This window comes from Coenobita brevimanus, chromosome 100 (assembly GCF_032717465.1).
Source record: "Coenobita brevimanus isolate Jiangsu-jjx chromosome 100, ASM3271746v2, whole genome shotgun sequence".
Taxonomy (NCBI): domain Eukaryota; kingdom Metazoa; phylum Arthropoda; class Malacostraca; order Decapoda; family Coenobitidae; genus Coenobita; species Coenobita brevimanus.
Window position 1 is genome coordinate 40,502,196 of NC_137053.1, and position 72,089 is coordinate 40,574,284.

Here is a 72,089-nt window from a genome sequence, read left to right on the forward strand (position 1 = left end):
CAAGGCTTTCGTGCATTAGTCAAAGGATATGAGAAAGGAATGTATGCTTCCATGCCAGAGAGAATAACCTCCGTAATGCGCAAAGCACACCCAGATGGCTCCTGGCCATGGAAGCAATAATCATTCTAGGGAAAATCAAAGAAGTACTACAAAGAAGTACTGCCTGAGGGCCTCCCAATCCGCAGCTCCAAAGTGCCACAGACGACATTTCTTTGGAGGGTCCGCAGGCCGTACCGGAGCGATAGGACAGGTTAAGGTGATAAGGTTGTGATGCACACACACACACACACACACACACACACACACACACACACACACACACACACATATATATATATATATATATATATATATATATATATATATATATATATATATATATATATATATATATATATATATATATATATATATATATATATATATGGAGCCTCTGTGGTACAGTGGTAAAGTGTGCATTTTCGTACACTGAAGAACGAGGGTTCGCGCCCCACTAGGGTAATAAACTTTGGGAGCGTTCTTTAGGCCACGTACTGCATTGGCGGACACAAGGGGTGCTGTGGTTGAACCAGTGTCGCATACTATAATGTATGCTTGCAACCAGTCGGCTTGCCCGAGACGATTACACTTGGTTCACAAACTACACACACAGCCAAAGCCACCCCAACACTACAATTACACTTACAAGCACTTCTCACCCTACATACAATCTCTACTAATCAGCCTAAGCCACTTGGTAGAGATACATTGGCTGTATCGTCCCCACTTCGGTCGGGATAGGCCGGTCCTGCAGTGGACACTCAAACGGCTGATGAGATGAGAGAGACAGTATATATATATATATATATATATATATAAAACCACCATGGAGATAAAGACACAACCCTTTTTCACTCCAACATTCAGATCAAGGAACTCAGTTAACTTTCTACAGCAATAAATATACGGTAACTTCTTCATCTCGTAAACTCTGCAAAGGTAAAAAAAAAAAAAAAAAAATAGGTATAAAATTTTGTTTAAATAAATTCTAAATACAGCAAGAAGAGATTAGGAAAGACGTTCCCTGGTTGAAGAAGTAAATTTCCTCTCAGTCATAGAATGTTTGCCTATAGAAACAGTTTCGGTTAAGGTGACATGATTTTTTTTTTTTTTAACTACCCGGTACTTGTTAATATCACACTAGGTAGGAGACGATTGAATTTATACACATCCTTCAAAGTGGCAGATAGGAATGCTACTCCCAGACTGCAGCAAAATTTGAAATACTTTATTGTTTAACACGTTCCATTCCTACAAATCCCAAGAACTGAAGGCTAAATAGGCTTGTCCCCCTACTTGCTTTTTGGGAAGCCTTGAAGAATTAATGTTCAAGACTGTTCATAGTCATTTATACAGCAGAAACAACAGAAAAACCGGAGAACATAGACATCCATAGACACATACGTATGTCAATAAATATTCGTACATACATAAAGTAATATGAACGCACGTTCTTATTGACGAAAATGTACGTGGAGGGAGGCAGGGCGGGGCTTAAAATATTCAGTCTCATATGACCTTTCCTTCACTCGTAAAAAGCTAGATGCTTACGCGTTCATATTTCATCTTTGGAGTGACGGATATTGATATGCGACGAACAGTGAGAGAGAGAGAAGCAGCAGCTGGACTTTGGAGAATGAGGGTGAAGTGAGGGAAAGAGAGAATGACTGGGAGTGTGCACGAGAGGAAACAGAAGTGACGAGGGCGGCTGAGAACAAAATAAGGAAAGGAAAAAGAGAGCCTGGGAGTTGCCGGAGACAGAAAATAAGGGAACGAGAGCGAGAAAAGCCGGGGTAGTGAGAGAAATGACAGGAGCGACGCAAGCAGGAGAAAAAGAACGATAGTAAGAGAAAGAGAAGGGAAAAAGGTCGGGACGTGAGAGTGGTGGAAGGAAAAACAAACGAGATGGGATGGAGTAACACAATAACGAGGCCGAGAGAGAGAGAGAGAGAGAGAGAGAGAGAGAGAGAGAGAGAGAGAGAGACAGACAGACAGACAGACAGACAGACAGAGAGACAGAGAGAGAGACAGAGAATGTGGTAGATAGACATGGATGGGCAGATAAATAGACAAAAAAGATATATAAAAAGATAGACACAGGCAGACAGACAGATAGGCAGGGAGACAAGCAGATACATTGATAGATAGAAAGACAGATAGGAAGTGATAGATATGGGCAGGTAAAGAGAGAACGACAGATTGATATATGGATAGACAAACAGAGAGAGAGAGAGAGAGAGAGAGAGAGAGAGAATTGAATAAAGACAGGTGAAGCTGGCAAATTAAGGAAGGGATAGATTGAGAGAAAGTGGCTAGATAGAAGCGAAAAGAATTACTGGGTGTTAGAGCAAAAGTAATAGGAAACGTGAGGGAACGAAAAGAAGAGAGAGAGAGAGAGAGAGAGAGAGAGAGAGAGAGAGAGAGAGAGAGAGAGAGAGAGAATTGAATAAAGACAGGTGAAGCTGGCAAATTAAGGAAGGGATAGATTGAGAGAAAGTGGCTAGATAGAAGCGAAAAGAATTACTGGGTGTTAGAGCAAAAGTAATAGGAAACGTGAGGGAACGAAAAGAAGAGAGAGAGAGAGAGAGAGAGAGAGAGAGAGAGAGAGAGAGAGAGAGAGAGAGAATTGAATAAAGACAGGTGAAGCTGGCAAATTAAGGAAGGGATAGATTGAGAGAAAGTGGCTAGATAGAAGCGAAAAGAATTACTGGGTGTTAGAGCAAAAGTAATAGGAAACGTGAGGGAACGAAAAGGAGAGAGAGAGAGAGAGAGAGAGAGAGAGAGAGAGAGAGAGAGAGAGAGAGAGAGAGAGAGATGAAGCACAGAAAGCGTGAAAGAGTAGGAAACAGAAACGAGAAAGAGCATTGGAGATGTTGATATAAAAAAACAAAACCACAAAACACGAGGACACAAAGGAAAAATGTACACACACATATTCAAAGAGACACGACGACAGCCACATTTTTTTCATTGAAGAACAAGGGAAGCAAAATAACTAATCCCTAGCAAAGGCAGTAATACATAACGAGAGAGAGAGAGAGAGAGAGAGAGAGAGAGAGAGAGAGAGAGAGAGAGAGTAGGAGAGTGGCAAGAAGAAACTCAGAGAAAACACAGAAGGGGTGGAAACAGAGAAACAGACAAGTTATGTGACAATACTAACAAAAACCCGAATTACACCAACAATATACAAACACACACACATGACAAATAATGATAACCCCTAAAGAACAAAGGCAGCAGGACAACAGGGAGCCAAAGCGGTGAGTAACGCGACAAAGAATCTAAACAATATATACGACAAATATGGACAATCACGCACTAGGAAATCACAATACTCGTAGGGGGAAAAAAAAAATGGGGTGGAGAACGATAATCAGTAAAAACAGTGATGGACTACAGACACCCAAGAAGCACTAAAAAATGTAAAGGCAATCGATGTCGCGAATCATAGCTTTTCCAGCAAGAACAAAGCACTAACAACAAGAAAAGTAATAAAAAAAAGCAGGGAGTGAGAAACCATGTGAACAGACAAACAAACACACACACACACACACACACACACACACACACACACACACACACACACACACACACACGAAATACAACGACGGTCCATCTATACAACACCACAACTTTCTTAGAAGCAAAAAGAACAATAAAACGCATGGAGGCCAGGCGGTGAGTGAGAGGGGCCATATGAATAGAACTTGTCCCACCTTTCATCACCGCACCCTGACCATCACACGCCACCACCTCCTCGCTCGCAAGTATTGGGTTACTCCATCAGGGAAGTAATGCAATACCATGAATCAGGCGCAGACGGAGAGAGAGAGAGAGAGAGAGAGAGAGAGAGAGAGAGAGAGAGAGAGAAAAAAAACACTCAGATACTTCCATAAGAGAGAGAAATACGAGTCCGCCCTTGCACAACCATCACCATCACCACCATCAACGACTCGATACCTCCTCGACTCCCTCTCTCTCTCTCTCTCGTCATCTGAATGGAGGTGCTGAGTTCCTGTTCGTCCGGGAAAACATCTGCAGTTGGAACTATATATATATATATATATATATATATATATATATATATATATATATATATATATATATATATATAATTAAATTTTTGTTCCTCTCCTACATTACCCCATTTTCAAGTGAGGAAAAGGATCGAAATGATGGTGACGCTGCCGCTGCTGCTGCTGATAATGATAATGATGATAATGACAATGATGAAAATGATTTTTTTTTTCTTGGATGACCTTACCTTATTGCCAGGCACATCACAGTGTACACTAATGATGTCAGACTTCTTTTAAAATGTAACCACCATGCGATTCTTTCACTTCAGGGAACATCAGTTGTTATATCAGATTGTAAGGCAACACAGTATTTTAACTTTGTGCCACATTGTTGTGATGGAACAACAATACTTGTGTAGTATACAAGAATGTGTTTATAGAGACTACAATATACACATGTAGTACTGGACGGCCTTTATGTTTCGTCACTCGCAAATGTGCAGTCATAGGTAAAATCAGATCACAGTAATAGTCCAGGAGTCACCGTAGAGAGAAAATACCAGGCAATGTCGGTCTGTGTGTGTGTGTGTGTGTGTGTGTGTGTGTGTGTGTGTGTGTGTGTGTGTGTGTGTGTGTGAGAGAGAGAGAGAGAGAGAGAGAGAGAGAGAGAAGATTTACCGTGCGAGAGTAAATACAGCAAGAGCCGTTCAGCGACCATTGTGTACGCTTAATCGGAAAAGTTAGGTGATATAGCTTGATTATATAAAGGAAAAAAAAAATGGACAGCGAATGACCCGGAGGTAGAATTTCCCCTGTACCGAGGCTTTTGTTAATGGCGACCCCATGACGAGCAAGGGGGAAAAGCAGATGGTAAACAGCTCTGGTCAAGTTATGGAGAGAAAGAGAGAGAGAGGGAGAGAGAGAGACCTGACCACCAACTTCGAAGAGGGAAGGGAAAGTGATGCCTGCCATCAATCCCAAGAACTTCTGCAATTGTAAGACAGTCCAACAGCGTAGTCCACTTCTGCTTGCAAATCCAGGCTTTTACGTGGCGCTTGCAAGAAAATATAGCCTGGGATATTTTCAACCAACATTCCGGGAACGCGAAACACTAGGACAAGGAAAGGAGAATTTGTTCGGGGTAATTGTCGGGGCTTGGGCTTTATATTTTTCTCTTATTCAGCACGCAAATTATTAATCGGACATACCTTAAAGATATATTTCCTTCGTGTAAAAAGCGCAGTGAAATATACGTCCTTTCTCCTCTGTAAAATTCCAGTGCTAATAGAGGTTTCAGGTTTGATGTGCCAGGGCCGCCCGTATGAAAGGTAATATATCTCTCTCCCTCCCTCTCTCTTTTCCTCAACTTTCCTGCAGACCCTGGCGTTTTTTGCTCGCCTTGCCCCAGCATTATTTCACCTCGGCCCTCTCGTTTCTCAAATCTTCTCTCATATCCCACTTCCTGCCTGTCTTTCCCTCGTCTGTCATCATCCCCTTCCTCATTTGTACTTGCCCGTATCTCACCTCATCTCTGGTCTCTCTCTAGACTCTCCCCTCAGCTCATCATCCTTGCTCTCATTCCTCTTTTACCTTCCCACATTCCCCTTTGCTTCCCTCCAACGCAGTCCGACAGGGTAACTTCTGCCTCTCCGTCCAACTTACCTATTTTCCTACCTCCCTCAACTCCCTCACCGACGCCTTGTGAACCATTAGCATAATGACTCGCAGGATGCTACTAAGAGGCGGCGAGGGGAAGCGGTCGGGGAAGCATAGCAGGGGGGTTGGGGGGGAGGGAAGAAAGCAAATAAAGGATATACGTAGGATAGAAAAGTAAAGGAAGAGGGAGACAAGGGAACGTGCTTCAGTCTGCTTAAGAAAGTCTCTAGAGCCTTTTCCTGAGCGACTTATTTTTCCTACTACAGTTTATTATTCTGTTGCATTTAATGTTTTTTTCGATCTGGTGTGCACAAGTGAAAAAAAAAAAAATAGCAGTATACTACGCACACGCTAAATAGTAAGGACGAAGAGCAACAGAGCCTTCTAAGCTGACAAGGCTACAGGATAAGAGAGAGAGAGAGAGAGAGAGATAAGGGAAGATTTGATTGATTGGACCGGAAGAAAACAGAGAGAAGAACGTTAATTGAGAATATACAGTACGTTGGAGAGAAGGGAAGGAGAGAGAGGAAAGGCAGAGAGAACATGGAAAAGGGATAAGGGAAAGCAGACAACGGGGAGGAGCTGAAGGAAGAACGAGGAGAGGAAGAGGAAAGGGGTAGGGAACAAGGAAGACGGCTGAATGAAAAGAGAAATGTGGGAGACGATGGTCAGTTGGATGGGAATGGGATAGGAGGGTACGTTCTAGTTTAAAGATATACCGTTTATGGAGGGAGACAGGGGGAAGAAGAGCTTAGAAACAAAGAAAACAGATGAAGGACAGGATGAATAAGGGAGGGTTGTCATTGATGTGGAGAATGGAGAAGGGCAGAGAGAGCGAACAGTGTTTAGCCTGAAAATAAATAAGAAGGGAGAGGAAAGGGTCAGGTTGGGGAACAAGGGGATGGTGCAGGAGCAGAGGAAAAATAAGGAGAAATTTACAGGGTGACTAGGCATGGGGAGAGGATAGGGAAAGGAATGGGTCTAATTTAGGGATGACTAAGGGAGGAAACGGTTGGGAACAAGGGAAGCGGACGGAGGAAGGTAGGAATTATAGGGAAGCGGAGTGGATGGCAACGTGTGGTACCTGTGGGAGACCCAGAAATAAGAGCAAGCGTCTAAGAGCTAGAGAGGACGCGTTTGAGGCTCTGGCGTAGTTTGTCGGTGAGGAATCGGGAAAAAAATATAGAGTAAGAATGAATGGAAGAACGGGTTGGAATGAAGAGAGGAAAGGAGGTCGCATTCTCGTTAGCTTAGGAAGTAGTCTGGTGTCCTTTCCTCCGTGATATATTTTGCATATGACACCCACCTCAGCAGGTAATATGACACAGCGCTACGATATTTATTAATGGTATTTATGTCACAGCACGATGGACGCAATGTACATGCGAGTAAATAACGCGCAAGGTATTTTTAAAGGGCCATTTTCAGATATAAACTAGTGAAGAAGTGTTTGAAAATTTCCCAGAGTCACTAGAATACAGTCCTGGGAGCAATAATACGTGGAAAACAGTCAAAAGGAAGGCGGAAAAGAAGTAAGAAAAAATGGTTGAAGAAATGAAAAAGGTGTACCAGAGGGAGAGGCCAGAAAGGGAAAGTGGGAGGAAGTCATGGCTGATAAAACAGTAGAGTGAGTGGATGCCGTCGTGAGTGGGATCCTGGTGGGGAGGAGAGTGGAGTAGGGAGGAGATTAAGGAAGGGAAGGGCTGGAGGGAGAGGATGAGGCTTAACTATGTGAGAGGGGGAATGAGAACTGAAGAGACGTGGAGGCAACTAGAGAGATTCGAAATGATAATACAAATTGCAGGCTAAGAACACAAGGGACCGAATCAGTCAGTGCAGAAAATGGTATAGATGGTGGGAATAAACATGGCCCATTATCTATAAACATAAGTACTGTACATTTATACATACATATATTCAAGGTGGCAAGAATTAAAAACACGACATACCAAGAGTTTCCAATAAATTTTGGTAGAGTTTTCAGCAGATTTTGAAAATATTCAGCCATCCGTTTCGATTTTTTTTTTTTTTTTTTTGTTCTTCAGCGTCCAAAAAACAAGGTATGAATATTCGGAAAGCAAAAAACAAAAACAAAACAACAACAACAACAACAACAACAATCAAAATGAATGGATGAAAAATTCATGGAGATGCACATGGCTCCCCTTGACATTGAACAGAATGGTCTTTATCCGATTGGCAAACGCGAGCATTTTGTGTGTGTGTGTGTGTGTGTGTGTGTGTGTGTGTGTGTGTGTGTGTGTGTGTGTGTGTGTGTGTGTGTGTGTGTTGAAAGTCAGGCCTGTGATCCAAAGCCGATTATTCGAAGACCTGAATGAATCAAAATATGCCCGACTTATTGATTTAGAAATCTGTTGATAGTTCACTTACTGTTGTGTTTGCTTATTCAGGTTTCTCAGTCCCTTCCACTTCAGGTATTCAGGGATATAAGAGTGGAATGCTGATGATGATGATTCAGCCACAGCTATTATTCACTATAGTTACTTGAGGGCAACATCAGTCAGTCATTTTTAGCCGGTATACATGTACAAAAATGCACACAGTAGTACCCTTTACGACCACCTGGCGCTGTGTTACCATATCGCCTCCATACCGTACATCACCCTCGCCACCTCTTCTCTAAGCCGGCTGAGAGTGGTGGGCCAGTTAGAATCAATTACAGTGATTTTTAGCCACACAATAAATAGACCTACGTCCGGTGCGAAAGAGTGGTGTATCCGGGGACGATTAATGCAGGGAAAAATGTAAGACTCAAGTTTGGGTGGGACTGCTCTTAGTGGCGTCCCCTTTAAGACCTAGAAATAAATGATGGTGTAGATTAGCCACCATAAGCAGGAGTGGGACGACTTCCGCCGCTGGAGGAGTTGCCAGGATGTTGTTAGCGGGAGAGGCTGGGGTGGTGGGTGGGTCGGGTTGGAAGGGGAGAGAGGACAAGGGATGGTGAGGGAACGGTGGGAGATTAAGAAATGGAAGATGGATGTGGAGAAAGAGTTGGTGCAGTAAGAGTGAAGGTGGCGAGTGGATAAAAGTGGTGATGAAGGGTGCCTGGCGGTAAGGTAGCAACGAAAAAAGGGGGAAATGTATGTGGAGAGACAGAAGAGTCGGGGAAGGGAAGTGTCAGAGAAGAGGACATATAGAAAAACGAAGGAGTAGAAGTGAAGAAGAAAGCTCGAAAAGAATGTAGAGACGGCGAGTGGAAGGATGGTAAGCATAACGGACTGAAGAAATTGGTGAGTTTGCAGAATGAGATGAGAGGGTGCAAGGATGATGATTAAGATGTAGGTGTAGAGATGGGAGGACAGAGAAGGTGATGGTGGGCAGATTAAAAAAAAAAAAAAAAAAAAAAGAGTAATATAAGAAGGAGGTGAGAAAACAGAGGTGAGCAAAGGTATAAAGCCCTGAGCAAAGACATTGAGGGATTTAGCAAAATGGAAGGGCGGGAAGAAGAAGCAGGAGGAGAAAAGGAAGAGGGAGAAGGGAAGGGGTGAATATGGCGGAAGGAAGAAGGTAGCGAGAAAGTGAGGGTGATGAGAGAGCATATTAGTATTGGAAAAGCGGAGAGTGGGTGAGAGGAAGGCAAAGGTTGTGAGAGAACTCAAGTGGAAAGAGTGGAAGGGAGGTAATGATGGTATATGTGGAGAGACAATGGATGCGGAGCAGAGACTGTTAAAAGGATGGAGTGAATAGGTAGGAAGTGAGGAAAGTAAGAGTAAAGAAGCTATAAGGATGACAGCCAGTAGGAGTGGTGAGAGATAACGGGAGAGACGAGAAAGGTAGAAGTGATGAAAGTATGAATAATGAGAGAAATTAGGAGTGAAGAGAGATTTTTTTTTTTTCTTCTTTGCTCCACCCTGATCTGTCTGGCCAAGCAGACTCGTTGACCATAAGTAGGCAACTACTTCTTGGGCCGTTCTACTGGCACAATACAATATATTCACCCTGCAGGGATCCACCGTCCCCTTACGGTAGATAGTGCCTCACCAAGGCCGGACCAGAGCCCTTCCCACCGCGAGGTGAGGAGGTTTGGCTCCCGGGTGGATGCCGCATCTGCTCCTTTACGTGTAGGCTTCTCGTCAACGCCAGAAAGTGGAAGTGACGAGGGAAAGTAAGAGTGATGAAAGAAGCTGAAGAATGGTGAGACACAGTATGAATGCTGAAAGTAGGAGTGATGAGGGAATGTGGAAGTTATGAGGATAAGTGAGGATTATGGAAGTAAGAGTGATGAAAGAAAGTAGGAGTGATGGAAGTAACTAGGAACTATAAGACAAAGCAGAAATTATGAAACAAAGTAGGTTTTATGATATTAAGTTGGAGTTATGAGACAAGATAGGAATCACGAGGCAAAGTCGGAGTTATGGGACAAAGTAGGGGTTATGAGACTAAACAGAGGTTATGAAAAATAATAAGCGTTATGAAGAGAAGAAACGAAGAGGAAAGTTATATGAGGATCGGATTTGTTTAGAGACAGTGTTATTGAAAGGTCTAAGGTCGCGAGAGTGAGTATGAGTTCGAATAAATCGATGAGAAAAGATAAGAATGGAGAAGGAAAGAGCGTGAGACGACAGGGAAAAAAAAAAAAAAAGACAGTATGGGACTAAGGTTAACTGGCTCGGTAACTACGAGGACGGGTGATGAGAGGGAGAAAAAGAAAACAGACGGTGATGCGTGAGAAACATGGTTAGTGAATGAAAGTTAGTATGGCCCTGGATAAAACACACACACACACACACACACACACACACACACACACACACACACACACACACACACACACACACACACAGAAGAAGAAGTAGAAGAAACGTCATACGGAAAAGGTCTTGCTTTTTCTTATCTCCAGTTGATTTCTACAGCATAGGGGAAATATCTTGTAAGGAAGGGGTGAGTGGTAGGATACTGAAGAATAATTCAGTAAAAGCGAGTAATAGTGATTGTGGAATGAGTGAGTGGTATGATAGCGGTGTTTCTGTGAGTGTTAGTGATATCGGAATGCTGCCACTCGACTCAAGTGTCCCTTCACCCTTTATGGGCTCGTGGGCAAAATGAGTACAGAACACCAAAAGGAGGCAACTTTTGTAGCAGCCATAGTTCAGTAGGTTAGAGCGATTGTGCATTCGATCTCATCCAGGAGCCACTGGCTGACGTCAGGAAGGCATCAAGTTACAAAATGCTACACGCTCCAGTAAGTTCACTACATAGCAACATCGCCTTAGCTCCCGCAAGGCCAACAGAACAGAACAGGTCAACCCACCAGCCAATATATGCAGATTGGCTGGGCTTCGGTTGAGCCAGCCGTGACGTATCAGAGAGGATTCGAATGGCCTTGAGAGTGGCCAGATGTCACCGGATCTGTCTCTCTCTCTCTCTCTCTCTCTCTCTCTCTCTCTCTCTCCACTATTAGGGTTTTCTTTCATTTCCCCCCCCCCCACTATTCTTGTGGTGTTCTTTCCAATACCTTACCCTTTTTTCACACTCCTACTGCGTTTTATTGCTGTAAAAAGTGCTTAATAATCACGGATAATCATGAAAAACATTTTTCTTTTCAGGAGCTCGTCATTCAGGAATATATAATTCCCATGTACTGATGTTTTATAGACTTTACTTCGGCTAATACACCTAAGAAAAATTTTCCATCCATCTTAACACTGCTCTCTGTGACTGAGTGTTAAAGAACTTGATCCCAGGGGAAGAAATAAAATTCTAAACTGCATTTCTTATCTCCAAAAAATATTTTATTGCATCAGTTGTACAACTTTATTTTTTTTTCTTTCCTAGCTGTGTCAGCAGTGGTTCTGCTTAATATCCTAATCCTAAAAAGTAATATACATTTTACATAAAAATCAACCATATCTCGTGGTAACATAAACTCTGATAATTTCCTTGATGAGCTTCGGATGGCATCTTTCCAAGGTTTTAGGCCAGTCTCCCCATGGAAGTAAACAATATTTTTTCCATTACCTTTAAGTCATATCAAAAAATCGTTATTGGGACTCCCTTTTTTCTTTTTTTTCCATTCTGTTGCATCACTGTCCAGAAGCCTCTTCTTTGGAGCTGTCCCACTTATATATATATATATATATATATATATATATATATATATATATATATATATATATATATCAGCCATTTGATTGTCTACTGCAGGACCAGCCTATCCCGACCGAAGTGGGGATGATTACAGCCAATGTATCTCTACCGAGTGGCTTAGACTGTATGGTAGAGATTGTATGTAGGGTGAGAAGTGCTTGTAAGTATACTTGTAATGTTGGAGTGACTTTGGATGTGTGTGTAGTCTGTGAACCAAGTGTAATCGGCCCGTGCAAGCCGACTGGGTGCAAGCCTACTTTATAATATGCAACGCTGGTTCAACCACAGAACCCCTTATGTCCGCCAAACAGTACATGGCCAGAAGAATGCTCCCAAAGTTTATTACCCTGGCAGGGCGCGAACCCTCGTTCTTCAGTGAATGAAAACACACATTTTACCACTGTACCACAGAGGCTCCATGTGTGTGTGTATATATATATATATATATATATATATATATATATATATATATATATATATATATATATATATATATATATATATATATATATATATATATATATATATATATATATATATATATATATATATATATATATATAATGAAATGTCTGTTGAATGAAGTAGGATACCTAAGGAATATATCAGAAGGCTGGTGAGTGGCGAACAGAGAGGTTTTAGGAGTGGTAGGGGATATGTGGATCAAATATTCGCAATGAGGTAGACAGTAGAGAAAGCTTGTGAAGAGGACTATGAGGTATCAATGGATTTTATGGATTTAGACTAAGTACACAACAAAGTCAATAGAGAGAGTTTACTGAAGGCTTTGCGTACCGGTATGTATGAAGTAGAGGGAAAGCTGTTGAATGCTATTTGAGAGTTTTTATGATTGTTGTGAAGCTTGTATAAGAGTAGGTGGCTGTCTAAGCATGGGGTTTAACATCAGTGTTAGACTAAGACAAGGATGTGTTATGCACCCTTGAGCTTCCCAAAGAGGAGAGTGTATGGCGTAAAACGTTCTCCTACACCCCAGTCCCACGATTGATTCAGTTTAGGAGAGAATCGTAGTAGTGAAGTGGATAAAGAAGTTTCTGTTTCAGCTCTTTTTAACCCCTGATTTCCCAGAGTAGCTGTGCAAGGGATTTTGCTGGAAGGGTGGTGGGCGCAATGCCCTCTGCCTGTCTGCTCATAGTAGGTCCCTACCAGGCGGTTCCCTTCATTATTAAATTTTGAAAACGCCCAGGTCCGTCCCATATTGAGGACACGGGATGCAGAGAGATTAAGAATGTTTCCTAAACGGAATCAGTTATACTGCAGACAGCAAGAATAACATAAAAATGTATATCACATTACTGAATGTGTAACAACGTAAAGTCACAGTTGCTCGAAGAAAATCAGGTCAAAATCACCAACAATAATAAAAAGGGAAAGGGGGGGGCTGAAAAATGCAAGAGTTCAGCTGATCTCACTTTCATGGGGCCTAGTGGGTTATACTGGGTGTAATACTACGGATATGTATCCCTCATATGTTCCTGTTTCACTCATCTTGAAGTGCTTTTTCCTTTGCCACTACCATCTCTTTCTACCTTCATGTGCCACTGATGCCACTCCGACTATTATACTGACAAATATCAAGGCCTGCTCTATTCTTATGAACCAGCTTTATGGATTTTGCTAGAGTATGTAACATAACAGACCAATAATTGTCTGAAAAAATTATCCTATGCAAAATTCTTACGTTAATTACCTTAGAAAACTTTCATTCTTCTTCAAGAAAAAGAGGGTAATATGCAACCCATTCCTAACAGAGCCTACTATGCCCAGAGCCGGACACACATTAAAAAAAAAAAAAAAAAAAAACTATGGAAGCAGTATCCTGTGGGCCTGAGCTTGGCATGATTCAGCTCTAATATTGTTACCCTTCATTCTTAGCTTTAACAGCCAGATTAAGTCTAATGAGACATTTGAGTCTACCGTTATTCAGCTGCACGAGAGGAGAGGGGAAAAATTATGGCAACAGTGGCAATAGAGTATAAAATAATTTTTAATTATTTTACCAGAAATTGCCTTGAAAACTGTTGTTGGGAGGCTTCACATTTATGAAGATAATTGACTATAATGTTTGTATTTGGGGACTGCAAGAAAAATTTATTCCAGATTTTGAAAATAGATTAACCCTTTCGCGCGTGGATAAGTTAATAAGTTTTGTGAGACATGACGCGCCTGCTTTTCTCCCCTCCCCCCTGCCCGCCACGCGCTCCAAATATGAGTATTCTCGGCTTATTTTCACCAACCAAACATATTTATTTTGCCACAAAACCCACATATTCATATTCGTCGGTGTTTATTCTACACGATAAGCAAAAAAAAAAAAAAAAACGCTATACATAGCCTACGTTAGGGCCTTTTGAATAAACATTCAAGAGCATACATTTCATTTCCCAACCTCATAAGTCGAATGTTTACTGCTCAATATCTATATGTTTTACCATCATTGGAAAGAGAATTTTATTAGCTTTCGAATGCCGTAGGTCCCAGTTTGATATGAGGTATGGTGTTTGAGTAATAAGCGATAAAGTAAAACCCATTTCCGACAGACAACAGATTTTTTTATTCGGGGATCTCTAGTGAAAAACTTTTCGTGCCACTGTCATGTTTTTATTTTATCATCCTATGCAGACTTTAATTGGCTTTCATTTGATTCCACAACGGTGATCACAGGCCTCATAGTTTTCGAGAAAAATGCAAAAACTTCGATGCACCCATGCCGTGTTGTGACTGTAGGGCAATTTCCTGCCTTCCTCCAAGCTACTGCATATATTTCACCAATTCTTTGTACACAAGATATGCACACTATATTCACATGATTCACTGTTACTATTATTATAGCTGAATACTCATTTTTGGTGCAGGGTAGAGGCAGTGTAGTTGATTAGAAACAGTAGCATAATTTTCATTGGGCCAATGGTTGATAACGACCAGGATTGGCTCACAAACACCAAATATCCTATTGCATACACCAAATCTAATCACAACAGTGCCCAAACACGTACAAGCACTACTGGTATAGTGAAATGTGTTGCACAAGTGGGACGGGAGTAAGAGTGGAAATTTAAAGGGATAGAGCCACGCAGTACCTTCCTCACTCACAGCTCATTTGGTACTGAATAACCTGTCCGCCCTCTTGCTGGTATCGGGCTCCACTTTTAACAAGGAGCAGGCAGGGAAGCAATGACGCCTCCAAAAATGACGCCGATCGGCCGAAATCTTTTCCTCTGAAGAAAGTTTTTATGCTTTAATGACGCTAAAAATATAGTCGCAGCCACACCCATATGATGACAAACGCATCATCGTGTATGAAAGGGTTAATGGGATGAGACTCAGATCTGCGCCAGAGTACAGGGCATTGCGATTTCCATTTTGTTGCTTCCACCCAATAGAGACGGGCCCAAACACTGGAGTAGTGTCTCAGGAGGCTGTTTAATGAATAAAAAAAAAAAAAGGGGGGGTCTGAAATGGGAGGCTGTCAGAGATCGAGGTGCATGGAGAGCCACAATTAGGTGATAACCATGGCTAATGCATGCATACATGTTGGAGCCTTTATAAGTATATACAGTGGATTCTCGAATTTCGATGGGCATGGGTACATAAAAATCACCGCGAAATTCAAATAATCGAAATTTAAACTGAATTTCTTATGGGAAAAATTAGTATGGGTCTGGGGCCTTCGAACCTAACTACATAAAACCATGATTTTTTGTCCACACCCCCTGTAAACTTTATGAAATATAACTGTGGTGAAGTAACTGTTGTTCTGCATTGTATTCCCATACTGTCAGCAAGTGTATACTTGGTGTACTTCTGCCCTTTCCTGTATTGCCATTTCTCCTTTGGCTTCGAAGATTTAGAGGTGTCAGACTGCTCTTGTCCATTACCACTGCTACCCAAAAAACCACTCTTGCTTGCCATCTTGAAACAGGTAAGTTGCCATGAAAATACAAAGAAAATACATACAACTAAATTGCAGTGAAATGCATGTCCACACATGTGGCACTTGGCTGTAGAGGGCTGGCTGCTGGCAGGACAGTCACAAGATGGCCGCCGACAACAGAACATCACCTTGCACATGGCTTGTTGTTGCTGGTGCCTACTCCCATCCAGGAGCACTTGTCTTTAAATAACATGAATTTTTGTTTTTCTCAGTCTCTATTGTTGATTTCTATGTTGTTCCTTATATTCACAATTACTGTGCTTCTCTATGTTTCAGTATTCTGCCTACTGTATTTGCTACCACCTGTAATTAGTTTTGTTTTAGTATTTCTATTGTTAATTCTTTCCTTTAATTTCTCTTGTTGTATCTTCGAGTTATTAAAATATTGATTAATTAATAATACTGTAAGTATTTTATAGAATGATGGGGAATAGTCCAGGGTGCGAATTGTTCTGACGGGGAATTATCTGATGGCGAATTGACTTGACGGTGAATTGTCTCAGAACCTTATCATCGTGTGCTCCACATATGAATAAATGATGTTGATTTTCATTCTCTCCTTGACACATGTCACATACGATATTAGGTTAGGCTCATACTTTTTCTTCTAATTTTCCTTCACTTCTAGCATTATGGTTCACATCAAAAATATTATCTTAGCTTGTTTTGGTTGGAGTCTGGCCCTGAGAGCATCGAAATACGTGACTTTGCATCGAAAAGTGAGGTAGCCAGACCACTCCAAAATGCATCAAAATTTGATTAATCAAATTCTAAACTGTGGAAATTCGAGAATCCACTGTATATATATATATATATATATATACATACATATATATATATATATATATATATATATATATATATATATATATATATATATATATATATATATATATATGTACAGTAATCCCTGTAATAACTGGATGCCCAATTCCCGGACACCCTAATTTCCGGATATTCTGGGCCTGGGCCTTCAGAACCTCAAAATGGCCAAAAATGTAAAAAAGCAAAAAAAAAAAAATCTAACATTCTTTTCAATTGGACTTTGAACTTGGTGGGTGGTGCCGAACAGCTGTGTTTTCACATGTAGTAGGGCGGCCCCATGCTTTTTTCCCTTCCCAGTTACCACCTAACTACCGTCCTGACTAGACGCACATCACAACGGCTGCCTCACATACTCGTTTTTGTGAATAAACAGTGAATAAACTGCAATACCTCACCAATAGACCACATAGGAATTTACAGTGTTGTGCAGTCTTAAGAAATTAGAATTAAGGTACAAAGGATTAAGTGCAGAGTGCAAATTGGCATGTTGCAACTGGCGTTGCACAAGTAAGAACAGAATGCACAGTGTTAAACAGTAATAATTCACAGTGCAAATGATTAAGTGCAGCAAAACACGGGATTCCTGTATGTGCTTCAAGAGCATTTTCACCACTGCCAGAGGCTTAGACGAGGCGAGTTAATCTTCGTAACGGCCACAGACATGTTGTAAGGACCCTTTACACTGCTAAATATTTTCCATACTCACTTCTAATTCCTCATTCTCTGGCTCCTTTTCATTTACTTCATGCTTTCTGTCCCTTATTTGTGTGAATAGGGTCTTAAATAGGTGCTATGCATATCCAGTAGGGATTTATGTAGGTGGTTTTCTGATTTAGGCTGGGTTAGGGTCCGTAAGTACCTGTCCAGGAGGCATTTTTTCAATTCCTGGACAAACTCAATTTCCGGACATGCCTTTGGCTCTACTTCATTGGTTATTGGAGGGATTACATATGTATATGTATTAAAATCAGACTTTACTGATCTACCAGAAGACCCGCCGACATGTCGTAAAAATACTCCCGCTAATACCAATACACCAGTCCTGTATGAGACAGCCCTAGCATGTATTCAATATGGACGGTGAGTGTTAGCACCGAAGTGGTGACATGTAGAGGTGTATGGTATGTAGGAGGACTACTGGGCCTTGGGAGCAGGCTGTGAAGCCTATGCCCAGAGTCGGACACATAAAAAAAAGAAAAGAAAAAAAAAGAAACGGTACTTCAGGTATGATATCTATCTATCTGTCTATCTATCTATCTGTCTGTCTATCTCTGTCTCTCTGTCTCTCTCTATCTATCTATCTGTCTATCTCTGTCTCTCTGTCTGTCTGTCTCTCTCTCTATCTATCTATATCTATCTATCTATCTATTTATATATATATATATATATATATATATATATATATATATATACTGTATATATAGTATATATATGTACCGTAAAAGACCTTTAATCCAGAATGCAGTAGCCCACGGACCTTCCGGATTATCAAATTTTACGGACTATCAGACAGGTACCTGAAAATATTCAAAACACACCCCAGAAAAATAAAGTACACTATGGACAACCAGCTGTGTGAACATCCGGGACTTCCTGAATGTCAGTGTGGGTGTAGAATTGGATAGTTCGGCGCACAACTTTTGGCTATTTTTAAATATTTTTCGAAAATTCCAAACCATCGGGTTTTCCGAACCATTGCATGCCGGATTATTGGAAGTTCATTGCATATGTATACATATATATATATATATATATATATATATAGTGTCACTTGCACAGGATAGGGTGGATTTAAAACAATCACACATTATAGGAAGAAGCAAAAAAGCACAATTGTTGGTTTTTGTCCAAAAATACATTCTTAAATCTACCTTAAACACTTGAGCATAAAAGGGGGAAAACGGATTCAAAATCCAAATTATCAAAAGAGGGATGCGCAATGGTATTATATAATACAATCAATGAGGAAATAAATGGGAGGAAGATTACACAAACAAATCTGACATACACTGGACGCCTCAACACATGAATAACTAGAAACTTTGACCTACGCTAGAACTCCAGACACCTGTAGGGCAGCAGCATTCTCAAAGTTGATTACTGGGGACAAGGACAGAACGATGCTTCTTAATTGAGGCTGGAGAGTGATTACATGTAAGGGAGGAAGTCGTGTGGGGGATACTCTTAGTGTTGACTATAGGGGTGTGCTAAGTGTAAACAAGAGTGTAGTAAAAGAGTGTGTAAAAGAGTGTCACCAAGACGTAACTCTGTGTGTGTGTGAACCAAGTGTGATGGGAAGAGAGTGTGTTTGGAAAGACTGCTCTCTGCACCTTTTATTCAGTACCAAGCAACATGAGTGGGTGGAGTTTAACAGTGGTGCTATCATCTGTGACTGGTTAAGTCCAGGGAATTACGTAGGTGCTTTTCATCACAAAGGACCTGGGCCACAGCATTCCGAGCCATTTCTGATCGAAGGGGGACAAGGAGGTAGGTAAGGCTCTCTGGCACCACAGGTGTTCGGAACCATGGCAGGAAAGCTGTCAGACTTGGCTTACGTGATTAGTCTTGGGAGCCTTAATCCATCTCAGTCCCATAATGACACTGGCCGGGGTTAATCCTGGTGCTGTCACTCTGCTTTTCCTTGCATTAGTCTCTCTCTCTCTCTCTCTCTCTCTCTCTCTCTCTCTCTCTCTCTCACTCTCTCTCTCTCTCTCTCTCTCTCTCTCTCTCTCTCTCTCTCTCTCTCTCTCTCTCTATTCAGGACGGGAGTTCAGCTGCCGTTACACCTCCCAACCTGAGAAGGAATTATGACAGAGGAGAAACTTGTCCACTATGAGAGGCAGGACAGATAGTCCACCATTAGATTATCAACTCCTTTTATATGCCTAATGCCAAGGGAATACTCATGTAGGTGTAGTTCATCTGGTATGACGCTGGTTCTTGTGTATCAAGTTGGCTAAGAACTTAAAGGGACGATGATCGGTACATACTTGCAAAGAGGGTGATCCTGGACCAACTTAGACAGCAAAATGTTGTAATGCTAAGACAAGAGCTAACAGTTCTTTCTTTACAGTGGAGTATTTACACTGAGTAGGGTTGAACTTTCTGCTAAAGTAAGATACTAGTATTTCTATTCCTTGGTCACTGTCTTGCAATAACACTGTGCCCCTGCAGTACCACTGGCACCTACAGCTAATTTGAATGGCTAATCAAAGTTGGGAGCCTGTAGTAATGGTTTGTGGGACAAGATACGGTAGCTTTAGCTTTAAGAAATGCTTCTTGCAATTATGATCCCAATTAAATTTTGTGTCTTTCTTCAAAAGATCTGTGAGGGGAGCCACAGTACTAAAGCAGAGACGTTTACTATGATTCTCCGATAATATCCTATCATACTCAAGAGTCTACGGAGTTATCTCTTATTCTTTGGATGGGAGGAATAGGTAACTGCTGTGACCTTCGAATCAGGAAGGCTAATGTTTCCATGGCTACTTGATAGATACTCTACTTGAGCCTTTACAAAGTCACACTTAATAAGACTCAAGAGTAAGTTTGCATCAGATAAATTTTGCAATAAGGTCTCTAATTGATAAGGGTGTTCAGGCCAGGAGATGCTAAATACAATAATATCATCTATGTAAGTAAGGTGGTGAGGGATATCTTCAGTGAGGACATTTGTGAGTCATTGGAAGGTAGCAGGGGCGTTCTACATGTCGTAGGGCATAACCTTGCAGTTTTATGTCCTACCTCTGGCAACAAAAGCCGAGATTTCTTGTGCCCTAGGAGAAAGAGGGACTTGCCAATAACCTTTCATTAAGTCAGTCTTGGAAATGAACTGTGTGTTACCAACTGCATCTATGCAGTCGTCAACACGAGGAAGGGGGTAGGTGTCTGCTTTTGTGGGAGCACTCACCTTCTTGTAATCTATGCACAGCCTACATGACCCATCAAACATAGGTACAAGGAAAACTGGAGAAGACCAGGGACTCTGGCAAGGCTTGATCAGGCTGTGACTCAGCATGTAGTCCACCTCAGCCCGGAGCAAAGACTGCTTGCAGGGGTTGACATGGTACGGTGGCTGTTTTGCAAGGCAGGCATCTCCCCACTGACATCATGGATTGCCATCTCAGTCCAACTGGATTGTCAAGGAAGACATCTGGATACCTGCTAAGGAGATCAATAAGGTGTTCTCAATGCTCTGCTGAGAGATGGGAAAGCTGGTTAGACAAGGTAGCCCAAACCTGTGGGTTATCTCTCCAGCTTGACCTCTCGACGGATATCCAGCTGCAGTCCTCATCATTTGTCTCCTCGTTTGTCTTGCTCATTGATACCACATACGCAGCACCTGGGGCATCCTTGTCTCTGCTGTGGTATTCCTTTAGCATGTTGACAGGGCACAACCCAGAGGACTTTCTCTGAACTAGGGCCAGAATGACATTGTTAACCTCTCGAGTTCTCCTTTCTACTTGGTAAGGGCCCAAGAAACTTGCTTGCAATAGATGACCTGGTACTGGCAATTAGAGCAATACTTTATCTCCTGGCTGGAACTGCCTACTTACAGCTTTGTGAAAGCTGTTATACCACTTCTTCATTTGGGTATGAGAGGACTGCAGATTCTCTCGCGCTAACTCCTGACACCTTAATAGTCTCTTCTTGGACATGGAAACATACTCCGAGAGATTAACTTGAGGGTCATCCTGGATCCACTGTTCTTTCACTAACTTAAGGGGACCCCTCACGCCATGACCAAAAATTAATTCAGAGGGGGAGTAGCCTAAAGACTCACTCAGTGTCTCTCTTGTCGCAAACAACAAGAAGGGTAAACATTGATCCCAGTCTTATTCCTGCACTGACAGCTTTCTCAACATTGTTTTAAGAGTTTGGTGATATCTCATAGGGTTCCTTGACTTTGGAGTGACATGCAGTTGAAGTGATTTGGGAGATACCTAAATCTACTAGAGACTGCTTGAATAGCCTGGAAGTGAACTTGCTACCTTGGTCCATCTGTACTTCCTTTGGGAGACCAAAGCGGGTGAAAAAGGTTAGCATCTCTTGTATCATTGTCTTAGCTGTGGAATGTCTAAAAGGGAAGGCCTCAACATATCGCGTGGACATATCAATCAGTGTTAGGATGTACTGGTGAGCTGACGGGGAGTTTGGTAGAGGGCCAACAATGTCAGCGAGGACTCCAGTAGAGGGTGCCTCGAACACTGGCAAAAGCACTAAAGGTGCAGCAGGGAACAGCTTGTTGCTACTAGCTTGCAGGTATGGCAGGTGCAGCAAATGGTGGGAGACATCATGTCGAATCCCAGGTCCATAGAAATGTCGCCACACTTGAGGGAGAGTTTTCCTCACTCCTAGATGTCCTGCTAAAGTGGAATCATGGCCTAATAAGACTATATGCTGCCTGTATGTTTTCAGTACTATCAACTGATGTACATTCTCCCATTCCTGATCATGCACCACTCGAGGAGAACGCCATATTCTCATCAAGATCCCATTATTGGTGACAAAGTAACTTGACAACATTCCTTGTTGCATTCTCTCTCTTTTCTGGCAACTTCAAAGATAGGTGCTAACTCAGGGTTGGCTCACTGTAGCTCAGCTAATCGCCAGCTCGAGTCTGTTGCAAGGGTATGGTGTTCCTCAGAGCCAAGGAATCCCGCAAGAAAGGTATCTCTCCTCTACTTTTGGTGCCTGTTGCTACATTACTGTCACCCACACTGACAATTAGACTCTGGTCATCAGGGTTCACATGGTCAGACTTTCTAGCCATCACAGACCTAGTTACAATGCATGAGGGGAACACAGTATCACAATCAGACACTAATTCTGGTGGCAAATCATCACTTGAAGGGTACGCAGACACACAGGGAACAACATTCACCTGTCCTTCAGCCAAACTGTTACCCACAAGAAAACTGACTCCCTTCACTTTAAGTCTTTCAACTATTCCCACTCGAACGTTCCACTAACTTGGGGGGACTTTAAGTTCACCTCCACAAGAGGGGCACTGATACAGATATCGATCCCTCGATGGATCACAAATTTGGTAAGGTCAGACTCTGGCATAATTTCTTCCAACATCAGGGACTGGGAAGCTCCTATGTCTCTCAGAATGGTTACTTCTTTTTCCTCGGTGCCTAACACAAAGACTATACCTTTCTACAAGAAGCGGGCACATCCATCAGAGGAGTCATTTTGGTTATTATGTTTGGAAGGAGGACACTCTGAGCAAATACTACTACTATCATTATCCACACAATTAAATAACACTTCCATTAAGTCACTCATAGCAGCATGCCACACAGGTTTAACCGAAGCCTTGGCACCTATGGGTTCTTTGCTAGTCTCCTTCAGTTACATTACACCTTACAATGGGAGGTTCTTCCCTTACTGTGCCAATGTGAACTTTCAGGTTTACACATCCCACTGGTTTTGGGTCCTTCCCATGCTTCTTTCAGCACCATGCTTCCAAGTGGCCTGTCTTCTTGCAGTAATTGCACATTCTGACACTTCTCCCTGACTCTATTGCAAAGTTATTTCCCCAGGCCTTAACCAGCCTACTACATGTGGCATTAGGAGACTCAACACTTGTGTCCTTTTCTGTTGGCTTTGACATGCAAGAAGAGGAGTTTACAAATGCTGGTCTATCTACTCTCCTATCTCTTACAAAATTCTGCTCCTTGTGACTATACATATGCAACAAAGAGAAATTATCTGCAGCGACTGCCGCTTCAGAAAGAGTGCAAATGCCCTGCTCTATCAAATGGGTAGTGACGTATTAATCAATGCTGTTAAAGAATTGTTCTATAATTATTATCTCCTTGAGGGCTGAGAAACTATTTATATTCCTGGCATGCAGCCACCTATCAAGCAAATCTGTGAGAGTACAGGCATGCTCCACATGAGTCTGGTCTCTAGTCTTAGGAGTGGCCCTGAACATGGTGCAGTAGGCTTCTGGAACTAATTCGTTCTCAAGATACCGTTTTTTACTTCCTCAGAATTTGAGCACTGTTCAACAGACAGTGCAGCAAATGCCTCTTGGGTTTTACCAGTCAGTACACTCTGCAGCAATATTTCCCAAAATTCTTTTGGCCACCTGTGACTTCCTACTGTCCTCTCAGATATCAAAATTTTTAGTGATATAGTGTCTGTTAAACTTGGGAGCCATCTTAACCCCTAGGTGCCAGTCCACGTCATATGACGTGTTGGTAGAAGTGTACGGTCCACGACATATGATGTTTTAATTTTTTGCAGGCATGTTTGAACTTCGTAGTGCGCCATATAGACGCAGAGTATTGTCCCGCATGGCTGGTGCGCAGGGTCATGCTGGCTGGGCGAGGGATGGGGTGGGGGTGGGGGTGGGGGAGGGGTGGGAGGGCAGCCCAGCAATGAGGAGGGCTGTAGTGGAGGGTGGTGGAAGGCTGGCGTAGGGAGAGTGTGGCCTTGGAACTAGCTGATACTGGTTCAGGGTAGGGGTAGGGGTTGGGAGGGGTGGGGTGTGGTGGGGTGTGGTGGGGTGGTTGGGAGGGCTACTAGGGGGCCATGAGGGGTGTGGGGGAAAGTGTATGGGTGCTTGAGTACACTTGAACTGACCATAGCCAGCCTTAAGGGAGCATCACACTGTCAAGAAGTACTGAAAACAGTGAAATAATGTGTTAATAGTGTGTAAATAATTATGAATACCTAAATAGACATAAGTTTGTTAGAAAGTAAATATCATGCAAAACATAAAATAAACTAATCTTTATTAGTTACATTCTTGTGTTTTTTTGCTGTTTTAGTTGTAATAGTGTGTTCATATGGCATTGTGAATTAGTGAGAGAAACAAAGACACATTCAACACTTATTTTGGCGTGAGATATCACCCTCCTCCCTTCTCCACCACTGCCAACACACCACAGCGACCTTGAACACGCTCAGCCCAGCCACCACACACCTGCTCCCTTACACCACACCACCACCTCCAAATCGCCAACAGAGAATAAGTACGCACTTTTTATGTGTTTTATGTCACTTGTGATTGATTTGTTATAAAAAAATATATATTTTGGGGAAAATTTATTTTCCTGAAAATAACCCGCTTCTGGGACGTGGATAGGTCTACACATGCCCGGTGCCTAGGAGTTAATGTTGTGATGCACATCAAAGGCTATTCTAGTGGGCAGGCTGAATGAGCATTCAACCTCTCTTAATTAGCTCATACTCCATACCCTGTTGCCTAAGTTGAGTTTTAATTCTAACTCGTGTAACCGCATTCGGGCTAACTCCAAGGAAATACTGTCACGGGAATCAGGACTAGTACTGTGACTATTACTGGGTTTTGGGGGGGCAGTGGATTCTTTGTGAATGTGCATGATTGAATTGTCATGGCTGGGGGACAGATTCCTGGAGGGTTTGTTGTCTTCAAACATTGATTTCAGCACAAGATTCAAGAGTTCTGTCTTATACATATGAGGGGAATGAAGTACATTTAGATGGTGGGCAAGGAGCTTGAGCTCATGTTTGTTTAAGTTAGAAACAGCTGAAGGGGAAGGATTAGAGTCTAGGAATGCCTTAGCACTGGTGTCACTGGATAGAGCCATTCCTACGGATTGAGGAGGAGTAACTGAGATTTTTACAGTAACTGAACATATATATGTGTGCCTTGTTTTTCTGATAACTCTGTCTGGAGTTAGATCGCAGGGTGAATATCATGAGTCCACTAAATACAGTGGAGTCTCTTTTACCCGAAATTCTTATAACCGTAATATGCCATTAACCGTAAGTTTTACTAAAACGTTCTCATTTCGATTAACCGCAAAAATCAGAAATCTATCCAAAAATTCAAACACGGCGGGCTTGTTTCGCGCCACTAGCGTTAGTTTACTGTTGCTCCGCTAGTCACTAGAGCGAGCATTAGTTGCGCCAGTGAATTAATTGTTTTGGTGAAGGTTTATTTAAGTTTATTTGAGTGAAGATTTATTTAAGTTGACAGTTTCTATTACAGTTACAAAACTGCTGTTACATACACAGTTACTACAGTGTTTTAAGTGTTTTGGTGATGGTTGAGTGGCTTTTGGGGTGCTGGTGGTGGTGGTGGGCTAGACGTTGCCAGAAATGGGTGATGGGAGAGTTCAATACTGTTTCCTTGTATCCTACATATTATTACATTATCTTTTATCCGAAAAAATCGATTAAACGAAACTTTGAAAGGCCCCTGATTTTCGGATAGAGACTCCAATGTACTGTAATTAATAAATCCTTTGAAAGGTATGCCTATGTCGGCGTGGATAGGAAATGGATCCTGGCGAGGTGATACAATTTTGTTGCGTGCACAAGGTAGGGTGGACTTAAAGCAATCACACAATGTAGGAGGAAGCAAAAAAGCACAATAGTTGTTTTTTGTATAAAAATATATTCTTAAATTAATCTACCTTATACACAAGAACAAAAAAAGGGGAAAACAGGTTCAAAATGCAGATTATCAAAAGGGGAATGTACAATGGTGTTATACACTATAATCAATGAGTTAATAAAAGGGGAGGAAGATTACACAAACAAATTTGACATACACTGGAGTCCTTAACACATGAATAACTAGAAACTTAGACCTACGCAAGAACTCCAGACACCTATAGGGCAGTAGTATACTCAAAGTTGCATAATGGAGACGAAGGCAGGACGGCGCTTCTTAACTGAGGTTGGAGAGTGATTACAGGTAAGGGAGGACGTTGTATGGAGGCTACTTGTAATGTGGACTGTAAGGGTGTACTAAGTGCAAACAAGAGTGTAGTAAAGGAGTGTGTAAGAGAGTGCCACCAAGACGTGACTCTGTGTGTGTGTGAACCAAGTTTGGTGGGAAGAGAGTGTGTGTGGAAAGCCTGCTTTCTGCACCTTTTATTCAGTACCAAGCAACGTGAGTAGGTGGAGTATAATAGTGGTACCATCATCTGTGATTGGTGAAGTCCAGGGAATTAGGGAGGTGTCTTTCATCACAAAGGACCTGGGCCACAGCATTCTGGGGCATTTCCGATCGAAGGGGGCCAAGGAGGTAGGTAAGGCTCCCTGGGACCACAGGTGTTCGGAACCATGGCAGGAAAGGTGTCAGACTTGGCTTACATGATTAGTCTGGGGAGCCTTAATCCATCTCAATCCCATAATGACACTGGCCGGGGTTAATCCTGGTGCTGTCACTCTGCTTTTCCTTGCTTTATTCTCTCTCTCTCTCTCTCTCTCTCTCTCTCTCTCTCTCTCTCTCTCTCTCTTCAGGACAGAAGTTCAGCTGTCTTCACAATATATATATATATATATATATATATATATATATATATATATATATATATATATATATATATATATATATATATATATATTTACCCATCTTTATATGGGGTCGCTGTTCTTAATGATCCTCTTCCACCTGCCTCTATCGCCTGCCTTGTTGGTATCCAGACCCTTCTCTCTCATATCCGCCACTATGCAATCTTTCTACTTTGTCTTGGGTCTTCCTCTCCTCCTCCTTCCCCGTACTTCCATATCCAGTGTTCTCCTCTCGTCACTTTGTCCATCGCTCCTCATGACATGCCCGTACCATCTAAGTCTTGCCTCTTGTGTCTTCTTCGAGATCTCCACCACCTTCACAGTTTCTCTGATCCTTGCATTGCTGATTCTGTCCTCCCTTGTCACGCCACACATCCATCGCAACATCCTCATTTCCGCTATTTCCATCCTCCTCTCGTTTACTTTCCTCACATGTAGTGCCTCCGCCCTGTACGTCATTGCTGGTCTTAACCATAGTTTTGTATAGTCAGCCAAAAAAGTCGTGTTTTCGTTCCGAACCCAGCAAATATTCGAAGAGATAAGTCGAAGCAGAAGGAATATCTTCACAAGTCTGGCAACTGTGTCAGACCAGACTGTGATGGGGGTGAGTTGTTTGGGAGTGGAGGTGGGTAATGAAGTATGTCTGTGTTGTAATTGTTGTTGGCAGTGCAGTCTAGCATTGCACCTCAGACTAAAGGTGCTAAATGTGATATTACACCTGATTTCATACCTGCAAATAAATAAATGTATCGTCAACCTGAAATAATGCCTAGATCGCGTAGCCAATCAAACAAATGAAACGACGAGGTGCAACCCCGCCCCCTCCTCACTTTCCTTCCACACCCCCTCTGCCGGGTATATGACATCGGAATAAAGGACAGAAAGCAGTGTTGTTACTGTATGTTTACCTTCTGAACATGGCAGGATATATTGTATATATACCATGTGTGGTGTAGCCGAGTCATGCGGTGCCCTCACAGAAATAACGAGAAAAGCATTCCACAGGTGATTAGTGTTTTGGTAAAGGGGTGAGGGAAACCCATAGATATAAGTAAGTCTAGATACCGCAGGACACTACTTTAGATGCGTCTGCCAGGCCGCCATCTTGCAACGGTCGAGGCAGACGATGTCGTGTTCCTGACGATGGTCAAAGTTGACTACCATTTACCTTGCAATGCCGCAACACTGTGCTGCTTTTGGGTGTAGAAAGCGTCGAAATATGTCTATAGTGACACCGATAGCATGAGCGGCTCAAGTCTCTGATTATGCAAACGTCTCTCAGCTGCTTCCCTATCCCCCGAAAGGAGGATTGTGGGTTCCAGAAAGGAAATTTAAACCTGCAGACCACCGAGTTCACTTTTCAGATGAACCAGGAACCACAATTACCACCACAACAACAGCCGTCACCATAACAACCGCCACCACAACCTTCACCATCACAACAAGAACCACCACCACCACCACAACGACTACCCCCTGAAGCACCACCATCACAAGAATAATCACCACCACATCAACCACCACAACAACAACAATCACCACAACAACAACAATCACCACCACCACCATAACAACCACCACCATAGCAACAACAACCACCACCACCACAACAACCGCAACTGCAACAACCGTCAAAACAACAGCCACCACCACCACAATATCAACCACCGCCACGACAGTCATCACCACCACAACAACCACCACCACCATCACTACCACAACAACCACCACCACCACCATAACAACAACAACAACCACCACCACCACCACCACCACAGCAACCACCACCACCACCACCACCACAGCAACAACAACCACCACCACCACCACAGCAACAACAACCACCACCACCACAGCAACAACAACCACCACCACAACAACACCACCACCACCACCACCATCACCATAACAACAACCACCACCACAACCATCACCACCACCACAACAACAATAAAATAACCATAACAACCACCACCACCACCACCACCACAACAACAACCACCACCACCACCACCACCACAACAACAACAACCACCACCACCACCACCATAACAACAACAACAACCACCACCACCACCACCATAACAACAACAACAACCACCACCACCACCACCATAACAACAACAACAACCACCACCACCACCACAACAACAACAACAACCACCACCACCACCACAACAACAACAACCACCACCACCACCATAACAACAACAACAACCACCACCACCACCATAACAACAACAACAACCACCACCACCACCATAACAACAACAACAACCACCACCACCACCATAACAACAACAACAACCACCACCACCACCATAACAACAACAACCACCACCACCACCATAACAACAACAACAACCACCACCACCACCATAACAACAACAACAACCACCACCACCACCATAACAACAACAACAACCACCACCACCACCATAACAACAACAACAACCACCATCACCACCATAACAACAACAACCACCACCATCACCACCATAACAACAACAACAACAACCACCATCACCACCATAACAACAACAACAACAACCACCATCACCACCATAACAACAACAACAACAACCACCATCACCACCATAACAACAACAACAACAACCACCATCACCACCATAACAACAACAACAACAACCACCATCACCACCATAACAACAACAACAACAACCACCACCACCACCATAACAACAACAACAACAACCACCACCACCACCATAACAACAACAACAACAACCACCACCACCACCATAACAACAACAACAACAACCACCACCACCACCATAACAACAACAACAACAACAACCACCACCACCATAACAACAACAACAACAACCACCACCACCACCATAACAACAACAACAACCACCACCACCACCATAACAACAACAACAACAACCACCACCACCACCATAACAACAACAACAACAACCACCACCACCACCATAACAACAACAACAACCACCACCACCATAACAACAACAACAACAACCACCACCACCACCATAACAACAACAACAACAACCACCACCACCACCATAACAACAACAACAACAACCACCACCACCACCATAACAACAACAACAACCACCACCACCACCATAACAACAACAACAACAACCACCACCACCACCATAACAACAACAACAACAACCACCACCACCACCATAACAACAACAACAACAACCACCACCACCACCATAACAACAACAACAACAACCACCACCACCACCATAACAACAACAACAACAACCACCACCACCACCATAACAACAACAACAACAACCACCACCACCACCATAACAACAACAACAACAACCACCACCACCACCATAACAACAACAACAACAACCACCACCACCACCATAACAACAACAACAACAACCACCACCACCACCATAACAACAACAACAACAACCACCACCACCACCATAACAACAACAACAACAACCACCACCACCACCATAACAACAACAACAACAACCACCACCACCACCATAACAACAACAACAACAACCACCACCACCACCATAACAACAACAACAACAACCACCACCACCACCATAACAACAACAACAACAACCACCACCACCACCATAACAACAACAACAACAACCACCACCACCACCATAACAACAACAACAACAACCACCACCACCACCATAACAACAACAACAACAACCACCACCACCACCATAACAACAACAACAACAACCACCACCACCACCATAACAACAACAACAACAACCACCACCACCACCACCATAACAACAACAACAACAACCACCACCACCACCATAACAACAACAACAACAACCACCACCACCACCATAACAACAACAACAACAACCACCACCACCACCATAACAACAACAACAACAACCACCACCACCACCATAACAACAACAACAACAACCACCACCACCACCATAACAACAACAACAACCACCACCACCACCATAACAACAACAACAACAACCACCACCACCACCATAACAACAACAACAACAACCACCACCACCACCATAACAACAACAACAACAACCACCACCACCACCATAACAACAACAACAACAACCACCACCACCACCATAACAACAACAACAACAACCACCACCACCACCATAACAACAACAACAACAACCACCACCACCACCATAACAACAACAACAACCACCACCACCACCATAACAACAACAACAACCACCACCACCACCATAACAACAACAACAACCACCACCACCACCATAACAACAACAACAACCACCACCACCACCATAACAACAACAACCACCACCACCACCCTAACAACAACAACAACAACCACCACCACCACCCTAACAACAACAACAACAACCACCACCACCACCCTAACAACAACAACAACCACCACCACCACCCTAACAACAACAACAACAACCACCACCACCACCCTAACAACAACAACAACAACCACCACCACCACCATAACAACAACAACAACAACCACCACCACCACCCTAACAACAACAACAACAACCACCACCACCACCCTAACAACAACAACAACAACCACCACCACCACCCTAACAACAACAACAACAACCACCACCACCACCCTAACAACAACAACAACAACCACCACCACCATAACAACAACAACAACAACCACCACCACCACCCTAACAACAACAACAACCACCACCACCATAACAACAACAACAACCACCACCACCACCATAACAACAACAACCACCACCACCACCACCATAACAACAACAACCACCACCACCACCACCATAACAACAACCACCACCACCACCACCATAACAACAACAACAACCACCACCACCACCATAACAACAACAACAACCACCACCACCACCATAACAACAACAACAACCACCACCACCACCATAACAACAACAACAACCACCACCACCACCATAACAACAACAACAACCACCACCACCACCATAACAACAACAACAACCACCACCACCACCATAACAACAACAACAACCACCACCACCACCATAACAACAACAACAACCACCACCACCACCATAACAACAACAACAACCACCACCACCACCATAACAACAACAACAACCACCACCACCACCATAACAACAACAACAACCACCACCTCCATAACAACGACAACAACCACCACCACCATAACAACGACAACAACCACCACCACCATAACAACGACAACAACAACCACCACCATAACAACGACAACCACAACCACCACCATAACAACGACAACCACAACCACCACCATAACAACAGCAACCACCACCACCACCATAACAACAGCAACAACCACCACCACCATAACAACAACAACAACAACCACCACCATAACAACCACCACCACCACCACCACCATAACAACCACCACCACCACCACCACCATAACAACCACCACCACCACCACCACCACCATAACAACCACCACCACCACCACCACCATAACAACCACCACCACCATAACAACCACCACCACCACCACCACCATAACAACCACCACCACCACCACCACCATAACAACCACCACCACCACCACCACCATAACAACCACCACCACCACCACCACCATAACAACCACCACCACCACCACCACCATAACAACCACCACCACCACCACCACCATAACAACCACCACCACCACCACCACAACAACAACAACAACAACAACACTACAACAACAGCCACCACCACCATAACAACCACCACCACCACCACAACAACAACAACAACCACTACCACCACCACAACAACAACAACAACAACCACTACCACCACAACAACAACAACAACGACGACCACCACCACCACAACAACCACCACCACCACCACCACCATAACAAAAGCAACAACAATAACAACAACCATAACAGCAACAACAACAACAACAATAACGACAACAACCACCACCATTAGAACGACAACCACCACCACCACCATAACAACAAGAACAACCACAACAACAACAGCAACCACCATCACCACCACCACAACAACCACCACCACCACCACCACAACAACCACCACCACCACCATACAGCAACAACCACCACCACTACCATAACAACAACAGCCACCACCATAACCACCACCACCACCACTACAACAACAACAACAATAACAACCATAGCAACACCATCACCACAACCACAACAACAACGACCACCACCATCACCACCTCCACCAGAACCACCACCACCACAACCACCACCACCACATTCACACCACAACAACCACAACCACCACAACAACAAATACCACGACAACAACAACAAGCACTATCAGAACATCAATCACCACCATCACAACAACAACCACCACCATCACCACAACCACCACAACAACCACCACCATAACCACAACCACCACAACAGCCACCATTATAACCATTATCACAACAACAACCACAATAACCACCACCACCACCACCACAACAACAACAACCACAACAATCACGATCAACACAACAACCACCACTACCAACAAAATAATCACCACGACAACAAAAACCACGACTACCACCATCACACCAAAAACCACCACCACCACAACAACACCAAAAACCACCATCATCACGACCACCACAACACCACCAAAAACCACCATCATCACGACCACCACAACAACACCAAAAACCACCATCACTATCAGCACCACAACAACAAAAACCACCATCACCACCACCACCACAACAGCAACAACCTCCACCACCACAACAAAAATCATCACCACCACCACAACAAAACCACCATCACCACCACCACAACAAAACCACCATCACCACCACCACAAGAAAAACCACCACCACCACCACAACAAAATAACCACTATCACCACTACCACAAGACTAACGACCAGCATCACCTCCTCCACAGCAACATTCATTTTCATAGTCTGAATTCACTCTAAAACAAGCCCCACTATTACATGCTTGACTGCTCCAAGATGACGGCCGCACAGTCGCACCGCTGCTGTCCTGAAGAATGGGCGATGCGGCATCTAGTCTTACTTATATCTATGGGGAAACCCAGCCACAGGTGTTACGCAAGGTGATGAAACCAAGATATACACCCACCAACATATAGTCATAGCTTCAGTGTCATTCAGTTATCTATACTGGACCATGGGAAATAGAAGGGAGATTCTAGTTATCATTAATAAACGCTGTTTTATAATATCATAATCGTGACGTTTCATTAAATTCCAAACACTCGTTATGAGACGTATTCCACCTTTATTCCGTCCTCTGTCGTATTCCAAATATCATAGATGAATTAGACATGACGACCCACGTATATGAAACTGCAGTATATTCTGATTACATGTAAACTCATGATGATGGATATGTAGACATTTAGTGACATAAGTGATAGAAGTTGACCATAACCCTATTACCCAGTATGTTATTCCCAACAATTTCCACCCGACAGAAATACATGGCACTCCAAACCACTCACCCCCAACACCGTCTGGTCTGACACAGTTGCCAGACTTGTGAAGCTATCCCAGCTGCTTCGACTTATCTGTTCGAATATTTACGGGGTTCGGAACGATGACACGACTTTTTTGGCTGACTGTACACCTTCCCCTTTAATTTCACTTGCATTCTCCTGTTGCACAATACTCCTGATACGTCTCTCCAACTTCTCCATCCTGCTTGGATTCTTTCGATTATTTCCTTATCTTCACTACCGTCTGTTGATAGGGTGGATCCCAGGTATTTAAATGCATCCACACTCTTCAGCTCCACACCATCCAGCCTAATACTTTCACGTTTATCGTGCACCTGCTCTGTGCACATCATATTTTCTGTCTTTGTTCTACTTATTTTCATTCCTCTACTCTCCAGTGCTAATCTCCACTCATCCAGTCTGCGCTCTATCCCTTCTTTTGACTCACTCACCAAAACCATATCATCGGCATACATGATGTCCCACGGTGTCCCCATTCTTACATCCTCTGTCAACACTTCGAATACGATGTTGAAAAGGAAGGGGCTCAGCACAGAGACCTGATGCAGTCCCACCTCCACTCCAAAACTGTCCGTCATGCCTGCTCCACTCCTCACTCGCGTCTTAACATTCCTGTACATTTCCCTTACAACTCCTGTCGCAGTATTCTATCATAGGCCTTCTCTAGATCTATAAATACCATATGTAGTTCTTTCTGTTTTTCTCTATACTTTTCTGTCATTTGTCTCAGTATGAATATTGGGTTCGTTGTTCCTCTTCCCGGCATAAAACCAAACTGACCTCTGGCCACCTGCACCTCCAGCCTGTCTCTTATTCAGAATCCTTTCCCAAACCTTCACTGTGTGTGATAGCAGTTTAATTCCACGATAATTCCCACACTCTTGTACATCTTTCTTCTTGAAGATGGGTACCAACACACCCTCCCTCTACTCATCTGGTATCTCTTCCTGCTCTTCTATCTTGCACATTAAATTCCACAACAAATCCACTCCCGCTTTTCCCAGGGCCCTTCACGCCTCCACCGGGATCTCACTGGTCCAGTTGCCTTGTTGTTTTCATTCTTTTAAGTGCTCTCACCACTTCTGCTCTCTTTACATCTCTTAAGACCTAAGTATGGTATTCCATAATCCTGATGATCCCGTGGGCTCTCCTCATTTAGTAGTCCCTCAAAATACTCCTTCCATCTCTCTTGTACCTTCATCTCATCGATTAGCACCACACCATTTACATCCTTCATCTGCTTCACATGATTTACATCCTTTGTAGACTTGTTCCTAATCCTTGCTATCCTGTATATTCTCTTCTCTCCTTCAGGTGTTTCCAGTTCCTCATACATATCACGACAAGCCTCAGCCTTAGCCACTGCCACTGCTTTCCGTGCTAACTTCTTTGCACTTCTATACACCATCTTGTTCCCCCACGATCTGCTTTGCTCCCACTGCTTCTTTGTTTCCTTTTTCCTTTTTAGTGCATTCTTAACGTCTTCTATCCACCACTATTCTTCTCTAGTTGTACGTCGCTTTCCCGGTGTTTATCCAAGTACTTCTCTGGCCACTCCTCTCACGGTTTCTGCATTCTCCTTCCACCAGTCTTGAACTCCCTCTATATTTACGCTCACTCTATCTAGTACCTTAGTCTTGAACTCTTGTCTCTTCGCTTCCTCCATCAGCGCCGTCCATCGAATCCTCTTCTCATACCTCCTCCTTCCTTTTCTTGGTCTTTTTAGCCACACATCCATCACTAGCAGCCGATGTTGTTGTGCTACGTGATCACCTGGTATAACTTTACAGTCTTTTATCTCTATCAAATTTGATCTTCTGTACATAAGGTAGTCTATCTGGGTAGAATTTCCTTCACTCTTATACGTGATGATATGCTCTTCCCTCTTGCAGTGGAAAGTATTAGCAATTGCCAGGTCAAAGGAAATGGCCAGATCCAGTATCCGTTCACCGTCTGCATTTACATTTCCAAGCCCATGGCCTCCATGTATCCTCTCAATTCCTTCATTATCTGCCCCAACATGTCCATTCAGATCCGCACCCAGCACCACTCTCTCCTCCACAGCAATTCTCTCCATCTCACTTCTAGCTTTCTCCAGAACTCTTCCTTTTCTTCATCTGTTGATCCTGTCTGTGGTGCATATACATTAACCACATTTATTATACATGCCTCATATGTTAACCTTACTGTTGTCAACCGATCTCCTCCTCTCGTCACTTCAGTCACATATTCTTTCATTTCCTGCGACATCACTACTCCAACTCCATTCCTTTCCTCTGTAGTTGCACTACTATAATAAAGTTTGTATCCATCTAATTCCTTCGCCTTGTTACCCTTCCACCTGGTCTCCTGCACACACAGTATGCTCACCCTCCTCATCTTCATCAGCTCCAACACCTCTTTTCCTCGACCTGTCAAGGTCCCAACATTCAGTGCTGCCACCCTCAGGGCAACAGGAGCTCGCTTCTTTAGCCGCTCTCGCTCATGGCGCGGTAGCCCTTGCACATTCGCAGAGGTCGGGCTATGCCTCTGTGCGTCGCTTATAACGGGGTACGCCCCGTTATATATAGATAGATAGATATAGATATAGATAGATAGAAAGATTGATAGACAGATATGTGAGAGAGGACGCTGTGAGCTGGGAGCAAGGCAGTGAAGTGGCATTGGACAGGGCGACGTAGAGGGGATTTGTTTGTGGCCATCATTTACGGGTTTGAGGCGTATGGCAATATATATATATATATATATATATATATATATATATATATATATATATATATATATATATATATATATATATATATATATGAATGAAGTAGGAAATCTAAAGAATATATTATAAGAAGGCTTGGCGAGTGGCGAACCGGGAGGTTTTAGGAGTGGAAGGGGATATGTGGATCAAATATTCGCAATGAGATATACAGTAGAAAAAGCTCGTGAAAAGGACTGTAAGCTATCAATGGAATTTATGAATATAGAAGTAGTATGCGGCAAAGTCAATAGGGAGAGTTTACGGAAGGTTTTGCCTATGTATGATGTAAAGAGAAAGCTACTGAATGCTGCAGGGAACTTTTAAGATCGTCGTGAAGCTTGTGTATCTGTAGGTGGCTGTCTGAGCGAGGAATTTAACATCATTAGACCAAGACTAGGATGTGCAATGTACCCATGGCTGTTCAGAATAGATATGGGTGGGGTTATAACAAAGGTAAAAACTGCAGTGATGGGAAGAGGAATGAGAACAGTAATTAATGGTGAATGGTGGGGTATTTCAGATATGATGTATGCTGATCAAACTGTGCTACTGACTAAACATGAAGAGGGGATTTTGCAGATGAGTAATTAGTTTTGCTAGTATCAATCAGTGTTATGCGTTGAAAGTAAATATGGTAAAATATAATGTGATGACTGCTGAGAGGAAAGTTTACTCCCAATGTCATGTTCTGGTGAAAGAAGACATATTAGAAATGATAGAAGAAATTATGTTCGTGGGTGCAATGGCAGAAAACGAGAGGAATATTTGCAAAGGAACTGAAAAGAAGAGTAGCAGGGAAAAGAAAGTGGTAAGTGCTGTGAAGGCCTTGATAAGAAACAGAAGTCTGACTATGGGCTGTACTATAAGGCCGACCATGAGCGTCTGATGTTCCTTTCTTTCTTACCATAAACTTGCAGTTGACGCCAGGCGTTTGTCACTTGGTTATGGTGTAAAACAGTACTGGAACTTGATAGAAGGATGAACGCCATAGATACGAATAAATCTAGATGCCGCATCGCCCATTCTTCAGTACAGCGGCAATGAGTTTGCAAGGCCGCCATCTTGGAACGGTCAAGCGTGTAATAGTGCCGCTTATTTTAGAGTGAATTCAGACTGAGAATGAATGCTGTGGTTGTTGTTGTGGTGGTGGTGGTTGTGGTGGTGGTGGTGGTTGTGGTGGTGGTGGTGGTTGTTGTGGTGGTGGTGGTGGTGGTTGTGGTGGTGGTGGTGGTTGTGGTGATGGTGGTGGTTGTTGTGGTGGTGCTTGTTGTCGTCGTTGTTATTGTTGTGGCTGTAGTGGCTGTTGTTGTTGTTGTTGTGATGGTGGTGCTGGTTGTGATGGTCGTGGTTGTTGTTGTTGTTGTTGTTGTGGATGTAGTAGTAGTAGTTGTTGTTGTTGTTGTTGCTGTTGTTGTTGTTGTTGTGGTGGTGGTGGTGGTGTTGGTGGTTGTGGTGGTTGTTGCTGTGGTTGTTGTTGTTGTGGTGGTGGTGGTTGCGATGGTTGATGCTGTGGTTGTTGTTGTTGTAATAGTGGTGGTGGTGGTGGTGGTGGTTGCTGTGATGGTGGCGGTGGTTGTTGTTGTGGTGGTGGTTGTTGTGGTGGTGGTTGTTGTGATGGTGGTGATGGTTGTTGTTGTTTTGGTGGTGGTGGTTATTGTTATGGTTGTGGTTGTTATGGTGGTGTGATGGTTGTTATGGTGGTGGCTGTTGTTGTGGTGGTACATCCTCTTTTGGGGGACAGGGAAGTACCTGAGGGGCACCTGCATAACCAGACAGATATGCCGCTAGTGCTATCGGTGCCGCCATAGATATATTCCGACGATTTTTACACCCCAAAGCAGCACAGTGTTGTGGCGTTTCTAGGTAAACAGTGGTCAGCTTTGCCCACTGTTGGGAAAACAGCGACGTCTGCCTTGACCGTTCCAAGATGGTGGCCGCGCAGACGCATCGAAAGTGGTGTCATGCGGCATCCAGGTTTATTTATATCTATGATAAAGGCCACTAGAGACCCCACTTTTATGTAATAATTTAAATATTCATAAATACGATAGCTGTTTATTCTCATTTATAAAAATTAAATAATTCAGGAATAAAGTTTTCCTCGGCAAGCTAAAATATATGAGAAATATTGGGCTGTTCAGGTAATTTTATTTCAGTAAACGGATACGAGTAAACAAAACTTTAGAAGTGGTGAGGTGGCGACGTGGCGCATAATATTTGGAGTTATGAAAACATATTTTACTCCGAAGTGAAGTTCAGACTATCAGTGTAATTTCTCAACAGGTTTTTGAAACGGCAACAGTTTTAAAGTTTAAGTGTTAGCCAGCTCAGTGCTGTACAATAGTTAGCACATTTGAGGGCAAGCCAGTAAGCTTCTGCCTTTAGTCAACGACAATCCTTATGTGAAGCTTGGCATGGAAATACCATAAAATATTTTTTTTTGTTAATGGAGGGCTTCATGAAGTATACTGTATAGGTTTCAGTTTAAGAATATAATTGATTCACGCAGCAGCTGTGTGTCACAGTGCTTTGATGGGTAGAATAATACATTTCTCTCTCTCTCTCTCTCTCTCTCTCTCTCTCTCTGTCAGATTAAAATAAGTATATAACGTATAAGAGGAGTATACAATGTTAAATTATATGGCAGAAATTACAGGTATCAGAACAAGGACAGTTTTCGTGAAAGGTTAGTTAGGTTTGCATTTTTCTCCAGCTTTTAGTGTTCCCATGTACTGTAAGTTACAGTAATGGGTAAAAAAGTAAGTACTGTTCATAAATTTTTCATCACTACCAACAAATAAATACAACTACTTAAGTTCTTTATTGAAATATTTACTTTGCTTTTCACCAAAAGAAATTAATAAGCTGATTTAGGTAAGATAAAGTTATGTAAATTTACCATAGGTCAGTGTGAATTAATTAGTTAGGATGCTGGCTAAAATATTTACCTATTTAAATCAAGCACTCAGAGTTGAGCATATGTGTGTTAGCTCTATTACAAAGTTTTAAAGGAAAACAATACAGATTATTTCATGAAGTTCACAGACACACACACACACACACACACACACACACACACACACACACGCAAAATCCTGAGTCGTCTTTCTATTCCAAGAGTTTTTCTGACCTGTAAATGGATGCAGGCTAAAGGAAAAGGCCAGAACTATGTACTGTACATATAATAAATACTGTATTGAATTCCATGGCAGTGACAGTTACTGTAATGGAGGAGTAGATGGGTGTAGGAAAGGCAAGAAAAATTGGTGTAGGTGAGTGGGTTATACAAAAGCATGAGAGGATCAGTGAGAAACAGGAAATACTGTAATGAGATAAATATTTAGTGAAGGAGACCAACATCAAACATATGGACAGTTTAGGAGAAAGCAAAGAAAACAGAACGGTAAGCAATCTGAAAATGAATAAAAAAAGAACTGGATGAAAGGACTGTAGAGGTAAAATTATTTCTGGGAAATGAGGTAAGGCTTATCTAGCAGACTGGGATAGAAAAAGATACATTACACGAAGTAACTTAAGAAATCACTGCATACTGCTTGAAGGGAAGGGCAATAATCAAGGATGTAAGTATCAGAGGAGTATACTTAATGATGCAACTTGGAAATTTATTAGTAATAACTGGGACAGGGAAGATGGCAGTGATGTTGGAGAACAAAAGCTTTAGTCATATATATAGGAACTAAATGAACAACTGTGATGGTACACACATCTGATAACCTATATTTTCCAACATGGTCTACTGGTCATACCTGAATGATAGGTGTGGAAACATTTTGCTGGAAATATTAGAGTGTTATTGCATCCCTCATGTGTTGGTGCCGCAATTAATGCAACCTTTCCACCAACTCTGTAAAGAAGCAAAACAGCTTGCATGCTAAAAACAATTCTGTAATATCTCTGTATTTACATCTTGCGATATCAATTTAGAAACAGGATATACTGCTACATGAGTTACTGTGCACATAATCAGCATATACTGCTGTATAGTTCCTGACCGGAGAGGCAGGAAACATACCATTGAAGCCTATAAAGTATCCAATCATACATTCACTTCGCTTGAATAAATTCAGGTCTAGATATCTTCAACAATTGCTTCACCTAAATATGGCATAAGGAGGCTAAACCTTAATTATATGCTTCGCATATACTATACAGTATACCGTATCTTGCACGTAAATGCAACCTCTTTATGCGTTCTGCCATCAATTTTTACCAATTCTCACGTATACATCATGTTTCCTACTTTAACAATAATTGCTTAGAATGGGTTAGCGAAGTGTCTGATTCATTAAACTGAAGAAATATTCAAAATTCGAGGGCTAGTAGCACTCATGCAGAGTAATCTTGCCCAATCTAGCGACTGTCACGTCATTCAAACACCTGAATTCGGTTTAGCCAAGGCTGATGGTCAAGATTTTTTATAGTAAGGATGATTGTCGCTCAGGAACGTCTAACGGCTAAACGGCTACCGCATGAACTCTCGATTTTTATAGTACGGACCTCTGACACCTGCAAGAGGATTACATTATAGTCTGTTTGAAAGATCTGTGCACCTGAAATGTATGGGGCGAGGGGGGTGAGTTTGATTCGCGGCTGCTAATTGGCCGCCGATGATGTCACTGAAATAAATGCAGGCATGTATTGTAGTGCAACATACGGACATTGGTGTACACCGTGGGTGAATGCAGTGCAACATGCGGACATGGGCGTTCACCGTGAGTGGGTAAATTACTTCAAACATCACTCATTGTTTTATAAAACTTTATAATCAACTTTTTATTTGATAAACGTAAACATTTTAAGCTAATTTTGTCCTACTTAGCTTCGGTAATTATTCCATACTTAAACTGGCTGCTTATATTGAAGGCAATTTAAAAATATGAATATATAGACCAATATGTTAAAATATGAAGAGCTGAAGCTTTACATTACCGGCGGCCAATCAGTAGCCACGAATCAAACACACCCTACTTGCCCCATACATCTCAGCTGCACAGGTCAATCATATACCCAAATTAACGTATGGGTGTGAAATTCGGGTGAGACATGAAAACAGTAAGTCGAGAGTCAGAGTAGTGGAGATGAGGTTCTTGGGAAATGTGTGAAATGCGGAGGAATAATGTGATTTGTGAACCATTAGGAATCAGGAAATTCGTGGACAGCAGAGTTGAAGACAGTGTGCTTATATGGACGTTTAGAATGGATGGATATAAATATGGTGGTGAAAAGCAGATATGTGAGAGAGTTTGAAGATGGGAGGAGGCGTGAAAGGCCAAGAAGAGGTGGATAGATATGGTAAACGAGAGTTTGAGAAAGAGGGAAAAAGAGGCCAGGGAAATGATAAGGAGGCGATTTGGCTGTATGAATTTCGTACGGAGGGGTCAATGACTAGGGCTTGGCACCTCATTCTAAGTTCAGAATCGTCTGATTGAAGCTACGTTTGGAAAAGTCAACCTATCATATGGAGGCAGGCTTTCTGAGCTTAATAATTATGATGAATGAATAGGTGTGGCCCATTTAATCGGGTCATTGTCTTTCTGTCTTTCTGCACCACACCTCACCCTACCTGCAGGAGGGAATAAGGGCGAGATGATGATTGTATATGACGGGAGACATATCCACAGGGGGGGCCTCCCGGCACCAGGCGGAAAAATATTTTTTTGTCAGATAACACTATTCTGCCCCTTCCCCTATCGGCCACGCTAGCACAAGACCCCCCCCCCCCTAGAGCACTTGAGAATGGCTGAAAATCCCGTAAAAAAATAAGTACTCAAATCAACCCATATATTCCAAGCAGTTTTCTGGATTATTTTTTTTTTATTCAAGCGAGATTCCCTGAACGTGGCACCTCTCATACTGTGTGTGTGTGTATATATATATATATATATATATATATATATATATATATATATATATATATATATATATATATTTATAATAGTTTACTGTAAATATAACATTTATTAATGTAATTCCTAACTTTGAGAGATGATGTGTGTGTGTGTGTGTGTGTGTGTGTGTGTGTGTGTGTGTGTGTGTGTGTGTGTGTGTGTGTGTGTGTGTGTGTGTGTGTGTGTGTGTGCGCGCGCCTAATAGCAAACTTCGATTGCATTTAAGTAATATTAATTAGCAATGCTTTCACTTTTTGATCAAATCCCCTCACATCAAGTAAACAGCACAAGATGTCTATAGATTAGTCAAGGGGTACCACCCTAGCCCAGCAGACCATTAACAGTGCCCGCCTAACTACGAGGCCATATCGCCAGTACAGACAAAAGTATAAATGAAAAGGCCGGACGAGCATCCCTGGTTGCAACTGAGCTGACGGTCATTCGGCCTGGAAATTATTCATAATGCTTGATTGACTCCGAGTACGAACCAGTTTTATCGTTTTCCGGATCTGTGAACTGTAAGTGACGTTGGAAAATGCTGACCATCCCTGTTCAGTGAAAGGCACACACAAGAAAAACTCATGGGGTACAAAATTATGAGAGACTTTACTCGGCAGCATTGGTTGGCACAATTACTTTCGTCGATTTCATTCACCAAGCTCCGTCACACATTTCATCGTATAAAGCTCAGTAAGTGATTGCAACAAGTTTTTCCGAAAAAAAAAAGAAAATCGAACTTCTGCTTATAGAAATAAAGGACTGCATTAAAGTCATTGTGCAAATATTGATTTTTCTTTTTGTTTTATGCTGACAGCACCACGTGAGGGGACTTGATTATGTATATTACATGCTTTGAAAAACTCATTTAATATACATCTAAAAAGGCAGCCCTTATATAATTCCTCGGTGGCTGGTGACACAATTTATGTCCACTTTCCGGATTGATCATATAAGTAATCCAATATACTAAGTGATTAGTAATGAATTACAGGACGATTGAGAAGAATCAACAAGACTGCCAACATTCTCAAGGGAATGCAATATGGTCTCCACATAGCTACATACACTGATATGCCTCTTTGCTAATTACCAAACACAGGACCTCAAAATATGCTTATTTGTATTGTCTGACGTTTGACACCATAAATCTCTTTAATATGACTTAAAAAAGAACTGCCTGGGGCTATTGGCCCAAGGAAAAAGTATAACAAGTTTAAAGCGAGGCGGACCGGTATAGAAAGAAAAGAATGGCGCCGGGTCGAAATAGAGTTTGGAAGAAAGAAAAATAAAAAGGAAATACAGTAGGTCTACCCACTTTGGTGTGGATTTATAATCACGCTAACCCGCAGAGTTAAGAAATGGGCTGCGGAAAGGAATACACAGACAAGATTGGTTTCTGGCTTTGGAACATGATTCAGTAACTGGAAACGTTCATGAGACATTATCCCGTTGCTCCCCACCAAGTGAATCAGTACCTGTTTTCCCTCAAAATCCCTCATTGACTTATCTCACCACTTAGCGGACGTTTTATTGCTGTTCGTGCTCTGACCTCTCATGCTTGTCTATCACACCACCTAGATACTTGACGGCACCCACGTTCTATAATTGCTGTCCGTTCAGCCTCACTACACATACAGTGACACTAAAAAACAACAGCTTTACTCACTGTCATAAGCACTTTCAATTTTTTTTTTCCACACACACTTCCAGTCCCACCCACTAAGCGCTGCAACTTCCATTCGTCTCCCCTGTCCACGACAAATATCATCAGCAAACAACAACACAGGCAATTTCCACGCCCTCTCCCTATTGATTAGAGACACCTCAGCATCCACTGCCTACCATGGATTGCTTTAACAACACCATATATGCACACACACACACACACACACACACACACACACACACACACACACACACACACACTCATTCCCTCTTCCTCTCACTCTTCTTCCCTCACACTCTCCCTCCCTTATACTCCCTTACCCTCACCCTCATCCTCTCCCTAACCCTCACTCTCACCCTCTGTCTGTCTGTCTGTCTGTCTGTCTGTCTGTATCTCTCTCTCTCTCTCTCTCTCTCTCTCTCTCTCTCTCTCTCTCTCTCTCTCTCTCTCTCTCTCTCTCTCTCTCTCTCTCTCTCTCTCTCTCTCTCTCTCTCTCTCTCTCTCTCTCTCTCTCAGAGCAATCACTAGATTCCTTTTATTGCCAGGCCTCCGCGTAGTAGTTTCCAGGCTTCTACCAGTCTTTAAAGAATGGATACCAGACCTCACTCCATGCTTCTCTGTATATTATTCCATCTTAGTCCCTATTAATTCGTTGCCCTTATTTACCTGCTGCCACACTTTCTCAAGACTCATCTACCCTCATGGCTAAGCATACCTCCTTACACTTTCAAACTCACTGATGTATAGTTGTCAGCTTCCTTTCCCTCCTTATGACTCTACGATATAAGCGCACTCTCATTTGGCCAGTTACCTTAATTGACATCTTTATGAATCACAATATTCTTATTATATCGAAGCTACGGACTAGACAGACGTTTCCTTGAAGCTTAATGGTGAGTTTTCATTATCATGTCATAACAAATTCTCTCCTCCATACGTTCATATGGGCACAAGCATACCAGCATGGGTTCGAGTTTAGAGCACCAGTGCAGTTCTGTGAAGCTGCAGAGATTCCTTGGTTTGGTGATGTCCTGGGTAAATATCCTGGCAGCGGCACCCCAGCACGGGCCTGGTCCGGTGGTGACCCAGGGATAATATCCTGGCAACAGAAGCCAGACACTGAGATGTAACCCGACAAGAGCACTTTAGTTCTGGTGGTTCCCCCGGTGTTGATATCCCAAGAGCAGCACCCCAGCACTGGTCCGTCACGTTGGTTTACCAGGCATGAAATCTTGGCAGCAGCTTCCAAACAAATATGATACTGTGATGCTCCATGTATAGTATCCTTGCAACAGCACCCCGACACCGGCCTGGCCCAGTGGAGTCTCTAAACGATTACTTGGACAGCAGAATGTCAGGTCTTTTAATGTCCCGAGATTCTATACATGCAGGTGGAGTCCAACACCGGTGTCTTGCAACGGAACCCCAGCACCGGCCCTACCCAATAGTGCCCCTAGAATGCTGTCCTGGGAACAGTACCCCAGTACCCGGTAAGTTTGATGATGCCATAGGAATTATACCCTGGCATTAGGACCTCAGCAACGTCCGGGCCAAATATTGCAATAAGGATGATACTCTGACAGTAGAGCCCCAGAACTGTTGGTGCCTAGAGGTTGATATGCTGGCAATATCATCCTAATACAGGCCTGGTTTTGTGAAGCCCAAGTTTTAATTCCAGGCAGCAGCACCTTTGCACTAATGGTGTTCGGTGGATGATATATTGGCTGATTTCCAGGGCTCGTTCTCTAAATGCAAGGCCGGCTCAGCCAAGAGGAACACTTTTCATCTGATACCTACTGTAACTCTGAACCTGTCTGTTATGGTTCCACCTGACTAGTATAGCTGTAGTGATCACTGGTTTATACATACTGTTACATAATAGCAAGCCATTATTCCTACTGAAGAGTTATCTGTGTTCCAAAACCAGTAATCATGTCGAAAATGTTAACTAAATAGTATTGTCTGGCATTGTAAAGGCTAAAATTTAAAAAGGATATGAGTCCTGCATGGTGAAGACGCAAAGTGGTCGTTGTGGTTTGGCTGTGGTGTGCACATGGCAGGAAAAACTTGTCCAGTCCACCCAGCCAGAGGTGCTCCAATTACCAGACGGCACCTGCCTGCACCATTACACCACCACGTGGCCAAGGTTATTAGAATGGCCGTTGGTGTGTGTGTGTGTGTGTGTGTGTGTGTGTGTGTGTGTGTGTGTTGCTTTGAAAAAAGCACTAGATATACGAGTTTGTGTGGGAGCGAATGAGTGCATATGTATATTAAGGTATACATTTAAAGCAATTGTGCATGTTACTGTGTATGACAGCGTGCGGATGTGTATGGGATTATGTGTAGGTACATGTGTGTGTGTGTGTGTGTGTGTGTGTGTGTGTGTGTGTGTGTGTGTGTGTGTGTGTGTGTGTGTGTGTGTGTGCTTGCCCCAAAAGGTCCCAGGTGCAGACCCCGCTCGCATCCCGACTGATATCAGTTATTATAGTCGTCGCGAAGCTTGGGGGAAAAAGGAATTAACGTGCGGATCTGCTTGATTAGGTCCGTCACATCCCGAAAAATTATCAATCAATTAGCGTATTTTTTTTTTCAGTGTTAATTAGTTTACCAGGTGCAACACTGGAAATTCGGGAAGCAGTGAGTGAGTGAAAGACGAGAGGAGACACATCGTGATTGACAGCTAAAAAAAAGTTACACGTCATACACACACACACACACACACACACACACACACACACACACACACACACACACATATATATATATATATATATATATATATATATATATATATATATATATATGCATACAGAAAGACAAACATACACAAGTGATCTTTCAAATGAACAGACTCAAATGTAACAGACATTCCAGGGTAACACTTATGTAACAGTCTCTCAAATGAAAATCGAAGCAGAAAACAGTGGAAAAGAATGCCAGGAGAGGCTGACAGCAAAACAGATGACTGCGATAAAAACACAAATGAAGACCATAAAATACACCCATGAAGGCAGTAAAAACGCTTAGGTGAAGGAGCTAAAATACCATATATGACGGCGATAAGACTCACAGATGGAGGGTACTAACACATATGGAGGAAGGCAGTGAGAAGACAGATGGTGATAGAAACAGATTGTGGTGATAACAGGGCATGTAGCTTAAGAAGATAAATAGATAATATAGATAAATAGATAAGTGATACAAATACGCAGATTAAGTCGTTTAGCACGTAGATGAAGGTGATGGCTATACATAAGTTGAAATGATGAGACACACCGAAAAAACAAAAAAATCGATATACAAAGTAACAATGAGGCGTCCAGATACAGAGGGAATAAAAACTCACAGATGCAGAAGCAAAATAAAACAAGAAGCGGTGCCATGACACAGCAAATCCATCCCCGGCAGTCACTGTAGTGCTGACGTATAAACACAATAGGGTCTCTAGTCAAGCATGTCACACCAAATTTGGACTAAATCTGGTGAAAATTGGCGATTTTATGCCCATTTGAAATTTTTGGCCCGACCCACCTGACATTGACCCCCCTACGGCTAACTGGGGGGTAATCCCCCCCCCTCCGATATAATGATGCATGTTATCGGATGCAGATTTGAGAGATGTGCCTTTAGATTTTGGTTTCATGTCGATATGATGAGTTTGAAAGGAGTTAGGACGAAAAAAAAATGTTTTCCAGTATTTTTTTATTTTTTTACATTTTTTAAGTCTACAGCATGGGCTTTGGCCCAGCTTGGCCCAAAATTTAATCAGGTTTTCAGGTCATAGCCCATCATCCTTGTATTTTTAGTCAAAATCGCACCTGTAGTTATAGTTGGATGAGGAGGAAGTGGAAAATGTGAGTACGCTTAAGTACTTGGCCAGTGTGATGTGTAAGGATGGAAGTTTGGAGGGTGAAGTGCTTGAAAGGGTACAACAAGGAAGAAAGGTTGCTGGTTCCTTGAAAGTAGTGATAAGAAACAGGGAAGTGAGCATGGATGTGAAAAAGTCACTACATGACAGTATTGTGATACCAGCTCTAACGTATGGAAGTGAAGCTTGGACCATGTTGGAGGGACACAAGTCAAAAGTGAGAGCAGTGGAAATAAGTTATTTGAGAGGAGCATGTGGAGTCACATGGAGAGATAGACTGACAAATGAGGATGTGAAGGAGCGTTGTGGTGTGGATGTGGATGTGATAGGAAGCGTTAGAAGAAACACATTGAGGTGGTTTGGCCATGTGGAGAGGATGGAGAGTGAGAGACTGACGAGGAGAGTGTATGTGAGTGAGATGGAGGGGGAGAGAGGGAGGGGTTGGCCGAGGATGAGATGGAGGGATGGAGTGGGGAGGTATCTGAGAGAGGGGGTGTGAGCTGGGAGCAGGGCAGTGAAATGACGGGGGACAGGGCGACATGGAGGCGATTTGTTTGTGCCCACCCTGTATATGATTTAGGCGTCTGGCAATAGTTAGATAATTTTAGCGTAAAGTTGTTAACAGACAGACAGACAAACAAACAGACAAACCGAGTGGAAACAATACCCGTCCTCGGGCCCCTCCCGGGCGGGGACGGGTAACAAACGGACACAGAAACAGAAACGAAAGCGAAATAAAAGTCAATAACAAAGAGTAACAGTAAAAATACACAGCCACATACAAAGGAACTGTACAACCATCAGGCCAAGCAAAGACTTAAAACATAGAGCATGGGGCTGTCTGAAGCTCATTCACTCTTGCGACGATGAGAATCTTATATGTTTTATCCTTGTTACTGCCAAGCCATTGTGTTGGGCTACTGAGTGGTCTCGGTCATACATGAGTAAAAAAAAAAAGTCTTCGTTATCTATCTGACGACGATATTTAGCCATTTTATTTTTGATGCCACCAAATAATTTCCTTCAGTCTTAGGAGTTCTCACCGTCTGGGGATTACTGTAGACATGAAGGAATATCTCAGTAAACAATGCAATACACATCCTTCGAGGCATTCACAGGCACATAACACACAGGTCTAATAGGTACACACCAGAGAATAAAGATAAATCACGGCAGAGAGCAGTTTAAAGAGACATTAAAACCGAGTCAAGGAGCATGAAGAGGAACACCCCACATTTACGAGCTCAAAAAGGTCGTGAGTAGTAGACGAATGAGACTGGAAGAGGAAGATAAAGTGGCATGATGTAAGCCTTAAATTTCCATCTCGTCTCCTCACTTGGAGGGCGGGTGGCTCAGGATTCCAGTTTTTTGTCTCGTAAATGGCCGTAGCGGAGGACCACAGCGGAATGGGAACTTCTCACTCAGCCTCCCCACCTCCTTCGTCTTCCAGGCTGGTTGTATCCGATCTATGGAGAAACGGGCTGAATTGCAGGAATGTATCTTGAGACACTTTAAGATCTCAGTGAAGATACAATAACTTTCTTCTGTTACTGATACAACAAAGATTTTTGAACATGATATTATAAGGTACTAAGAGGTTGTAAAACACGTTATTCTATCAGAAGACCTATATGTTTCTGGCACAGTGTTATGGTGAAACATTAGGCATGTACTATACACACGGTACTGAATGATGAGAACCGAGGTTTTTAAATGTAACGGTATATTCTAAAGCTCTCTGAAAAAAATGCTACTACAAATCTTAGTAAAATTTTAGGCAAAGGCAGACAGAATTCCACTGCATTTTTACAGGACACCGACATCCTCTGAATATCTCATATTTTGCAAGTTATGAAACCTCTGTCATGTCTAACTCGAGGCACAAATACAAGCTAAACATGTAGCTGGATATAATGTACTTTGTTTTTCATTTTGACTACCGACAACTGATTTCTACATGTTCAGGAAAAAATCTAGATGCACTAAAAACGTTAAAAACTTTCACGAGTAACATACTGGCCAGGAATAAAGAGCTTAATATATTATGCCAACTTGCAACGAACTGTTACACGCAGCTGATAAAAACTCAGTGTAATAAAATGTTTAAAACAGTGTAGAATGGAGGTGGGGCAGAGGAGGTCACGTCGGGGTGATGCTGGCATATATTTCCCAGAAGGATCTTCTCGTTTTACCAGACTATTCGCGGGTGTTTGTACGTGCCGCCAGCTTGAAAGCGGCTCGGAGAGGATTTTGCAGGGAAAATCCTCCACCAGCAGACCTGCGGCCACGGAAGGGCACGCACCACCACCGCCATCACCACCACCACAGCCACACTCAGGGGCGTAATCTCCACAGCTTTGGAGACACTCTACCACCTCTTCCTTAGCAGTCTATTCTGTATCAGGTACGTTAATATATTCTTGCATGTTATTTAGAACACCTAAGATGAACTTCCCACCCATACATACTATGATAAGGTGTATAACCAGGTCATACATCGCCTCCAGAAAGAAAACGTTTGGTTCAAAGCCAGTAATTGCAAATATGTATCTCTTCATTCAAATTTCATGGAAAGGCAATTTATGTAGATGTCCTGGCCGGAATATTTCGTCCCCAACTTTCTTCTGCTGCCCACTCCAGCCTGGGGGATGGGGAACTGTCGGTCCTCCGGTCGTTGGAGGTTGGTTTTAATGCTATTCTTAAAGGCTAAAAATTAAGGTGTACAAATTCCCCTGCAAAGGGGAATTCCCTCGTGGTTGAGGACCATTACTGCATGCACAGAGCTTCACTGAATATTTATAGTTAGTACTCCAAAAACACGCACCTTATAACAGTTACCTGTATCTACACATACTGTATACTGCATGTACAGTATATCTCTTATCTTTACAGGATGTAAAATTCAGTTAATGTCATAATATTTGCTAAAGTAAAAAAGTACCAGTGCATAATTAAACAAGCAACCCTAAGTTCAACAGCGGGAATAAGCGACGGTTCCTAAGGAAAATCGCATTGTTAAGCTCAGTATACAAACAACTTCCATGACCTTTATGTCTACAAGGTCTTCAATACAGGTGTGCATTAGGATAAGTTATAGTGTCGCAAATAAATCGTTGTTCCGTTTCGTACATATGTCAAAGCAAGAAAACAGTTAACCTCTTGAATCCAGTAATGCCTTTCTTATTTATCATTGGTATCTCCAAACGATTTTATATAACATAGGGAAGAACTTCTGCACTGAATAGGTTAATGAGAGATATATCTAACTCTCCAGTCTGAAAGATCTTCGAAGCTGAAAAAAATCGCCGTAAATAGCAGAAAGAGACTTTTTTTTTTTTTTGTCACAGGACTGTGAGGGTTGATAGGTAACATCTACTGTCTTTTGCTTCAAGACAACGCCAGTTACACTGAATGCAGTTAATATCTACAAATAAAGGAAAAAAAATCCCAAATGTTGGCTCAGCGAGAAACTAAGGATTACAAATCACGCCTCCAACTCACCGGATTTTTTCACACATCTATGAATGCGAACCTAAACTGATAGTATCGTATCCGTCGTCCTGTCAAACTCAGGGGATTCGCAGCACGATGGTGTTCGGCGATGTGGGAGTCGACAAGCCAGTATTAACTAACACTCTCACTGCGATTACCTTTTTCTGTAATACCTTCTTGCTATCATCAGGTCATACTTTGAGCTGCATGGGTTAAATAAAACCTTCATCAACTCCCCAAATATGAAAGGCTTTTCTGAAAGTGAATAAAAGCGTCTGAATGGTGAATTCAGCAACGAAGGGGTCGAACAACTGATGCTGCATCCATCATTGCGATGCTTTACTTCTGTATTCTGTCCTTTATTTTATTATTGCTATCTCCAGATAATTTTATATCGATCAGAGAGGGATTTGATAATATAGCCTACATTAACCTGTCAAATGCGAGTTTTTTTTTTTTTTTTTTTTCGGCGTTCGAGTCTGGAGGTCGAGTGGTTAGAGATATCATCTGAAGTTCGGTAGTTTTTTTTTTTTGTGTGTCCGACTCTGGGCAAAGGCTTCACAGCCTGCTCCCAACACCCAGCATTCCTCCTACATACCATACACCTCTACATGTCACCACTTCGGCGCTAACACCCACCGTCCATACTTAATACATGCTAGGGCTGTCTCATACAGGACTGGTGTCTTGGTATTAGCGAGTGTATTTTTACGACATGTCGGCGGATCTTCTAGTAGATAAGTAAAGCCTGTTTTTACTAAATTCAGTTATTTACTAAATTCAGTTATTTAAGAGGAGCCTCTGGAGTCACATGGAGAGACAGGCTGACGAATGAGGATATAAAGGAGCGTTGTGGTGTTGATGTGGATGTGATAGGAAGCGTTATGAGGAACACACTGAGGTGGTTTGGCCATGTGGAGAGGATGGAGGGTGAAAGACTGACGAAGAGTGTATGTGAGTGAGGTGGAGGGGGAAAGAGGGAGGGGGAGGCCGAGGATGAGATGGAGAGATGGGGTGGAGAAGTATATGAGAGAGGGGGGTGTGAGTTGGGAGCAGGGGAGTGAAATGGCGGGGGACAGGGCGACTTGGAGGCCATTTGTTTGTGGCCACCCCAAACGGGATTGAGGCGTCTGGCAATAGATAGATAGATAGATCCTTAAACTGTTCCCTTCCCCAGCGGGGATTTGAACCTGGGTCAGCTGGGTCAGGTGGGACTGCAGGCCACCTCTCTACCAACTGAGCTACCGCCTTCCCCTATAAAAGTACCGTATATCTAAGATAAAAATTGTATGTTGTCTACGATTGGGCAAATATGAATTGGAGCAGATGGGAGACGTGGAAGGTGTGTGTAGGATATTTACAGAAGAAATATGTGCAGCATGTGATGTGGTGTGTGGAAGGAAGAGAAGATGGAGGGGGTTGCAAGGAACAGCATGGTGGACTGAAGAGGTGAGACAGGCTGTGGCACAAAAGAAGAAAGCATACAATGAATGGATGAGAAATAGGGGCGTGGAAGAAGTTGAGAGGCGGAAGAGAGAGTTATATGTAGAAAGAAAGAGAGAGGTGAAAAGATTAGTAAGAGAGAGTAAGAAGAGAGTGGACGAGGAATTTGGAAGGAATTTGAGTGTAAAGTGGAGGGACTGTAAGAAAATGTTCTGGAAAGAGGTGAAAAGAGTAAGACAGGGTGGAAGTGAAGTTAGCAGGGGAGTGAAAGATAAAAATGGTAGATTACTAGTGGAGAAGGGAGAAAAAGTTAGCAGATGGAGAGAACACTTTAAGGAATTGCTGAACATAGAGGATGGAAGTAATGCGAGTATAAGTGGCTGGGGAATGGCTGGGAGAAGGAGGGAGGTGAGAAGACAGGAAGAAATCAGTAGGGTAGAAGTTGTGGAAGCAATGAAGAAAGTTAAATCAGGGAAAGCCCCAGGAATTGATGGAGTGTGTGGTGAAATGCTGAAGCATGGGGGAGAGATAGTAGTAGAATGGATGTGGAAGATGTGCAGATTGGCCTGGGAGGAAGGTAGAGTCCCGGAGGATTGGAAGTCAGGTATAATTATCCCCTTGTACAAAGGAAAAGGGGAAAAAGAAGTGTGTGGTAATCATACGGGCATTTGTCTTCTTAGTATAATAGGAAAAGTGTATGGTAGGATACTTATTGACAGAGTTAGAGAAAGAACAGAGAAATTAGTTGGAAAAGAACAGGGAGGCTTTAGAAAGGGAAGAGGTTGTGTAGATTAGATATTCATTCTTAGATATTTAGTGGAAAAGTTTCTAGAGAAGGGAAAGAAGTTGTATGCGGCTTTCATGGATTTGGAGAAAGCATATGACAGGGTGGATAGACAAGGATTGTGGAAAGTGTTAAGAATATATGGAGTAGATGAGAAGTTGTTGAATGCTGTGAAGAGTATGTACGATGGTGCGAAGGCAGCAGTGAGTGTAGATGGTGAACTAAGTGAATTTTTCTCTTTGAAAGTTGGGTTGAAACATGGATGTGTCATGTCCCCATGATTGTTCAATCTGTACATGGACGGGGTAATAAAAGAGGTACAAGGTAGGGTATTGGATGTTGGAGTGGCACTGGTGAGAGAGGATACTGTTTGAAAACTCCCTGTACTGTTGTTTGCAGATGATACTGTGTTGTTGAGTGAAGACGAAGGGGAGTTGCAAGGCTTGGTGGATGAGTTTGGGAGAGTGTGTAAGAAACGGAATCTAAAGGTGAATGTAGGGAATAGTAAAGTGATGGTCTTTGAGAGAGGTGAAGTCCGTGAATGTACAGCGAGGTTGGATGGTGAGGAATTGGAAAATGTGAGTACGTTTAAGTACTTGGGTAGTGTAATAAGTAAGGATGGAGGTTTGGAGGGTGAAGTGCTTGAAAGGGTACAGCAGGGAAGAAAGGTTGCTGGTTCCTTGAAAGCAGTAATAAGGAACAGGGAAGTGAGCATGGAAGTGAAGCTTGGACGTTGTTGGAAGGACACAAGTCAAGAGTGAGAGCAGTGGAAATGAGTTATTTAAGAGGAGCCTGTGGAGTCACATGGAGAGACAGGCTGATGAATGAGAATATAAAGGAGCTTTGTGGTGTTGATGTGGATGTGATAGGAAGCGTTATGAGGAACACACTGAGGAGGTTTGGCCATGTGGAGAGGATGGAGGGTGAAAGACTGACGAAGAGAGTGTATGTGAGTGAGGTGGAGGGGGGAAGAGGGAGGGGGAGGCCGAGGATGAGATGGAGGGATGGGGTGGAGAGGTATATGAGAGAGGGGGGTGTGAGTTGGGAGCAGGGCAGTGAAATGGCGGGGGCCAGGGCGACTTGGAGGCGATTTGTTTGTGGCCACCCCAAACGGGATTGAGGAGTCTGGCAATATATATATATATATATATATATATATATATATATATATATATATATATATATATATATATATATACAGTATATAGATAGATAGATATATCATCATCATCATCATCATCATCATCATTATCATCATCATCATCAGCCATAACTAGTCCACTGCTGAACAAAGGCCTTCCCCAACCTTTTCTACGAATTCCATGACTGAGCCAATCTTTGCCATGTTTTCCCTGCAAATTTCTTTATCTCATCTCTTCATCTCCCGTCTGGCCTTTTTTCTGCTACGCTTGCATTCTCTTGGTATCCAGTTCGTCAGCCTCTTACTCCATCGGTTATCACTTATTCTTGCTATATGGCCTGCCCACCTCCATTTCTGTTCTTTTAAAACTTCTATAATATCTTTGACTTTAGTTTGCTCTCTCACCCAAGTTGATCTTTTCCTATCTCTTAAAGATATTCCCAACATTGACCTTTCCACTGCTCTCTGAGAACGGATTAATTTATTTTCCAGTGATTTTGTCAGTTTGCATGTCTCACAACCATACGTCATAGCTGGAATTATCATTCATTCATTCATTGCCAGACGCCATGTATCCCAAATGGGTGGCCAAGGCTTAGAGTTAATAATACAGGGAGGGGCACTACTCCTCCACCAACCCCACTTGACACGTAGGGAGAACGTTATGCCAACAGCATCTGGTGTTCCCAGGCGGTCACCCATCCAAGTACTAACCAGACCCAACTAAGCAGCTGGAATTATACATTCGTTAAATACTTTTCGTTTCATACAAACTGGCAAGCTACTTTTCATAATGTCTCTATGTTTAGCGAAAGCTTTCCATTCAATTGTAATGCGTCTTTTTATTTCGCTATCGTGATCTTTCGTTAATTTTAGTATTTGTCCCAAGTAGTTGTACTCCTTAACTTCTTCAAGAATTTCATCGCTTATTCTGATAACGCTGTTTGGGTGTTTGTGGATTAAACATTACTTTAGTTTTACTTCGGTTCATCTTCAGTCCTACTTTCAGACTTTCTCTGTTCAGGTCATTCAAGATTTCTTGCAATGCCTCCACTGTTTCTGAGATTAGGACAATGTAATCTGCAAATCTTAAATGGTTTAGCTTTTCTCCATCAATGTTCACTCCTTTGTTTTCCCAGTCTAGCTTTCTGAAAATACTTTCTAGGCATGCTGTAAATAATTTTGGTGAAACTGTATCTCCCTGACGCACGCCCTTCTCAGTCTTAATTTTTTCTGAGTCCTTATGTAATTTAAGTGTAGCAGTTCCCTCTTTATATATGTTTTCGAGCAGGTTTACGATGTCCTCATCCACACCTTGTTCTCGCAATGAATTTATAATTGCTATGTGCTCCACTGAGTCGAAAGCCATTTTCGTAATCAACAAAACCTAAGCAAAGTGGTTTATTATATTCCATGGTTTTCTCAATTAGCTGGTTCATTGTATGTAGATGATCAATGGTCGAATACCCGCTTCGGAATCCTGCCTGTTCACGAGGTTGGTTTTCCTCCAAAATTGTTGTTATTCTGTTCGTAAGGACTTTTGTGAAGAGTTTGTAAATGACTATTAATAAGCTAACGGGTCGATGGTTACTAAGATCTTTTGAGTTACCTTTTTTGTAGAGTAAAATAACTATTGCATTACACCATGTTTTGGGAATTTTCTTCTGTTTTATACTGTGGGTAGATAAGTGAGCAAGCCTATTTTGTACTTCTACTCCGGCATCCAACAGTAAATCTGTTACTATTCCATCTTCTCCCGGAGCCTTCCCTCTTTTCATATTTTTAAGACAACTATTTACTTCGTCTAGTGTTACTTCAGTTATTTCACTTGTGTCAACTGAAAAGTTAGCTATTGGTACTACTGTCTTTGATGCATACAGTTCTTTGTAAAATTCTTCAACTCTCTTCACCATCTTATCTCTGCATTTAATGATTTCACCGTTTATATATATATATATATATATATATATATATATATATATATATATATATATATATATATATATATATATATATATATATATAAAATGTCCGACTTTGGGCATAGGCTTCACAACCTGTCATCAGGGCTCAGTAGTCCTCCTCGTACACTCAAGGAAAGTTCCTCGTTAAACACTCGTTCAACACTTCGAAACAGTTAATGAGAGACAAGTGGTAGCGAAGAAGTAGTCACCACTAATCTCTCTGGTAACTGTGTGTGAGGGGTGGGGAGGGAAGGGGGAGGAGTAGGAATCAACAGCTCCCCCAACCCTCCTCCCATAACTTCTCCCCTCACTCAATGCTACCAGACAGCTGGGTGTCTGGCTACTGCTTCGAATGATTACCTCACACTTAAAGGTTCGAAATGGCGGGCAGGTGTATAAGGCGGAACTTTCCTCGAGTGTATGGAGGAGGACTACTGGGTCTTGATAACAGGCTGTTAAGTCTATGCCCAGAGCCGGACACAGAATGAATATATATATATATATATATATATATATATATATATATATATATATATATATATATATATATATATATATATATATATATATATATATATATATATATATATATATATATATATATATATATATATATATATATATATATATATATATATATATATATATATATATATATATATATATATATATACTGTTTAAAGTGTATATCTATCTATCTATATACCTAGGCTGCTTCCCCCAAGGAAAGGGAGGTAGCCGAGACAGGACAACACACTCCCCATTTACTCATCCATTCAAACACATTCATTCGCATCTTAGCCCCAAGGGAAGAACGGACAGATCCTCACCGCACCACACCGCACAAGGGTCAACTGCGCAATGCAATCAGTGACATCCACAGCAGGGCCCGACAGCAGAGCTGGTTTACCCCTGCCACATCATAACAGACCCATCCCCTTACCCGCACCTGACCTGACTAGCTGATCAGACCAAATGCGGGAGAATATCCCCTCAGGGCTGCGTCATCATTTATTCATTCACAATTTCTCTCCATTTATTTCTGTCACGCACAGCCACTCTTCCTTGCTCAACAGACATCCCTCTCGCAACCAGTGCTCTCTTCACACTGTCCATCCATCCTATTCGTGGTTTTCCTCTCAGCCTTACACCTCTCACATCAGATCTAGTTATCTTTTTCACCAATCGCTCATTAGCCATTCTCTCCATATGTCCAAACCATCGCAACACCCTCTGCTCAACTATACCAGCCATCTCCCGAACAACTCCAGTTCTCCTTCGCACTTCATCATTTCGCACTCGATCCATACGCATCACTCCACACATACTCCTCAGACTCCTCATCTCCATTACATTCAAACTTTTCCTCTCTGCTACACCCATATTCCATGTTTCAGCCCCATATAACGCAGTCGGTACCACAACACCCTCATACAACCTTCTCTTTATATCCATTCTAAGCGAATGACATCTAAACACTTTTTCATTCCTCCCAGCACCTTTCCTACTTCATTTATTCTAAACTTCACTTCTGCATCTATTCTTCCATCCACAGCAACATGTGACCCTAGATATTTAAAACACTCTACCTCCTCAAGCAACTCGCCATTCAAAGCTATATTCATCCCCCTACCATCTACCAACCTCGTACACTTCATCACCTTACTCTTATTCTCATTTACTTTCAATTTCCTCCTTTCACACACCCTTCCAAACTCCTCTACCAACTGTCTCAATCTCTCCTCTGAATCAGCCACCAGTGCAGTATCATCTGCAAACAGCAGCTGCTTCAGATTCCACTCTACACCATCAACATTCACCAGACTCAGACCTCCACCTAAAACTCTTGCATTCACCTCCCTTACAACACCATCCATGTAAATATTAAACAACGAAGGCGACATCACACATCCCTGCTGCAGCCCCACTCTCACAGGAAACCAGTCATTCACAGCATTTCCCACTCTTATACACGGTCTACTATTTACATAAAAACTTTTCACCCCTTTTAGTAACCTACCATCAAGTCCATACAATCTTAAAACTGTTCACAAAGCCTCCCTATCAATTCTATCATACGCTTTCTCTAAATCCATGAATGCCCAAAACACATCCTTGCCTTTCGCTAAATACTTTTCACACACTTGTCTCACAACAAACACCTGATCCACGCATCCCATCCCTCTCCTAAAGCCACACTGCTCTTCACCAATCACTCCTTCTGTACCCTCTCTAACTCTCATAATTAACACTCTACCATAAACCTTACCTACAACACTCAACAGACTTATACCCCTAAAGCTAGTACATTCATACTTATCACCCTTGCCTTTATACAAAGGGACCAAGCAAGCACTTGCCCAGTCAATTGGCACCATACCATTCACAAAGCACACATTCAACAATCTTACTAACCAGTCAACAATGGTCACTCCACCAATCTTCAGGCATTCAACAGCACACCCATCCATACCTGCAGCCTTCCCTGTTTTCATCTCCTTTACTGCCTCGTGCACTTCCTCCTTCGTGATCAAAGAATCATTCAACTCTCCCAACACATTTATTCCTTGCACCCTTCCATCTGCCACAATCTCAGCCACCCTTTCCTCCTCTACATTTAACAATCTTTCAAAATACTCTGCCCATCTCTTCCTTACTGCATCCATCTCAGTTAACATACTTCCATCCTCTGCATTTACTCGTTCTTCCTTCCCAGACTCTCCCTTTCGCACCCTTTTCACCTCCTTCCAAAACATTTTCTTATTCTGTTGAAAATTCTCTGTAAACCGCCTACCCCACCTTTGATCTGCTGCCACTTTAGCATCACGCACAGCCCTTCTTGCCCTATTCCTCTTTTCCTTATACCTTTCATATGACATCTCATCCTTCCTCTGCAGCCACACTTCATATGCACGTCTCTTCTCAGCCACAGCCATACTTACTTCCTCACACCACCATTCACTTCCTTTTTTTACACCACCACCCACACGTCTCACACCACACACCTCTTCTGCATGCCCCACCACAGCACTCTTAAACAACTGCCATTCCTCCTCCACACTGTCATTTTCCTGATCTTTCAGTGCGCTCCACTCATCTTTCAATTTCTCCTGATACTCTATCTTTTTCTCTCTTTTATCCAACTCACTCACTTTCAAAACCTCCCTGTCACACCTAACCCTCCTAGCTCTCACCCATCTCTTACCTACTCTTAACTTTCCCTCCACCAGGTAGTGGTCAGACATACCTCCACCCTCCCCTCTCAGAACTCTCACATCCAACAATCTTCCTATTACATTCCTAGACACAACCACATAGTCCATCAAAGCTCTATCAACAACCCTTCCACCCTCCTGACTCACCCATGTATACTTATAAATATCTTTCTTCTCAAATAGCGTATTTCCAATCACCATCTCTCGCTCAACACACATCGCTATCATTCGTTTCCCATTTTCATTTCTTCCAGGCACACCATGCATACCAACTACACCTTCAACTGCTACATTTCCCACTCTAGCATTCAGATCTCCCATCATTACCACATTCACATTCGCTCCAAAACTCTGCAGACACTCATCAACATCATTCCAGAAAGACTCCCTCTCTGCTTCATCCCTTTCACTACCAGGCCCATAGGCACTCACAAACACCCACAACTCACGTTCAAATTTCGCTTTCACCCACATCAGTCTCGATGACACCTCCTTCCATTCAATCACACACTGCTGTACTTCCGGACTCACTAACAAGGCCACACCTTCTCTTGCCCTTCCTCTATCAACACCTGACAATCTTCCATTCACACTTCCAAACATAGACTCACCCTTCTCTTTCATCTTCGTTTCACTCAAAGCTAACACATCCAACTTTCCTCTCACAAACATTCTTCCAATCTCCTCCCTTTTAGCCTCAATTGTACTACATCCACGCACTTTCATAGACCCAATCTTCAGGGTACGGGGATAACTCCATCCCCCATCCCTTTCTCTGGCCTGTCTCTTTTTAGGAACTAAAAAACAGAGGAGGGGGTCCCTAGTCCCCTCACCCCGCCCCTTTTAGTCGCCTTTTACAACACGCAGGGCATACGGTGGTAGTATTCTTCCTAACACAACCTGGGCGCAGAATAGTAGTACCACCCCATAGTGCAGCCAGATTGTGTCCCCCCCGCCACAGGGGGGTATATATATATATATATATATATATATATATATATATATATACATACTGTTTAAAGTGTATATTTATATATACTGTACATACTCGTATATACATATAGAAATATAGATAGATAGACAGATAGATTGATATGTTCATTTAATTATTTATGTAAATAACAGTATCGCCTACAAGAAGTCAAGCACAGCTACACTCTAGTCTCCCGTGTTTTATTCCAGTTAACACCAGACGACCATATATAGGTAAGGTTGTGTTACAGAAGCTTGAGAAGGTTATTCCCTTCAGAGTGATGACATAAATTTTACTTCATTGTTGCTGTCGTCAGGAGATTTTATCCAGTTCAGGAAGGGCCCATCGGACTACAAAGGATGGATAGTCCTTCAGTGATGGCTTCATTAACCCGCCCCGTCCCGTCGACGTATGGGTACGTCGCAACGTTTTGCATTTGCCAGTCCCGGCGACGAACCGGTACATCGTGCAATTGCAAAGTGCATAATTCCCACAATTTTCAAATTTCGCGCTTGATTTTCGGTACGTATCCTCGCTTGACCTTCCCCTACCTGCCAACAGGCGGGGACACTCGGCGACCCTGCGCAACCCGTGCTAACCCGCAGCTCGTCCACTAACCTGTTAGCAACGGTCCTGCTCAGACATGGCTATGAGAGGTCTCTCAGAGGTCGAAATTCAAGCCGCCCTGGATGCCTTTACAGGCGACAGTGATTCCCCACTGGACGATGAGGTTGTTGACAAAGATTATGTGCAGCCAGAGGAGGAGGAAACCACCAGCAGTGATGAAGAAGTCCCGTCCCCCAGGAAGCGGCAGTACAGGACTTATCGTGCTGCTAGAGAGAGGCAGCCAGCCAAGAAACCACGTGCAACATCCTATGCCCAGCCCCAACGTGATGTGGAACCCGAATTTGATGACGAGGACGAGGATGGAGTCGTGGGACGTGCTGCCACGTGGTATGGACGTGAGGTGATTACTCATCGTGGCCCCAAGCGTGCACCACATCGGACGAACAGGTATGGGCCTAGTATTTTGTTTGGGGAGATAGGAAGTGCCGTGGAGGGAGTGGGGAGTGAAAGGGAAAGTGCAGGGAGGAGTATGGAAAGTGAGAGTGGCGTGAGTGAGTCATTGTTCTCCCTAGGTAGTGTGAGGCTCCGGGGTGTATCACGTGGGCGAGTGCGGGTGCGTTCTGTATCACGTGGGGTTGTGATGGAGGGTGAAGGTCGGGAGGAACCACTCCCAAGCACGTCTTATGCTCCCCATTATCCCCAAACACGTGGGCGAGTTAGGGTGCGTGAAAAATCACGTGGTATTGTGATGGAGGGGGAAGGTGGGGAGGAACCACTCCCCAGCACGTCTTATGCTCCCCAATATTCCCCAGTTTCATCCCCACAGCCCCCTAATGTTCCTCAAGGCCGTAAGGGTAAGGGAAAGGGAAAGGGTAAAGGCAGAGGGAAGAGGAGTGAGAGTGGGGAAGCCCTCTGCACTCCTTCTCCCCAACCTCCCCAACCAGCATCTCCTCCCCACCCAGACGAAGGTGGTGATGGGGATGATGGGGACGAGGGATTTGTGGGATGGAATTGGGAGGATGGGAGTGATTTTTCTCCCCTCATTCACCCCTTCACTGAGCAGGGGCGCGCTGGCTGCATTGCTCCCGGAATTCACCGTAATTCCACCAGGTTGGATTTTTTCCACTTGTTTTTTAGTGAGGCATTCGTGGAGCAGATTGTTTACCAAACCAACCTTTTTGCAAGCACCCAGCGCCTTGAGAGTGAAAGATTGGGAACAAGGAGTAGGTATTCTATCATATATGATTACCCTGTCTCCCTTTCAGAAATGTTCCTATTTTTTGCCCTGGTCCTTTTGATGGGTATTATACGAAAAAAACAGAATTCCGGCTTGCTGGACAAGGGACCCTGTTATGTTTACACCAATATTTGGGCAAGTCATGAGCCGTAATCGGTTTCAACAAATTCTAAGTCTTCTCCATTTCTATGATGCTCATGATCCTGCAAATGCGAACGACACAGATAAGATGAGGCGAATTAGATTGGCCTTTGATCACCTGAGGCAAACCTTTCGTTCGTCATTTTATCCCTATAGAGACCTCATCATAGATGAGAGTCTCGTGTTGTGGAGAGGTAATATTTCATTTAGGCAGTATATACCCAGCAAAAGGCACCGTTTTGGGTTCAAGATCTTTGTTATGTGCGACTGTAGGACTGGATACGTGCAAGACATAGTCTTGTACACCGGTGCACAGTCAGACATAATAGAAGATCGGAGTATTGGACTGTCGGGAGCAGTGGTAAAGACAATAATAGAAGACTACCTTCATTGTGGTCATGTCCTCTACCTGGACAACTGGTACACTAGCCCTCTTCTCACTCGTTATCTTCACATGCATGAAATGGGAATCTGTGGAACCGTGAAGGTGAACTGGCGTCACATGGCCAAGGTAGGGCGGAAACTTGACAGGAATGAGGTTGTCTTCTTCAAAGACAACATCCTTGCAACTGTGTGGAACCATAATAGAGAAGTAAGCCTTTTGTCAACGGTTCACCGCCCCTTGATGCACCGTACTGATTCCGTTGATTACAGAGAACAGGCATTACATTTGGAAACCTGAGTGTGTCATGGCCTATAACATAAATATGCGCCTGGTGGACCAGTCAGACTCCATGATATCTATGGTAGAGTGTGCCAGGACCACGATGAAGTGGTATAAGAAACTGTACTTTCATTTGTTAGACATCACTGCTCTGAATTGCCACCACCTTCACGCCATGACAACAGGAGTTCAGGAAACCTTTGAAGGGTTTGTGAGGGAGCTCACAAGAGAGATGTTTGCACGGTATGCTGTTGAAAGGCCCCAACATGGCACCCGCACTGCCCCTATTGCCCAAACTCCCCTGAGAATATCCGGCCGCCATTTCCCCACTCCTATCCCTCCCCAGCCAAACAGATCTAGGCCCCAACGCAGGTGTCATGTGTGTAGCAATTCCCGGGTGAGACTCACCACACAGAGGAAGGACACCCGCTATGAGTGCGTCAAGTGTGACGTGGGCCTCTGTATTCACTCATGTTTCAGCGAATATCACACCTTGATGCAATTCTAATATGGTGTGAATGCGATAGGAAGCTGAAACTATGAAGTAAATGCGACAAACAGACGCTCAGTGAAATTATCAGTCATGTTGATCTGAAAATATTAGTATAAAGTGCATACGGGTATAACATAAGTGCAAAAATTGTATGTAAGTGTATAAATATGCTGTAAGTGGAAACATACCTAGCGAGGGTTTTTTGATGCGATAGTCTGTCGCTCAGTGCAATAAATAAGGCCCGTAAATATGTAAATATTATTATTGGAAATGCAGATGGGTATAATATAAGTTCAAATTATTGTAAGTGCTGAAATATATTCTAAGTCAAAATATTCCTAGCGTGTGTATAGAGATGCGATATCCTGACGCTCAGTTGAATGAATAAGGCCCGTAATTATGAAAACAGAAGTCAACAAGTGGGAAAGTGTGTAATATATGTGAAGAATTTGTATGTAAGTGTTTGAGTATTATGTTGATCGAAACATTCATTGCGAGGGTATTTTCATGCGAAATTCTGACGCTCGCTTGAATAAATAATGCCAGTAACTATGTATAATGCAGTATAGGGGTGTAAACGTGTGTAATGTAAGTGGGAAAGTATAATTGGAGTGAAAAAATAAAGTAGAAGATGAAACACGAGTGTTTGAGATTGTGCTTGCTATGTGAATACTCGCTAACATTTCGCTAAATGCCCTCGTAATGAATGTAAATAATTGAAAACATTTACAGTGGTGGAGGAAAGGGTCTATGTAAAGGAAAAAATAATAGGAAAGTAATAAAACAATTGGGTATGTTGAAATACGAGTCATAGCGAAAGCGCTTAGTAAGCCGATGTGCGCTAAACTTATGCTGCATGTCATCATAATGAATGAAAACATCTGAAAACATTTACAAACAGTAAAAATAGGTAAAATGTCAATGAAACAGAAGTATACAAGTACAAAAAATGATATGTTGACTGATACAAGCAACTTAGCATATAGCATGTTATCACTCGGACCTAACTCGCTATGCTCGCGCGATGGTACAATGCTTATTTTTCATATATAAGTGTTTGAAATCCATTATATTGCTACTCTTATTGTTTATTAGTTCAACTTCAATAAATATAGAGGTGTTGTTTGTTGTTTCTCCCAATATTTCCTACCATAGAAAATGTGAGCGCCTCACACTTCAATGATGGAATACGATACCTGGCGCGGGGGACCTCACCTGTTCCGACCACTTATGGACCACGGTAAGCCCCTTCTTGGCGATTTTCCTTTGTTTCCCAACCAAAGCGGAAGTTTTAGCCAAAATTTTTTTTTTTCCAAAATAGCTCGGGATTGGGGGATGTCGGAGGTGCGGAAAACCTCGGGACGTGACGGGTTAAGTGAGATCCTTCATGAGCTGAGTATAAGAACCTGAAAGAAGCAAAGATGCACAGTAGAAGGCCATCATATTGAAAGGGTTAATATTGGAAAGGACATTACTGCTAGAGCCTTGAATATATTACTATGCATAAATAAAGGTAATGAAACTTTAACTTCATGGGTACGATCACACCAATCTGTTATATATTTGCTACCGCCGGACGCCACAGTGTGAAAGTCTGTAATGATTGACCTGGTTAGAAATCCCCGTAAAAGAGATCAGTATCATGATCCTTTGGTTTCATGCTTGTTACCACCAGACGAATGGATAAATACTGGAAGGATAGTTTAAATATTAGGCAGTCAGACATATGATGAGAAGTATGTAAGATCACGATCTAAAACGGTAGCATCATTTTTGTTTCGTAGTCGCTACAGTCAGGCTATTTATACGAGGAACTGGTGGGACGCCTCGTAGTAAACACGTTGGAAAGTCACCACAGAGTAAATCATTACGACAATATCTTAAATCATTCTTGGTACCGCCATACTACTTCATTCCAGCTTAGAAGAGACACCATTTAGTGAAGGGGGTCACAAAGTCACCATTGACCATATTAGAGTGATAACTAAATATACTCAGCTTTGGTGAGATTAATTATAGGAAGGTCAAGACGTCGGGTGGTATTCTTGCCGGATTAGGAAACATGCTAGCGCCTCTTCCCAAATGGTTTAATTGCTTTATTGCACTCCCATGTACTATCGTATATATCTTTTTAATTATAGCTTTACCATATTTTATCATTAAGCTCTGCAATGAAACATAGTTTAGCCCAAAACCTCCATTGCTGATTTTCGCTGGATTGGCTACATCTATTATTCTCTTTTCGTGAAATCTAGTATAGTGCACATACTTTAATTTTGTGAGATTTCACGCTCACTCATCCGCGCTAATCAATTTCAGCGAGTATTGTTTATGTAACACCAAGACTGCTCTCAAGCGCACTTTGGAGAGACGAGAAATAATCCTGGTTTCACTGGAAAATTGCTTCGGCCCTTCTTGTATAATTTGGTTGAGAAAAAATGGGGGGGGGGGAGCATAACTTGGTTTCGCCAAAAAGGGTTTTGATTCCGATCCGTTATCTTTGACGACAAAAATGGGGCTAATGATAGCGAGCTTATTGTTCTCGGAGCGTTCTTTCCTGTCTTGCTCTCGTCTCCAAGGAGATAAAAAATTATTTGCTTTTGATCCCCCAGCTCTAAATGACCATGATGATTTGAGTTGGGATAATGATAATACCAGTCTTTGAAGATGGACCAAGAACCTGACGAGGTATTGATGATGGTGATGATGATGATGATGATGATGATGATGATAAGGAAAGAAGCCATATAACTATGAAATACTTGATACGAAAAACTTCCCCAAATAAAACTCGCTACTTTTCCAAGAACTGTAATTAAGTACCTGCATACCGGAACAAAACATTGCAACAAAAGAAAAATCCCTACTAATATGTCGGTAAATATCCCCTGTAAAATGAAAATATTTTTTGAAGTTGAAACAAGAAGGAAGAAAAATGTCTCATTTGAACTCGTCTGAGTCCATTATTTGTTAAACGGAAAAAAAAAAAAAATCCTTACAACACTTACTGGCTCAAGAAAAATAAGTCTATGATTTAATTAATTTATCTATTTATTTATTTTCCTTATAACCACTTCGCTGATACTGGCTTTCGTGGGTTTATTACCTCCGCAAACGGAGATGAACCAGGTTATTAACCCCTGTTTATTTGTCTGATTCCCCAGAGGATATATAAATAAGTTATTGATGGGTTTAAATGAACTTTTGTGGATGAGTGGGTCATGGACCAAGGAAGAGTTGACTGAATTTTGACTGTGATCTGAGTTTGAGACCCGGTTCAGGACTGTTCTCTGTTGGATTATCAACAAAATATCACAGACTGTTTATGATGGATTTCAATGAACTTTCGTGATTTGTGGGTCATGGGCCAAGGAAGAGTTTCTTAAAATTTGGTGGTAATCTGAGTTGTCTGGTATCGATGCTGGCGGAGGCATACACTCTCTGAGTGTTGGATTCTTGTTTATCCAGTCTAAACTCACATAGGAATAGTTCAAAACAAATAGTAGCAGTCAAAGGATAAATATTTATTCGGATTATCTCCTTTGTTGCTTGGACATACTTCGTATTTTCATATTAAAATCAGACAGATTTGATCTCTGAAAGAATCCTAGCATTCACTGAGTATAGCAGAAATCACGTAAGGAAAGGCAAATTCTAGGTTTCAGCAATCAGGAGAAACCTACGGTAAAGGTAAAACTTTTCTGCCCTTTACGTCGCTGTTAAATGTGCTTTGTAACACGTGTGGTGCCTGCCTTGGTAATACATGTTCTGTGTAATGTATCTGTCCTCATTCTCGTTGCTAAACTCTCTCTTCAACAGCCTAACTTGATGCCATACCTGAATGACCTTTGTAATGTGTGTGGCCTCTCTACCTATTTATTAAACGTGCTCTGTAATGTTGCATGCTGTGTCTCCGTAATATATCACACGTGCAAGCCACACCTTATAATCAAAGGTGTCCTATTATCGACGAACGTAGCCAAGGAGTTAGATCAGATTGAGAAATTGTAGGTGTATAATAGATTAGGCTTCCCCTCCATCACCAGTGGAGTGTAATGTGGGCCGCTGCTGGTAAAATTGTGTGTCATCGAGTAGAATGAATAGGAAAGTCTCTTTCTCATCCCCCCCCCCCCCGTGTATCGTAAGCGAGGTGACTTACAGAGCACTATTAAGTTACAGAGTTCATTGTACACAGTTATATCGAAATGTGATTGACAGTGAAACGTAGCATGACGGCAAACCTCACAGTTGACCCTAACGCCTGCCGTCTGCCCTCCATACTCTCGGGCTCTCTCCAACCTCTTCTGACCTGAAGGGAATCTCTCCAATATTACTTACAGCTCGGAGGGGATGTGTGTCTGTGATGTAGTGTCTGGTAGATTTCCATTCACGTTGACTAACCGACTAGAGCTGGGTACCTCAGGTGTTTGAATACGTCACGAAATTCTTGGTCGTCTGGGACTACAAAGAGATTGAGGTACATCATGTGTTAGGATATTCTCGATGGTCCGGAACAACAGGATTGTTGATATACATCATGTGGATTGACATTCCTAGTGAGAAACTGTGTATGTCTCCAGGAGATACTACAAACTGCACATTGTGATATGAGATATAATACTTGTATCTATAATGCCTACACTATGGATGACAATCGTATACTAAGTACTTTCATACATTTAGTATTCTCGGTTATAAAATTAGGCTTGGTATACTTTTTCTAACGCAAGACACACGAACTGAAAGCAATACAGAATGCATAACAAAAAAAATACATAACACAAGGACAGGCATGACACATCTCTCACCTGACACTCTCATCAAACAGTAACACTCCCACGCCCACCATCAGACAACATCATACATCCCAGTGCACACAGAATACATGTTCACTCTCCATAACACCAGAGCCGGGACACTTCCCCATCTCACTCACTCTCAGACATATACATACGCCAACACAGTAATGCCGCAATACACTCATAACCCAACACATTCACGCTCCAACATACTCGCTACCCAACATACTCATACCCCAGCACACTCACATAACGACGCACAAAAATCGTCACACACTCAGGCCTCCACACATCCCTTCCAAAAATACTCTATTTCAACACATTCACTCCTGTCTAACTCATTCCCAGTGCATCCACTCCTACTACAACACACCCCTTCCCGACGTGTCCACTCCCAGCACACCTGCTCCCGACACACCCACTCCCAACACACTCACTCCTAATACACCCACTCCCAACACACCCACTCTCAACACATCCACTCCCAACACGCCACTCCCAACATACCCACTCCCAACACACCCACGCCCAACACAATCCCAATACACTCACTCCCAACATACCCACTCCCAACATACCCACTCCCAACGCACCCACTCCCAACACACTTACTCCCAACACACCCACTCCCAACACACCCAATCCCAACACACCCAATCCCAACACACCCAATCCCAACACACCCACTCCCAACACACTTACTCCCAATACTCCCACTCCCAACACACCACTCCCAACACATCCGCCCCCACACACCCACTCCCAACACACCCACTCCCAACACATCCGCCCCCACACACCCACTCCCAACACACCCACTCCCGACACACCCACTCCTATCTCACTCCCAACACACCCACTACCAACACACTCACTCCCAACACATCCATTACCAACACAACTCTCTGAACTCTTGATGGTGAGGCCTTATATTCACGAAGACTTTTTAGCAATACAGTCTAATCACCTGAAACTTTATTTTCTTTACTAGCGTCAGAATAAGGAAAATGTAAAACTCTCTCAAATGCTAAGCGAACACAGAAATAATAAAAGTAATATCTTCGAACTGAGTTACCATTAGAAAATCAAGGTCGCAGTCTGTCAGTTTTATAGCTATATAGATAGATAGGTAGGTAGAGATGTAGAAAGACAGATAGACTGACAGGTAAGCTGGTTAGTCAGTAGATAAACTGACACAGATAAATAGAATGAATTTATTCCCTTCATTTCGGCAACGTATTTATTATTGTCTTTTCCAAAAATCCCTTCACCTTAGGGGACACCACTATAAGTGCAGAGGTTAATGAATGTTACCGTATATCTACTTCCCTCAGGTCGAATAGTCTATCCAAAGATTATTAAAATTAGATGGTGGTCGCAAAAAAAAAAAAAAAAAAAATGCTGTTCTTATTATCGTTTTTCGGTGTTATTTAACCTCAGTCAATCTGGCAGAGCAGATCCGTTGGCCATAGGTCAGCAGTTACTTCTTTGGTGGCGGCCTGCAGGTACTATAGGCCACAAAAGTATCAGTGCACAGGGGGGCCGATGCCTACTGAAAACATTTGAGCAATTGCTGATGTAGGTAAGCGTAACCATCAATGTGACTCCCGTTACCCACTGCTATATATATTTGTCCCCCATGATATATAACAATGTCTCATTGTGTATGAACGATGTCTGTTTATATAGGCTAAACATTTGCTATATGTTTACAAGAGGATATTGCTGGTTGGCAATATGCGAAATCTCCTGACATTAGGGCTACAAACGTGTGGTAGGTCGGACACTACTATTTCAGTGACTTTTGTTCTGTTGTCCCAGACGTTTCTCGCATATTATGCACCGATACGTTTGTGACCCGTGATAGTCATGAGCAAACGTTTCTTTACTCCCTTGGTAAGAGGGAGATCGAAGACAAGGTTGGAGAACGACCAGCCGAACACTGTTCGGGTCAGCAATCTGAGAGTGTTTCATGAAGTGGAGGTCCACATAACTGAACCCGAACACATCTCCCGCCAGTATGGAGAGGTATGAGGGACTTTAAAGTATATCGTTTATTATCAGTCATTTCTTTCTTACTGCATTACTTTCGTTTTTTTTTTTTTTTTTTCACCTTGTCTTTTCGTGTCTAACATTATTCTGCTTGTCTGATTTTCTGTCTGTCATCCTCTTTTTATGTAAACGTATGTCCTTCTGCCTGTCTCTTTGTTTTCTTATTGGCTTTGACTTTCTTTGTTCCTTCCTTTCGTTACATTTCTGCCTTTCAGTCTTTCTTTCTTTCTCTCTCGCCCTTCTCTATTTCTTTCTCTTTCGTTCTTCCTTTCTTCACCTTTTGGTTCACTTGCTGTCTTTTTCTGTCTGCCTTTGTTGTTCTTTTGTTGTTTTTTGTTGCTTTTCCCCCCTCTTTTGGTGTATCTTTTACCTCTTTCTGACGTTTTCGTTCTCCTTGTCTTTTTGTATGTTTCTCTGCCTTTTTGTCTGTTTGTGTTTGTCTACTTCTGAATGTCTGCCTGTGTCTTCTCTATGTATTTGTTTTTTGTCTGTCCGTTCTACAGTCTGTATATTTACTTATGTGCATTTG

At 42.6% G+C, this 72,089-nt stretch overlaps 2 protein-coding genes across 2 annotated transcripts; both read right to left on the minus strand.

Moving 5' to 3' along the window:
* Positions 1 to 35,463: 35,463 nt before the first annotated feature.
* LOC145414643 (uncharacterized) lies at positions 35,464 to 35,808 on the minus strand. The gene has a single exon (XM_080284164.1). It carries the CDS (start codon positions 35,806 to 35,808, stop codon positions 35,464 to 35,466), a length of 345 nt encoding a protein of 114 aa, XP_080140290.1.
* A 123-nt stretch (positions 35,809 to 35,931) lies between these two features.
* LOC145414644 (protein CFDP2-like) lies at positions 35,932 to 36,477 on the minus strand. The gene has a single exon (XM_080284165.1). The coding sequence runs from the start codon at positions 36,475 to 36,477 to the stop codon at positions 35,932 to 35,934; it is 546 nt and encodes a 181-aa protein (XP_080140291.1).
* Between the last annotated feature and the right edge of the window lie 35,612 nt (positions 36,478 to 72,089).

What these genes read in the sequence shown, in the direction of transcription:
- LOC145414643 (XM_080284164.1), bottom strand. Translation starts at nt 35,808, where the DNA reads ATGGTGTATAGAAGTGCAAAGAAGTTAGCACGGAAAGCAGTGGCAGTG.
- LOC145414644 (XM_080284165.1), bottom strand. Translation starts at nt 36,477, where the DNA reads ATGGAGAGAATTGCTGTGGAGGAGAGAGTGGTGCTGGGTGCGGATCTG.